Here is a 72089-nt window from a genome sequence, read left to right as displayed (position 1 = left end):
AGAGTGCCCAGGACCAGTTGCCCAGATGCTCTGAAGTTTAAGGGGTTCGGTGTCTACATATACACCTGTAACCTGTTCTTGGTACCACATTGGGAAGCCTGATATAAAGAATTGTCCTGTTACCAAAGAAGCAGAACTCACTTGTAAGAATGGAAAGAACTAGTAATTGTGCATTATACGTGTAACAAATTTCTCTACTATCTGGGAACATTATTTTGAGTACTAACAGGATTGCCTCAGGTTTAGAGATTAACAAACAGAAAGTATTAGTGTAAGAATAGCTAACGTTTCTTGACTTTTCACTAATCTAGAACATGCTGTGTTAAGTGCTTTGTGTGGATATCAGGGAAGAAGACCGGCCTCCTGAGAGTGGAATTATATCCTGCCCTCAGCCTATTTTTGTTTAACCTGTGAATTACAAACTTTTTTTTACATTTTTAAAAGGTTGTTAAAGGCAGAAGTACGCAAAGGAAAATACACAATAGAGATGATCTGTGGCCCCAAAGCCTAAAATATCTACTGTCTGGTCCTTACAGAAAGCTTGCCAACTTCTGTCAGAGAGGATGGCGTGATGGCTTGTAGTTTGGCACACTCAGCAAAGAAATGCACAGGTGTTTGGGGCCCTTGGCAGGCTGCTTTCCCAACAATGGATTGTCCCTTTCATCCTCACCGCAATCCTGTGAAGGAGACACAACTCTTATCCCATTTTACAGATGAAGAAACTGAGGCTCAGAGGACAGAAAAGAACAGATTAACTTGCCCAAGGTCAAAAGTAAGTTGCCCAGGTTCAAAAGTGACTTGCCCCAGGTTGCATAGCTCATAGGTGGTAAGCAATGACTGAACCCTGATCTGATTTAAGCCTGATCTGACTTAACCCAATGACTTAACCCTGATCTGTCTGAATGCAGAGCCCAAATGACATAAAATTGCCTCATTTTATTTGGCAGAAAGCCAAGAACCACAAGGACAAGACTGAAATTACATACCTGAATTCTTCCCTTAATAACAATAATGCTGAAAGTCGGCATTTTTACAATGCATGGGACCTGCAATACACAACCCATTTGAAGATTTACATATGTTTAGATGCCAGCAAAAGTTTGCCAGAAACTTTCCTGGTAAAAAATGGATTTGGCTAGGTTTTACCTTTCCCCGTTGTTTTGAAAGGTTTCCTTTGCACTATGAAAGACAAAACACAGATTTAATTACCCTTCTCTCCCTAATGTTCGAACTGCTTAATTACACTAAAAGCATTAATTGCAGGTATTACGGACAGCGACTCACAATAAAATATTCCCTCATAATTTCACCAGGCCCATCAATTAAGCAAGGTGCCAGCTATCTTCCTAGCCCTTTGCATTATCCTCCCTACATTTCCACAAGCAAGTAACTGATTTGTAGGTACAACACAGAAGCAGCTGCAAAGACGTGCTGTGCATGTGTACCTGTGTGTGGCAAAGGAACACAAACAGCAGAGGAGGTTGCTGGAAATGGGAAGGTGAGCATATGCGCGTGAACTTCAATGACAGTGACAACTCTGGGTCTGACAATGAGTGTAAATGAACGGGGCAGAGCTCTAGTACGTGACTTCGGGATTGTAGGTAACTGAAACCTCTGAAATCGTTCAAGCAAAGGGGGAGAACTTAATGAAAGAAATTGGTCTTCCTTATACCCAAAGGCAGACAATTCAGACAAGTCTCAGGCCAGACCAGTAAACCTCTCGATAAGGAAGCCAGCTGGCTCTGCTCTCCGGAGTCTCGAGGTCATTCGTCCTACTCTGCTGCTCCAGGGCAGGAGAATGTCACGCTAACCTGTGCTCTGAAGTCAGACCCTTCGATTCCCATCCCAGCTCTGCCACTTCCATTCATCCCTCTTTGCCTCAGTTTCCTCAACTGCAAACACTTGAGTTTAGTTAAGTTCTGTAAGAATTAAATGAGATAGTACCCGACACATACTAAATGCTCAGTGTCATTTGTGTTTTTCTTTCATGTTTGCTACATTATTTTTCATCTGCAAATTGGCTTCCCCTTCTTCTTTATGCACGTGGGAAGATGCCCTCCCAATTTAAACAGTAGTTCTGGCAGACTACCTAATGTGTCAGTCTCAAATACAATTTCCTGGAGGATGGAATCTGCTTGGTCTAACTTAAGTCAGGTTGCAGCCCCATTGGGTCAGCTGTGATTGGAAAACAGGACCACGGTGTTTGGGTGAGACTGCAGGGACCACTCCTTTGTTAGGTGGGGGCATTCGTTCTTAGAAGAGAAGAGACATAGCATTTTCATAACACGTCCACGCTAAATACTGATAGCTATTGAAAGACAATGAATGTTCTAGTAGTCCTATCTAAAAACAGTAATTATATTAAGGAAAGGTGTGTAAATCAAACCTTATCTTAAATAGTACATAAGAATATCATGCACTAAAATTATTTGTAAAGACTTTTTTTAAAATTTGAAATAATAGCTACAAGAATATTCATTGTGTATATTAAAAATTAAGATATTTGAGGTGTTATCTGACCAGGTTACATCAAGGTCAGGAGATGGTAAAGTTTTAAAGTTTGCCATTCAGTTAGCTTGATCACCTTTTGAAGAAACTGAACTTGACAGATTTTGTGTTGTTTGTGGTTTTCTCTTATGACTGATCAATAAGGACAGACTGTTCCGTTTTGAAAGGAATAAAGTCAAATACAAAGAAGCAAGTCAGCACCTACTTCCTTCTGGGATATTAAATCATCTTTGTCCTCCTTTCAGTTATCTGAGACATAAACAGAATGTCAGCATCCCGACTCTCGTATGAGCTGTGTTTATTTTATTAATTCAGAAGAGAATTCATTTCTTTTCAGTTCAGCATTTACTGTGTGTCATACAAGGCCCAGCGCTAGGGTACATGCATGAAGCCAAGAGGAGTAGGATGTGGTCTGTTCCCTTGGGGATGTCACTGTGGGAGAGACGGCCGTGTGTACAAGTGGACACACTCACACCACCTTGAGAGAGACGCTCGTGTGTACAGTGGGCATGTTCGCACTGCTGTGAAGGAGAAAACCATTATTCAGTTAGCTCTGTAGTGTGGAACCTTGCACATCCCAGGTGCTCAGTCATTTCTTTTGGAACGAATGAACTAGTCGGTGCATCAAGGCAGGATGATAAAAGTGCTATTGAACAAGTACAAAATGTTATGAAAGTATAAAAGAGAAAGGGTGGTTCACTAATCAAATAAACACTTCTTGTGTGCCCACTGTGTGCCAGGCACTATTCTGAGCATGGGCACATTGCTGTTACTTCTGGATAGAAACTCTGAGAAAATGACATGAAGGAGTTGGCATGTGTACTGAACCTTGAAGTTCACATTCATGGGTTTCAACAGGCATCAGTGGGCCTGAGAGAATTCCAAGGAAGCTACGAGTCCAATTAAACTGGAGTTGACAGCATTCGGTGGGGGGGAGGCCCAATGGCCAAGATTACAAAGGTAACATAAGCCAAAATCACTGAGGAAGGGGCCTTCAGTGCTGGAGGATTCGTTTGGGCTTAGCTTTGTAGACAGTGAAGAGCTGTTGAAACTTGAAAAGGAAATTCACACAAGCAAGCTGTCCTTGAAGGGGATTTACCTGGAAATGCAGTTTTGGGTGGACCGGTGATGCTAGAGGCGGGGGCATCAGGGATGAGTGAAAATGGGGATGTATAGAAAACAAATGAATAAGAGAAACAGACATACAGGAGACATCCTAAGTGTAAAACTGTTGGAACTAGAAAACAGGTCAAGTAAAAATATTAAGAGACCAAGATGTCAAAGATGACTCCTGAGCTTAGCAGGTTGGAGGCACCATTAATGACCATGGAAACCACAGTGGAAGGATCAGATTAGCAGGGAAGGGTGGATATACTAGACTTGAGGTGAGAGCAGAGTATCCACATGGAAATGTGTAGCACATCCACTGGTAGGGTTTGTAATACAAGCATGTAAGGTCTGGAAGTCACTGCAATAGGTCCTTAAGGGAGTGACTTGCACCTATGAGGTAGCAATTTCATTGATATCTTCATCTACAAAACCAGTTTTTCCTGCTGGAAGGAGGAAGAATTTTGCAACTGCAGTATAAATAGGGATTAGTGAGTGCCTCCGGAATAATCTTGGCCTCGGCACAATACAGATCTAGCCAGAGATGAAACTTAGCTATGCAGGAACAGTACTGCCAACAGCAAATGGACCTCAGGCTCTGTCTGTGATGCAAGAGACAGGGACTTAGGACCATCCAGGGAAAGTCTTGGACTGACTTGGACTGCCCAGCTGAGCTGGGCAGACACTGAAAATCACAGTAGAGGGTGTGAGCTTAGGATCAGAAGGTGGGGAGTTGGCCTAAATAATGGGGGTCAACCAAGCATAGTAATTAGAATAATCAGACTAATTTTGCCAGATGGCATTTTTTCACCTCTGTTCACCTTTAAAATATTTGGCACATAAATTCCAGTTTAAAACCCTCTGGTGTTGTAAAGTTGCCACTAAGTAGCTGACAAAGGTAATAGCTGAAGCCATCACATTGGGCGACGTTGTGAAGGAGAGCTCCTGTATTTGTACAGAGTGGAAAGAGGACTAAATATGGAGAAGACAGAAACAAGAGAAGGACCACAAGGATGCACTATTATAAAAGCAAAGGGAAGATACTTCACAGCCAATCCTTCCAAGAGACTATGTAAAGAGAAATATATATTTTCAACATGTGCACAGCACTGTTCGTGGTGCAAAAGAAGTCAGGTGATATGGGTTCTGCCCTCCCGGAGCATGTTTTTTATGAGCACAAGGGATATATGAAAATTGGGGCTGGAAGGGTAAACTGTGTTATAGGTTACAGATTTCTACTTCTGAACATGATGAAGGAACAGAGACCAGATTTTGGGGGCTGGCCAAAAAGTTCATTCGTGTTTTCCTTATGCTGGCTCTAACAGCGCTTAGTTGTCTTTAACTTCATCCAGACAATCTTGTTAGACTGTATTGTGACAACTGTCATATCAGCGTGGATTTTTTAAAAAAACTTATCAGGGCTTCCCTGGTGGCGCAGTGGTTGAGAGTCCGCCTGCCGATGCAGGGGACACAGGTTCGTGCCCCGGTCTGGGAAGATCCCACACGCCGCGGAGCGGCTGGGCCCGTGAGCCATGGCCGCTGAGCCTGCGCGTCTGGAGTCTGTGCTCCGCAACGGGAGAGGCCACAACAGTGAGAGGCCCGCATACCGCAAAAAAACAAAAACAAACAAACAAAAAAAACTTATCAAAATTGGTGAATTACTGTGTAGCCATTTTAATATTGAAGATGGAAGAAAAAAAGCAACATTTTCAGCACATTATGCTTTATTATTTCAAGAAAGGTAAAACGCAACTGAAACGCACAAAAAGATTTGTGCAATGTATGGAGAAGGTGCTGTGACTGATGGAACATGTCAAAAGTACTTTGCAAAGTTTCATGCTGGAGATTTCTCGCTGGACTATGCTCCACGGTCGGGTAGACCAGTTGAAGTTGATAGCAATCAAATCGAGACATTAATTGAGAACAATCAACATTATACCACACGGGAGATAGCCAACATACTCAAGATATCCAAATCAAGCATTGAAAATCATTTGCACCTGCTTGGTTATGTGAATCGCTTTGATGTTTGGGTTCCACATAAATGAAGCAGGGAAAAAAAAATTTCTTGACCGCATTTCGCATGAAATTCTCTACTTAAGCGTAACAAAGACATTCCTTTTTTAAAACAAATTGTGACAGGTGATGAAAAGTGGATACCGTACAATAATGTGAAATGGAAGAGATCGTGGGGCAAGTGAAATGAACCACCACCAACCACACCAAAGGCCGGTCTTCATCCAAAGAAGGTGATGCTGTGTATTTGGTGGGATTGAAAGGGAGTCATCTATTATGAGCTCCTTCCAGAAAACCAAACGATTAATTCCAACAAGTACTGCTCCCAGTTAGACCAACTGAAAGCAGCACTCGATGAAGAGCGCCTGGAATTAGTCAAAAAAACGCATAATCTTCCATCAGAATAACTCAAGACCACATGTTTCCTTGATGACCAAGCAAAAACTGTTATAGTTTGGCTGGGAAGTTCTGATTCATCCACTGTATTCACCAGACATTGCACCTTAGGATTTCCATTTATTTCAGTGTTTACAAAAATCTCTTAATGGAAAATTTTCAATTCCCTGGAAGACTGTAAAAGGCACCTGGAGCAGTTCTCTGCTCAAAAAGATAAAAAGTTTTGGGAAGATGGAATTATGATGTTGCCTGAAAAATGGCAGAAGGTAGTGGAACAAAAGGGTGAATACATTGTTCAATAAATTTCTTGGTGAAAATGAAAAATGTGTCTTTTATTTTTAACTTAAAAAAACGAAGGAACCTCTTGGCCAGCCCAATAAAAAGATACAGTGTCTGTCATCTAATCAAAACTTATCAGGCATATACAGAAGCAATAAAATACTACTCATAACGAGGAGAAAATGTGATCAATAGATCCAGATCTAGAAATGATACAGGTAATAGAATTAATGGAAAATAACATTAAAATACTTATAATAAATATACTCGGTATGTTCAAGAAGATAGAGGAAAAATGAGCATTTTAAGGAGAGATGTGGAAGATTTTTTAAAAGAGCCAAATCAAACCTATAGAAAAAGATTGCAATGTCTAATATGAAAAATACACTGAATGGGACTAACAGAACCTAGACACAGCCTAAGAAAAATTAGTAAATTTGAAAAAGCAATAGAAATTTTCCAAAATGACAGAGTGAGAAAAAAGACTTTAAAAATAAATGAACAAAGCAGTAATGAGTTGTGGGACAAGTTCAGGTGGCCTAATATACATGTCCTTGGAGGAAATGAGAAGTACAGAAAAAATACTTGAAAACCTAATGGCTGAAATTTTGCCAAATTTGATTAAAACTATACACTTAGAAATCCAAGAGGTTTAACAAACCTCACACAAAAGAAAAATGAAGAAAACTGTATCAAGCCACATCTTAATGAAATGTTTAAGATTAATGAAAAGGAGAATGAATTTAAAGCATCCAGAAAAAAAGACACAATTAATAAAAAAACAAAGATAAAGATTACAGCAGACTTATCATTGGAAGCAACACAAATGAGAAGAAAGTGAAGCAACAGCTTTAAAGTACTGAAATAAAAAAATGATCAATCTAGAATTCTGTACCCAGCAAAAATAACTTTCAAAAACAAAGCCAAAAAAACAAAGCCAATGGCTTCCTTGGTGGCACAGTGGTTGAGAGTCCGCCTGCCAATGCAGGGGACATGGGTTCATGCCCTGGCCCGGGAGGATCCCACATCCGGCGGAGTGGCTGGGCCCGTGAGCCATGGTCGCTGAGCCTGCGTGTCCGGAACCCGTGCTGCGCAACGGGAGAGGCCACAGCAGTGAGAGGCCCGTGTACCACAGAAAAAAAAAAAAAAAACAAGAAAAACAAAGCCAAAGTAAAGATTTCTTCAGACACAAAAGCTTAAAGAATGTGCTGTCAAGAGACAAGCAATGTAAGAAATGTTAAAGGAACTCCTTCAAGCGGAAGGAAAATAATGCCAGGTGGAAACTGGATCTAAACAAAGGAATGAAGAGCTCCAGGAATTGTCTTTTTGAAACAAAAATGATAGCAGTATGTTGTGCCCTGTAAAATATATAACCCCCCAAATGTAGTATTAGGAAGCTTCTATAGTAGTTCCCAATGATCCCCACTTCCTGGTATAATCTCGCTTCCCTGTGTATGAGATGGACCTAGAGACTTGCTTCTAACGAATGCAATGCAACAAGAGTGCTAGGACATCACTTCCAAGGAGACTGTAAAAGACTGTGACTTCCCTCTTGCTCACACTCTTCCTCTGTTTCTTCTTGCTCCCTCAGATGGTGTAGTCTACCATGCTGTGTGCTACACTATAGAGAGGCCCATGCGGTAAAGAACTGAGGGTAGCCTCTGGCCAACAGCCGTGAAGACATTGAGGTCTTCAGTCCAAAAGCTCACCAGAATCATGCCCAACCACTGCGCCACCAGGGAAGCCCTCCCCTTATTTATTTTTTTTTTTTACATGTCTTTACAAGATAATTGAGTGTTTAAGGCAAGAATATCAACAATGGATTTTGACTTTATAACAGATAAAAAAAGGAACTGTATGGCAATTTTTAGTGGACTGGGGACAAGGCAGGGTATGAAGAAGAGTGGGCTTACAGAAGGGTATGAGGAAACTTTGGGGGGTGATGGATATGTTCATTATCTTAATTTGCAGTGATGGTTTCAGAGGAGTATATGTATGTCAGATCTCAGTTTTGTACACTGTAAGTATAAACTGTTTACTGTACATTAATTATACATTATTTATATACTCAAAAAAGATATAAATAAAAGTATAAAGAACAGACAGTAGAAGTTTAGAGAAGAGAAACATCAATGTGAGTTGTAATTATTACAAGAGACTTCACAGAGGACAGAGGACCTAGCAATAATCAGGCTTTGGTAAAATGGTAGAAGAAAGATGGGGAGGACCTGAGGCAGAGGGCAGAGTACCAGCAGGGCCAGGAAGCAGGAACTGGTCATGTGTGTGGAGGAGAAGATGTCAATGCCCAACATTAAGCAGAGTATGACTTTTGAAGAAAACAGTCTTCCTCTATCTTTCCAGGGTAATTTCTTCCAGAAAACCTCCATAAGGCAAATTCCTATAAAGTCTAAAACATAATTACTGATAATTTCAAGAGATGTTGGTTCTTCCTGAGCCCTGAAATTGAGCCAGTTATATTAAAACAACACCAAATCCCCTTAAGATGAACACTCTCACTTCAGTAGATGACATTAGTTGTCATGGCATGGCCTTCCAAGGCAATTTCCCTTCACTAATTACCCTGTGATAAGGCTGAATGCCTTTATCCAGTTCATTTATAACTGTTCTATACCATACCCTTAAACCTTTACTGTCCTTTTTTAGCCCACAAAAGACAAAATAAATCAATAAAAGCAACGCAAATGGTGCATAAGATTGTCAACTGCTATAGACCTGCAAACCAGAAATACTGGAAATATTTCACTGCTGGAAAGATGACCTCATAGGGGCTCTTGTTTCCTGGCTCTCAGCTACTTGGGAGGTGCACATCATCCGAAGCAGTTCTCATAAACGTAAATAAATGCACCGTCATAAGCCAGAGCAGATATTACATGAAATCCCTTGCAAATTTAGATTCTCGTAAGCCAAACTGGCATACCCTGGAGTATCACTATAATGGGAAATAAGCTTAGAAAAGAATAAGACCAGGATAAGAAAGAGTTTTATTCATTAGATTAAGGATTTTGGACTTATCTGGGAGGCTTATAAAATCTGGAAAAGGGAATGACATGGTGAAAGATGTCTTGAAGATTAATCTAGAAGTCATGTACAGAGTAGAATTAGGTAAGGGAAGAATAAGGTGGGAAAGCTATTTTAGATGCCATTTTGGAGTAGACTGGGTTAAGTTTGATGAGACTGTGAATAAAGGAAATGACAATACCAAACACATTAATAATAATAATAATTAATATTTGTTGAGTGCTTCATATGTTCCTGGCACCATTCTAAATGCTTACATGTATTAACTCTGCATTTAATGTTTATTTACTATGGAATATACACTATTATTATCCCTATTTTACATTGGAGGCCCCAAGAAGTTAAATAACTTACCCACGGTCACAAAGCTAATCAGGAACAGAGGCAGGGTTTGAACAGAGCCATCTGGCCCCAGATTTCTGTGTACGCCCTGCAGATCCTCAAGCACTGACTCTGTGCCACATGGTGGTACTGAGAGTGACATTAAAGGAGCCCAGTCCAAGACACATTCCAAGTCCCTCCTTTCTCTTCGTCTCCGTGGCCACTACCCGAGTCCAGGACAGCGACTCCTCTGAAATAGCCTCTTGCCGCTTTCCCTGGTTCCACACTTGCCAGCCTCCAATCAACGCTGTACCCTCACCCGGGTGATCTACCAAAAGCCCAGAGCTGATCCCATCACCCTTCTGTTCAAAATCACTGTGGGATAAAGTCCAGAACTACTAGGTGCCTTCTGAGGCCCCGCATAATCTGGTCCTGGATCATTTTGCATTCTAGGTTCCAGACATAAGACTTCATACTCTCTCATTCTGGGATTTTGTAGATGATGCTCTTTCCCTTTAAAATGTTTCCCATCCTTTCCACCTTCCTTCCTGTTCTTCATGGACTAACGTGTACTCACCCCTCACTTCCGATCTGAGAGGTCACTTCGCTCAGAAGTGCTCTAACGCCCTGAACCACGTGTGCCTTAGGCCCTCTCTGACATGCTTGGACATTGCCCTGTACCATCACTCACTGGCTCACTCCACTGAATATTAAGTTCCGTGAGGTCAATGACCTTGTTCATTCTTTTCTCCCCAACACTTAGCATAGTATCAAATACATAGTGGACTCCAGATAATTTTTTTAATTGAAGGATAAACAAGGAATGAGTTTGATAGGATGTTAAAAATCAAACTTTTTTTTTGGAAAAGACTTTTATTTTTTATTGAGGTAACATAGATTTATATCATTATGTAAGTTTCATGTGTACAATATCATATTGCTACTTCTGTATACCGCACAACATGGTCACCACCGAAAACTTAGTTTCCATCTCTCTCCACACAGTTGATCCCCTTTACCCATTTCACCCAGCTCTCCACCGCCATCCCTTTGCCTCTGGTAACCACTACTCTGTACCCACTGTATCTATGTCAAACTTTCTTTTAATACATTAAACATAACTAGTGCCATTGGAAGCATCAAGGGAGCATTTAAGAGAATTGTTTTGGAGTTGCTCAGTTTAGATTGGGACCTGTTGAATTTGGTGATAAAATGTTATCCAAGAAGAAACGACCTGTGTACAGCTGGAATGATGGAATCGGGGCTCATTTGTGAGGCTGGAAGATTCAGACTTGCTAATTTTACCACTTTTTTAAAGAGAATTTTGCTTTCCTCACTTTGCTAAGTAGTATTTAGCTAGTCTGATTGTGGCTTTATTCTGGTGAAACCAGAAATCGAAATTAATACCTGGCATATTCCTTTCTAGGTTGTGTATTCAGTCATAACGTAGGAAGGAGAATTACTTTTCTCTGTACTGTTCAGAAAGTTTGCTTGTATCGTTTTTATTCTGCTGTTGCTTGCTTAGGTTGTGAATGAAAGGGTAGATTTCAGAGAGAGAAGCCAAAGCTGAAATGCTCTGGATTTAATTACACAGCAAATAGAAATGATATTACTGATCCCCTGAAGAATAAGTTTGGCTTTTCTATATATTATTTGAGCAGGACTTAATAAAAAGTAGATTTTCTGGATGAAGACTTGTGAATGCAATTACAGCCCCATAATCTTACCAAGGCAAAGTGCTTCTGCTCCAGCCTTCAGAGACCTGACTAACAGTTGATAAGTGCTTTTAGGGTGAGATGTGAATCTGTTTGCTAAAAGCAGCCTCTGAGCTAGAGACAGGTGTCCCCATAGTCCGGCTGGCAGATAGCCCCTGCCGAAGGACATGAGGGCATCTGTCCTATGGACTAAGGAACGGCCCATCCATTTTCTTTTGGTTAGCTATGTGAGGAGTTTGTATGTTTGGCTAGGCAGAAAATATTCTTCCTTTCTGAAGGATCATTTAGAAGGGTGTGGTAGTGGTGTGGGAGTTTGTGTGTGTGTGTCTGTGTGTGTTAACGTGTAGCTTAATGTTTCACCACAATGCAAACAAAGTGCTTCCCTTAGTAGCCTCCATATCTGCAGGAATAAGATCCTCCTTACGAAAGGACCCGAAGGATTACTGGAAAGACATACCCAGGCCCAAACACCAGGGTTGCTTTGTGTGGCTTTGGATGAATGGATAAAGAACATGTTGCCGTTTACAGCAACCTGGATGAACCTCGAGGACATTACGCTAAGTGAAAAAAGCCAGACATAAAAAGAAAAACATTACATGATCTCACTTATATGTGGAATCTAAAAACGTTGAAGTAGAGCGTAGGATAGAGTAGAGCGTAGGATGGTGGTAACCGGGGTGGGGAGGTGGGGGAAATGGGGAGGACGAATAAGTCTAGACAGCTCATGTACTGCATGATGACTGTAGTTAGTGATACTGTATTGAATCTTGGAAATTTGCTAAGAGAGATTTGCTAAAATCTAAGAGAGTGGATTTCAGGTGTTCTCATCACACACAAAATATGGTAACTGTGTGAGGAGATGACCTGTTAATTAGCTTAACTGTAGTAATCACGTCATCGTGTATATGTCTATCAGACCATCATTGTTGTACACCTTAAATATATGCAAGTTTTATTTTAAAAATAAAAAGAACTTGGATAAGGGGAAGAGTGATGACAGAGATAAACCCAGAGGAGCTGGTTGGTTGGGGAATGAAAAACCAGTTGATAGACTTACTGACTTTGAGGGCAAAACCCAAAAGGCATTTGGAGCCAGAGGACTGGAACACAGGAGGGAACGCCAGGCTGGTTATTTAGACCTGGGAATTACTTTTGAAATAAAGCCGTGAGGTAGAGCTGCCTCTGCCTCAAATTCAGCATGTGTACATTGAGCGGGTCCCTGTCTAATCCCAACGTGGCCAGAGGGAACCGAGGAATAGATGGAAGGTGTGGTTCATGAGGTATAGGATGGGCAACTTTACTTTTTGAATAATTCTTTTCTAAGCAGCCACACTTACACATTTATTCTAAATAAGTCGACCCAAAGCAAAATCATTCTTCAGGCTGAGCTACCAGCAGAGCCAATTTTTACCCAGCTTCTGCAATTCACCCAACTCAGCTTGCGTCATCAGAGTCTGTCCTTCCAGATTGATGTGTTTAATAGCATCTGTCAGCAGTGGCTGTGGAGTAGTATTTTAATGGGTCCCAAAGATTTTCATCAGAAGATGCTGAGGTCCGGATTTTTAGGCTACAGAATGCTTTACACAGGTGACAAATGAGGTGGTAATTAATCACATTAAATGAGGATTCACCATGGAATTCCTTCAAACAGCCAGATCCCCTCGTCACTTAACGTACTTGATTAAAATTCATTACCCACAACATCTCTTACATAAAGCATGGTTCCTCATATTGATTTCAATGGATTCTGTTCATTATAAAGAAGATTTCTGCAGAGAAAATTCACTCCGACAAAGTTAATAGATTACCCTTATCACACATAAAGTGGAGACAAGATTTGTCTCCCCTTAGCTTGTGCTCTTCATATCTTCGTGTGAGCTCTTAGCTCGCACGTGTACCTGGAACTTCCTAATGACTGATTCCTGTTCTCCTGGCCCCTTCTCTTTATTCGGGAACAAATGGGCCCCTGGTTCCCAGTCTCCAGGGATGGCCCATCTATCTTTGACCGCATATCAGGACTTGGACCACGTTCCGGGAGACGGTAAAACACAAGGTCCCTCCTGGAGTCTCTGGTGATGAGTCGGGTCTTGCTGTGCATGGTTCCATCCACAGCTGTCATCTTCCACCCAGTTCTAGTTCTGAAAATGACCCCTCTCAGCAGAGAGGCCAAGCACAGCATTGAAGGTCCCTTATGGGGAAGTGGGTTAATAATCAGGGAAACTGAGTCTTAAAGAGAAGCAGCTTGTCCAAGGAACGAAGGCCTCGACACCCACAAAACCAGGTAGCTTCAGGGCTGCAGATTCTACCCCTGCACTTCCAGCCTAGAACTTGACCCAAGTGAGTAACGACTTCATTCTCATTTCCGTGTCTTAGGGGACAATAATCATCAGATTCTAGGAATTTTGCCCTGACACATGAGTTTGTAAACTTACAATTTTAGTGTAGTTGTTGTTGTTTAGGAGATAGCTTAAAAAGCAGAAAGAGGATTAAAGGGAAGAAATGATAATTAATGAGTATCTTACTTTAGAGTCTTACTTAATAGCCTACTAATCCCTTTCACCTAATTGTTTATTCCCTTCTGTCTTTAGTCCATTGGGGCTGCTGTAACAAAATTCCACAAACTGGGTGGCCTGTAAACAACAGAAATTTACTTTTCACAGTTCTGGAGGCTGGAAGTCCAAAAACCAAGGCACCAGCATGGTCGCATTCCAGAGAAGGCCCTCTTCCTGTTTCCTAGCCGACAGCCTCTCTCTGTGTCCTCACATGGTAGAAGAGGCTAGGAGTCCTGTGGGGTCTCTTTCATAAGGCCACTAATCCCATTCCTGGGGGCTCCACACTTATGAGGTAAGCACCTCCCAAAGACCTCACCTCCTAATACCAACACACTGGGCATTAGGATTTCAACATGTGAAGTTAGGCGGGAGACATAAACATTCAGACCACAGCACTGGCCTTTCAGCATACTTGACAAAACAGACAATCTGCGTGGAGAAGAGGTGAGAGAGGAGGAACGTGACAGTGCCAATATCAGAAGTCTTTATCTGGAAAGGTCAGGTGCAAAAGGCCCTAAGCATCAGCTTACACGAGGGGAAAACAAAGTCAAATTGCAGCTGTCCACGGAAAGGCTATATGAAATATAAAACAAATTTCTCTCTCTTCTAGTCTGCCTTCCTCCATAATCACTTAGATACCTGGGTGCCTTGGTCAGAGCAGGCGCTCAATACGTATTTGTTGAACTGGATCTAGACAAACAAAAGTCTAATCAAATAATCAAATATTTTAAAAGTAAACTGCTAAGTGATGCTTAAAGTTAAAAAACGAGAGTAGGATGCCATTCTAGTGAGTGTGTCTCATGACTTACACCTCATGGCTCTGACCAAGGCAGGCCAGCTTGTCTAACAGTACCAAGGCCCTTGTCCCTGATTGTTGTTGAGGGCTCTTTGCTCTCCTTCCTCAGCCTGCTGCAGCCACCTAGCCCCACGCATGTTCTTAACAAGACTTGTGGTGAAAACTGCCCCACGATGTTTCTGAACATTTTTTTAATAAGGTGGAGAAATACAAATCCTATTTAGCTGTGTGGTGTTTTTTTTTTTTTTTTCCTTTCTGATGCATTCTGTGGGTGTGGGAGGAGGCTCAGCTTTCGTAGACATCAGCCTAGAGAATATACCGCCAGGAACACTGACAGGTCCAGCTGCCTATGGCTTTGTCGAAGGACGTGGGGAGCGCTCCATCCTGGAGGCTCACAGCTGATGCCAGGAGGAGGAATAGTTCCTCTTTAATGACGCCTGAAAAGTGCCTTTTGCAAATCATTAACAAATTAAAGAAGGTGAAGGCATTTGGGCCCAGGTTCCAATTAGACAGAGTTCCACATAATAGCCTAGTATTTATTGAGCTCTTACTTTGTGCCAGGCATTGTGCTAAGCATTCTACATGGTCTGTCATCTATACTGCAAGTAATGGAAAACCTGAACAATACCTTAATCCCCAAAGGCATTTGTTGTTGCTTTAATAGGAAGTCTGAAGTCAGGCATTCTAGTCCTGGCTTGGCAAGATCAACAGTATCATCAAGGAGAAAGGTTCTTTCTCTCTTTCACTTCCATCATCCCTAGTGGGTTGACTTTCATCCTTAGCTTCACGAGATGGCTGCCACTGTGCCAGACATCACATCTACATTACAGGTAGGAAGGAGGAGGGACAAGTAGGCACTAAGAGAATTTCTCTTCCTTATATATTGTTTTCATATGGAAGCAAGATTTTTCCAGAAACCCCTTAGCCTATAGCTCATCAACCTCATTTTGCAGAACTGGGGCACATAGACACCTCTAAGTGCAAAGGAGGCTAGAAAAGGAGCATTTCGCTTTTATAGCTTCTGTAGGTAGACTGGCAAGAGGGGATTGGGAATGGCTATTGGGTTAGTCAAGCAACAGTTTCTGCCTTATATGGATTTTTTATTTAATCCTCTCAATAACTCTATGAATGGAAGTACTGTTGTTATCCTAAGTTGGCCAACGAGGAGATAATAGACTTGCCCAAGGTCATGCAGCAAATAAGTGGTCTGGCTAATAGCTTTAACAATAACAGGCAGCTACCTAGCAAGATGGTTAAGACGACAGGTTATTGAGATAGACTACCTTCTAGAGTTTGAATCCAAGTTGTACTACTTTCTAGTTATATATCCTGGGAAGTTATTTAACCTCGTTCTGCCTCAGTTTGCTCACTTGTCAAATGGGGATAATAATAATAATTATCCTAGGTTTATTGTAAAGATTAAGTGACCTAATACTTGAAAAGTATTACAGGATTTGGCTTTTAATAAGCATTGGAAAAGTGTTAGCTAAGAAGCTATGAAGCAAGCAGCTTCATTTATAATAACCCTAAAGTGGAAATAGCCTACCTGTGCACCATTGGTAAAATGGGTTAATAAATTGTGGTATATTCATGCAATTGAATGCTCTCCAGCAATGAGAAATGGTGAGTTATTAAAATACACAACAACATAAGAGAGTCTCACAGTGAGTGAGTCTCATAACTCAGACGTGAAAGAGTACGTACCATATGACTCCATTGATTTGAAGTTCAAAAAACAGGCAAAGTTAATCTGTAGTGATGGAAGTCAGAATGAGTTTCCTTCAGAGGATTATGTCTGTGAGAAGGTACGAGGGAACTTTCCGGGGTGCTGGAAAAGTTCTATATCTTTTCTTTTCCTTTATTTTTTTATACAGCAGGTTCTTTTTTAGTCACCCATTTTATACACATCAGTGTATACATGTCAGTCCCCAAAGTTCTATATCTTGATCTGAGTCGTGGTTTTGCAGGTATATACACATGTAAAAATTCATTGATTTGTGCACGTAAGATGTATGCATTTTATTGTATATAAGTTATTCTTCTATCTTAAAAGGACACAAAAATTTTAAAAAGAAACTAGGAAGCGTAACCATAACCATTCATACTGACTGACACCTTTGCAGAAAACCCTCAGAAGAAAATGTTGGCAGGAAGGGAAAGGAGGCCCACCAATATCATGGGTCATTCCTCTTCTCTCAGAAAGCCCCCGCGGCCCTCTCCTACAGCACAGGAAATCTCCTCTGTGTCATATTCCCAGTCTTGGAGATGTGTTTGCACTGGAGCCATCCCTGCCCTCTTGTCTGACTCCTAGGTGATCAGTGGTGGACTTTGGTGGTGAGGCAAACAGGAGTACAACATCTCTCTGCATTTCATGGGCGTTATCCTGTTAGTAGTCAAATTGCCTACAGATTCACCGGTCAGAATGCCAGGATGCATCAGCCTGGGAATGCCCCCAAGACCTGTCCTGGCAAAGGCAGATTTCCATGGAGCTGACCACCTAAAGAGCTCTGGCTCTTCGTGGAACAAGAAGGCATGGATGGTGCACCCACTGAGCTGGAGACAAAGTGAGGCAAGAAATGGACAAGGGCATTTAGGCTGACAAGGCAGTGGGGCTGAGAAGGCATCAGGGCTGCCTCAGCCCTTTGGGCAATTCTAAGCTTCAAAAAGATCCTCTGAAGGAAACGGTTCAGAGTCAAAGCAGACCGATACTATGGACTTTCTTAAGTTCTGGTACTTTCCAGGGCTGCAGGGTGTAAGAAATGACTTGTGATTTGGGCCTGTGGGAGGTGGAGTGGAAGGAAGGGGTGTGACCTTCGACCAGGCAAGAGACTGCTGCATTTTTTTTTTTTTAATCTTTGCGGTACGCGGGCCTCTCACTGTTGTGGCCTCTCCCGTGGCGGAGCACAGGTTCCGGACGCGCAGGCTCAGCGGCCATGGCTCACGGGCCCAGCCGCTCCGCGGCATGTGGGATCTTCCCAGACCGGGGCACGAACCCGTGTCCCCTGCATCGGCAGGCGGACTCTCAACCACTGCTCCACCAGGGAAGCCCCGAGACGGTTGTATTTTATGACACCCGAACACAAAGCCTTTTTTCTCCTTTTCAACCGGATCAGTCTCCATCCTGGGTTCAGGTGGTCCCAGGCCCGGCTTTGGCCCGTGCTGCCCCAGCACTTCCCTGGTCCCCTTAGTCTCCAGTCACCAGAGGGATCCCCCTCTTCCGAAGGCTGCAGGGCTCTAGATGGAGCACAGGCTGTGAATCTGTAACAGTTACACATCCTCATTGTGGGCCTTTGTGTACACTCTTGCCCTGGACCCCATACACGTTGGGACTGGGCCCACTGCAAAAACCTAACACTGGTTCAGAAGATCCCCTGCAACCTGAAGGAGGCATTAGGTCATCTTCTTCTCCCATCTCACTACCCATGGCTTACGCCCATATCTACCTTAACTGCAAAGCGGCCGAAGAGAAGGTACTCACCCTCCCTACGTCCTCTTTCTCTTCGCTGCCCCACCCAGAGAAGCCCCAATGTGGTTCCTCCAGAATTTCGGGTATCTGCTGGCATCCTTGCTCAGCAAAGCCTCCTCCTGAGGCCGGCCACCACAGTCAACCTCCAACTTAATGAGTTTTGGGGGGCATGTGACTGACAAAGACAGATGCTGCTTCTGGCGAAAAGAAAGAAAATGGTGTATTTCCTTTCCCCAGGAAGCACGACATTCTTCACAAACGTTATTTTCTCATTAGCACTCACAGCCTCCACAGGGAGCCTGATGATATCATGAGTCCTGATTTCACCCATAGAGAAATTGAGCCATACGCCAGTTCTGCCCGTTCTGATTTGATGGCTGGAAAACAGAAGGTCTCTTCCTCTTTTCGGACTAGAATTAGATCTCATTTCCATCAACAAAACGCTCAGGAGGATATGGCTCTTCTGCTTTGAACAAGTGTCTTCTTAAACACAGTTTGATGGCGTTGGGGCATGCACATTCTGTCTAGACCTATGAGGGCTTTCAAATGCCATATGGTTGGACCAGACTCTGATTAGTAATGGGTTTGCAGATGTTAGATGAACCTTCTGGAGTGCCCTTAGCAGCCCAACCAAACGCAACATGGGGAATTTTGGTTAAGTGTGAGGGTCCCAAACAGCGGCTTCACTCAACCTAAACAACATTAAGACCCAGCTTTTATGTTCAAGTATACATATCATTTTAAGATTCTTTTGTACTCTCTCCCTCTCTTAAAAACTTGCTGAAGTTTAGTCCATTCAGTGCTGGGATGGTAAGGCCCGCCTGTGTTTAGGCCGACTGATGGCCAGCATTTCAATAGCTGGTGACTCTGGTCTATATCATGCACAGAGAGAAGAAATCCCTGCAGTTTCCAAAGTGGAAACAAGTGAGCAAAAATAGCAAAAGTATGTTTAGAGACTGGTCCAAAATATCCTAGTAGCTGGTAGTTTTTATGGAACGTACAGACATATCAAAGGGAAGATGCATTTCTGCCCTCACGGCCCAGCGTATAAGCCAGAGAATATTTGTTTTTCAAAAGGTAGAAAAATCCATGTTTTTAGTGAATGAATATTTACGGAGCACTTTCTCTGGGCCAGGCACTAAGACACAAACAATAAGCTGCGGTCCCTGTTATTAGGGCTCCCAGCCTGATAGGAGACAAGCATGGGGAGAAATGGCTCAGGATAATGTGTGCTACGATTAGTGCTGTGGCCACACGGAGAAGAAGGGCTCTTTCAAGTTGGTGAATCTTCACAGAGGACGTGAGGCTCCAGAGTTCTCAGAACTGGGCTGGGGAGAGGGGAGCCAGGGTGGGAAGAACAGCAGATGCAAAGGTAGGGAGGGAGACAGCAGACAGTTCAGGAATGCACGCTGATTCCGATGGCTAGAATCGCAAGGCTCGTGAAGGGTGGGGTTGGGAAATCATAAAAGGTGTTCTGTGCTGAACCAAGGGGTTCGGAATTTATCCTGAGGCCATCCATTATGGAGCCTGCAGCAGGATAAAAGGGAATAAAAGCGTTCACATGGTCGGGTAATTTTTTTAAAGCCCACTCTATTGGCCCACACTAGAGAATGTATTATGGGAGACAGAGGAAAACTGGTGCTTGATTACCTTACAAACATGGGGCCCAGACTTCAAAAACACCCTTGCATTTCCCAGTACAATACAGTGGGATGGTTATAAGGTTAGCCTGGAGCCCGACAGTTTCAGGTTCACGCTTCGGCTGTGCCATGTACTAGCTGTGTGACCTTAGGGAGGTTGCTTAACTTTTCTGATCCTCTGTTTTGTCATCTGTGAAACCAAGATAACAGTGGATATTACTATTGAAGAGATGATGCATAGAAAGTGGTCAGCACAGTGTCCTTCATAGAGTCCTCAGCTCATTCTCTCATTCATATATAGGTATATATTTGAATTCTTACTGTGGATCAGACAATGAGGATATGTGGTGAGCAAATCCACTACAGTCCCCACTCCATGTGACTCTTAGAGTCTAAAGGGCGAGGCATGCATTAAACAAAGCTTCCCATAAGTGATTACCTAGCTACGTGCCAATTTCAGTGCTATGAAGTTAAGATACAAGGTGCTCTGAGCACATAAAGAGTTGAGGCTGGAGGAGGGGGGTGGATTTAAAGAATCAGCAAAGGCCCTTAAGCTAACACTAAAGGATGAATAGGAGTAACTCAGGCAGGCGTAAGAGGGAGAGCTGTTGAGGCAGAAGGACTAGAGTACAATAGAAAGCTGGTTTGGGGCTTCCCTGGTGGCACAGTGGTTGAGAGTCCGCCTGCCGATGCAGGGGACACGGGTTCGTGCCCCGGTCTGGGAAGATCCCACATGCCGCGGAGCGGCTGGGCCCATGAGCCATGGTCGCTGAGCCTGCGCGTCCGGAGCCTGTGCTCCGCAACGGGAGAGGCCACAACAGTGAGAGGCCCGCGTACTGCAAAAAAAAAAAAAAAAAAGCTGGTTTGTTCTGGGATCTGGTGGGGAGCAAGCCTGAAGAGGCAACACTGGGCTTGGATCACAAAGAGCCTTCTAGGCCTCAGTGGGGATGTGAAGTTTTATCCTCTGTGCAGGCTTCCTTTCCTCCCCTCCACCCTCAAAGGGGAGTGACATGGTCCAGTTGGCCTTGACCGTTAGCAGTTCCTTAGCGTGCAGACCTTCAGCAGCTGTCGGGTCTCTGCGAGGCAGGCCTGGCGTGATCCCCCGAGACCGCAGGCCAAGGCACCACTCGGGCTGACTTGGCCGCCCAGGAGAGCACTTGACTGTGTTTTGATCGAATTTCACCGAATTTGCCAAAGCTTTGTCACATGTTTTCTCAGGCACTTGACAAGCCAAGGGCAGGAGAGGACATGCTGTGGGGGATTAGGGGGAGAGAACAGGTGAGCAACACAGGTAATCAGGCCATCTGGGACTCTGGCACTGACCCAGTTTGCTGCTCACAAAACCCAGGAAGAAGTGACAGTTCAGGGCACTCATTATCCAGCGGCTGCCAACGTTGCAGACCTATCTTCCTGACACCCAGTTGGGCAGGAGGCAAGAGCGCATCCACAGAACGCAGACTCTCCACCCTGGAATATCCTGTAACTCCCTTCAGCACTGGGAGAACTCGCCTACCTGTCCCAGCCATCAGCCCCCAAATCTCTCTTCCTAGCAAGGCAAGAAACCTGGACTCAAGCCAGACCTGTTTTTTTTTCACATATCAAAGGATAGTACACCTGGAAACAAATAGTTTTCTATCCACCTAAGAATCTGCTTTTCTTCTGAACAACAGTCTGGCAGCTATGCTTACAACATAAAAGCTTTAATTTGACCAAACTTCAGGAAAGACTTCCATTTGTAAATTTACAAGGAGGAATTTCAGATTAAGTTGGCCCTTATACCCCTAGATCTCTCGTTTGGGCCAAGTCTGAGAGATTTCCTCCTTTGAGTCACTCCATTTCAGGCACGTGAGCCTGTCACTGCCTGGGCACGGACACCATGTCTGGTAAAGTCACCTCTAATTTAGCGGTTAATGGGTTCAATTTCTTTATTCTATTTACTCTGCCATTTCTCAAGGAAATATTAGAACTAATTCTTTTCTTCAGAAAGTAGCTCTCCTTTGGGTGGGAAGGTGTATGGGGCACTACATTATTTTGGGGGGGGGGGTTGGTTTTGTTTACTTTTACTTTTAATGACTTTTTGGAAGTATAGTTGATTTACAATATTGTGTTAGTTTCAGGTATACAGCTAAGTGATTCAGTTATACATATGCCTATTCTTTTTCAGATGCGTTTCCCTTATAGGTTATTACAAAATGTTGAGTATAGTTCCCTGTGCTATACAGTAGGTCCTTGTTGGTACATTATTTTAACCTCTTTAGCTGTGCAGTCTCACATGGGCTCCTCCTTGCTTATTCTATAATGGTGGTTGCTAAAGGACGTTCTACCGGCCTTCTTGAGGCTGGGCACAGTGTGCTGGTGGGGAATTCTAATTCTGGCCCTGTCTCTACGTGATTCTTTCCAGGCAACACTGCCCAACTTCTTCTCTTCGATGTGTAAGGTCAATTACATCACTTCCCCTCCCTGTGTCTGTTCCCTCATTTATCAAATGAGGGGTTGTAATCATGCATCACTTAGACCCTCTCTAGCTCTAAAAAATTTTTTGAAATCCTGGGATATATCCTTAGCCGTTTGAGTTAATCAATTTTGTAGTCCTGTGGAAACACGGGTCCTACCTATGATAAAGCAGAAATGATATTTCCTCAGGCTATCTCAGTGATTCTCAATGTTGAAACCAATGGGATGGCATTTGGAGATGGAGCTTCTGGGAAGTAATTAGGGTTAGATGAGGGCGGGGCCCACATCATGAGATTAATGTTCTTATTAGAAGAGACACCAGAGGGCTTTCTTCACCACCCTCTCCCCCAAGCACATACCAAGGAAAGGCCATGTGAGGTCATAGCAAGAGGGTTGCCACTTACAAGCCAGGAACAGAGAGCTCTCACAAGAACCTGATTGGCCCACATCAGACTTCTCAGCCTCCAAACTGTGAGAAGCCAATTTCTGTTGTTAAAGCCCCCTAGTCTATGGTACTTTTTTCTGGCAGCCTGAGCCAACTAGGACAGCAAGCATTCTCTAGGATAGTCATGGCGCCTGAGCCTTGGATATCTTCATGATAAAAGTCATGGCTCCTGAGCCTTGGATATCTTCATGATGAAAGTCATGGCGCCTGAGCCTTGGATATCTTCATGATGAAAGTCATGGCGCCTGAGCCTTGGATATCTTCATGATGAAAGTCATGGCGCCTGAGCCTTGGATATCTTCATGATAAAAGTCATGGCTCCTGAGCCTTGGATATCTTCATGATGAAAGTCATGGCGCCTGAGCCTTGGATATCTTCATGATGAAAGTCATGGCACTTGAGCCTTGGATATCCTCATAGCACCTGAGCCTTGGATATCTTCATGATGAAAGTCATGGCACCTGAGCCTTGGATATCTTTATGGCGCCCGAGCCTTGGATATCTTCATGATGAAAGTCATGGCACCTGAGCCTTGGATATCTTCATGGCGCCTGAGCCTGGATATCTTCATGATGAAAGTCATGGCGCCTGAGCCTTGGATATCTTCATGATGAAAGTCATGGCGCCTGAGCCTGGATATCTTCATGATGAAAGTCATGGCGCCTGAGCCTTGGATATCTTCACGATGAAAGTCATGGTGCCTGAGCCTTGGATATCTTCATGATGAAAGTCATGGCGCCTGAGCCTTGGATATCTTCATGATGAAAGTCATGGCGCCTGAGCCTTGGATATCTTCATGATGAAAGTCATGGCGCCTGAGCCTTGGATATCTTCATGATGAAAGTCATGGCGCCTGAGCCTGGATATCTTCATGATGAAAGTCATGGTGCCTGAGCCTTGGATATCTTCATGATGAAAGTCATGGCGCCTGAGCCTTGGATATCTTCATGATGAAAGTCATGGCGCCTGAGCCTTGGATATCTTCATGATGAAAGTCATGGTGCCTGAGCCTTGGATATCTTCATGATGAAAGTCATGGCGCCTGAGCCTTGGATATCTTCATGATGAAAGTCATGGCGCCTGAGCCTTGGATATCTTCACGATGAAAGTCATGGCACTTGAGCCTTGGATATCCTCATAGCACCTGAGCCTTGGATATCTTCATGATGAAAGTCATGGCACCTGAGCCTTGGATATCTTTATGGCGCCCGAGCCTTGGATATCTTCATGATGAAAGTCATGGTGCCTGAGCCTTGGATATCTTCATGGTGCCTGAGCCTTGGATATCTTCATGACGACCAACCCTCATGTACTCAGAGCAATATGGAATGTATCATCGAACAGGCAAAGCAGAGGCTTTTAATGCCTTGTCCAAGTGAAGACGAGCAGCGTTGTCCCACAATTTCTATGCATTGCTGTTTGTTAGGAGTCGGAATTACCTGAACGAGACTGCAAAGTACTTTAAATAAGTACTAAATAGGTAGCCACGGGAATGACCACCTCCGTCCTCTTTGGAAGCAGGAAGGGTAGGAGTTATAAAAGTATACGAGTCAGAATTAAACAAGAAAATGGATGTCTCCAGCCACAAAACTAATTCTTGCAGCATGTCATTTTCAGCACTGTAATGATTTCCATAGTACAGCTTTTAGCTCCACTGGAAATGGCAATGCAGGTGTCGCCCTAAATGTCATTTGAAAATGACTTTGTATATTTTTGCATTCCACAGTCCCCATACAATATTTATTCATCTTTCCTTGGAGCTCCCAATGCAACTTGCTTGTAATTCCATAAGATGCTTATCACATCATATTACAGAAAGTTGTGTGTCCTTTCTGTTCTGTTAGATAGTGAACTCTTTGAGGGTAAGGCCATGGACATAGAAGTTACTCAATAAAAGCTTGAATGAATGAATGAAGTCTTGCTCCTTTGCATATGACTCATTCTTCATTCATCCCAGAATTCCAAAGACTCTGACTCAGCTGCCAGACTAAGGCTCTACCTTCATCTGCCCACCTATTATATGATACTATAAACAGTAGTTAAACATTGTCTTTTTTTGGGGGGGCCTCAGAATCTTTAATGAGCTATGAGAGCTACCAGGATGCAAAGCCAGTATGCGCTAAGGTCACATACGAAGATTTGATATTTTCATAATATTTGTCCCAACTGTTGTTTTGTCCATATTTCAAAGACCTCTTGACCTATATTCATCCTGAAATTGTTGACACTTCACAGCTCCCAAAAGTCAGCCACAGAAACATGGACTATTATGTGGTTTAATTTGGGAGGTGTGCCCCCAGTTTACTAGGAGAGTAACTTTCCTGTAGTTTACGGTCTTGACCAACACCCTTAAATAAAATTAAACCAATCAGCTTGGCAGGGGTCAGGTGAAAGCCCATCAGAAATGAACACGCAACATCGCTAAAATGATAAGCCACTGGAAAATACAGTCAGTACACAGAGAACTTTTCAGGATCCCATAGATGGATGGAAACTGTAGCTTTATACACAGATATCATGAATTAGCTAACAGAAGTCCCTCTGTCGTGATACTTACTGATTAAAATGTAACTTCCTCTCAGAAAAAAAAATTAAACCAATCATTTTGGTAACAGTCCGAGTGTTAAATTCAGTTAAATATTGAGAAAACTCTGTTTTCAGGTTAAATTCTATAGCGCAATTTTCCATCAGCTACTGAGCCTGTCATGCAGATGAATGAAGAAGTGAGCAGATCTTATCCCAAATGCTTACATCCCTCTGCCTTCCTCTTTTCTCCCTTCCTCTGTGTGAAAATCTGGCCCATTTTTTTTTCCCTCATGAATCTTGATCATGTTTGGCTGTTACCTATTTGCTACCCCCAAGGAAATCTCCTCAGAGTTTGGAGAGTTAAATAACAACAAGACATCAGGCATCAGTGTATGTTGTGGTGGAAGGACAGAGGTTGACATTTTAAGCAAGTTTCCTGCCTTCAAATAACACCAGGTAGGCAGCCAGCCCCCCCGGCAGCTATGATGGATGTGGCCATACTAAGTGATGTGTTGAAGGGAGTAGAGAAATACTGGGGTATTGTTTTAAATAAAGTTCCTAGGTTAATTCATTTTTCCATGCTCCCTCTTTACCTCCCTCCTTATCTCCCTTACTCTCTCCTTTCCTCTCTCCTTCCTTCCTCCCTCCCTCCCTCTCTTCCTTCCTTCCTTCCCCCCATCCTTCCTCCTTCCCTCAAGTACTTATTGAGCAATTATGATGACCCAGGCACTCTTCTAGGCTTGGAGGAAACAGCAATAAATAAACCAGGTCCCTGTGCCCTCATGGAGCTTACATTCTGGTAGAAGAGAGGTAAATTAGGCAAATAAATAATATGTAGTTTCAAGAAGAAACTACTTTATTTTATTTATTTTATGAAAAATAAAAATGAGCAAAGGGTGGGACAGTTCCTCAAAAAATTAAACATAAAATTACCATATGAACCACCAATTCCACTTTTGAGTGTATAGACCCCAAACAATTGAAAGCATGGTCTCAGACAGATATTTGTGCACACATATTCAGAGCAGCATAATTCACAATAGGCAAAAGATGGAAGAAACCCAAGTGGCCATCAGTGGATGAATGGATAAACAAAATGTGGTGTATACATACAATGGAATATTATTTCGCCTTAGAAAGCAAGGAAATTCTGGCTATAACATGGATGAACCTTGACAATATTTTGCTAATAAGTGAAATAAGTCAGAAACAAAAGGACAAATATTGTATGATGCTATTTATATGAGGTACCTAAAGCAGTCATATTCGTAGAGATAGAAAGTAGAATAGTGGTTTCCAGGAGCTGGGGAAAGGGAAGAATAGAGAGTTATCGTTTAATGGGTACAGGATTTCAGTTTGGGAAGATGAAAAAGTTCTGGAGATGGATGCTGGTGATGGTTGAAAAATAGTGAAAAGGTACTTAGGGCCAATGAACTGTACACTTAAAAATGGTTAAAATGTTATGTATATTTTAACAATCAAAAAATCTTTTAAAAAATAAGCAAGGGGAAGGCGTAGGAATGACTTTGGTTAGGACTGTCTGGGGAAGGCTCCTCTGAGGAGGAGCTGACATTTGAGTAGAGATCAACTAGAATGATGATGAGAATATGGGATGATGACATAGGGGAGTAGTTTTGGATTTTGTTCTAAGCACAACCTTGGGAAGGTTTTGGTCAGTTAATCTGATTTGCCACTTTAAAATATTATACTGGCTGCCATGTGAAAAGTAGACTGAAAGGAAGAAATCTGGAAGCTAGAAGACCAATTAAGAGACTGTGGCAGGGCTTCCCTGGTGGCGCAGTGGTTGAGAGTCCGCCTGCTGATGCAGGGGACACGGGTTCATGCCCCGGTCCGGGAAGATCCCACATGCCGCGGAGCGGCTGGGCCCGTGAGCCATGGCCACTGAGCCTGCGCGTCCGGAGCCTGTGCTCCGCAGTGGGAGAGGCCACAACAGTGAGAGGCCTGCGTACCGCAAAAAAAACAAAAAAACAAAAAAAAACAGACTGTGGCAGTTGTCTAGACAAGTGACTGGTGGCTCAGGTGATGTTGAGATAATAAGGGAGGTGATGAGCAGAGATTGGATGGGGATATCTTTTTAAGGTAGAGTCATCATGATTTGCTGATGGATTGGATGGAAGAGGGACAGTGAGGGAAAGAGATGCATTAAGGATGATATCTGGGTTTTCAGCTGAGTAACTGATAGGTCTTGCCATCCACTGAGATGGAAATGACTAGAGGAAAAGCTAGCTGGGGAATGGTAAGGGGTGTGGAGAGGCAATCAAGAGATGTGTTACATAAAAAGTGAAATCATAAACTCAGGGTCTAGCAGAGTGCTAGTACATAGAAGCCATTTATTAAATACTTGAATGAATAAATGAATGAATGAAACTGAATGGGTAAATGGAGGTAGGGAGGAATGAAGAAAGGAAACTAACTCTAAATTTTACAAAATATGAAAGAGAATATTTGGCGAAATGACATGATGGTAAAGACAACAGGCTAGAATTTGGGAGAACTAGGTTCAAGTCTAAGAAAACATTTCCAAACTTCAGATTCCTTCTTCCTCTCAGCTTTTAAGCTGGGACCTCCCCCTTTACTCCTCCACAGGAAATGTGCTCACAGCTTTATTCACCCCGGTGGACAAGCCCATAACCCTTGCATCCCTGTACAAGGTTGCGGAGCTTACAACCCTAACAGGGAGCAACCAATCAGTGAGCTCCTACGGCAGGGAACAGCCAATCAATGAGCTCCTCTGACAGGGACGAGCCAATCAGTGAGTGGTTGGCTTTGCACTCACCAACCATGCCTTTCCCCCACACCCATCACACAGGCTGGGCATCCCCGCAAGCATTGTGCGACAGCTCCCTCGACTGTCCAGACCAATTCTCATAAAATCAGTTCCGCAGAGTGTCTCGGTTTTTAAGGGCCTGGTTTTCAGCAAGCAGAAGACAAGGTTAGTTCATGCTGTGTACTGGCTGAACTTGTGTTGACCGATCCACTAATTGCTCCTGCAGAGCCTTCAGGCTGGTTCCTACTGATAGTCACCAAGGGAGGAGAGAGCAACAGTGGGAAGAAAGTATTTTTAAAGTCACCTTCACAATTACAGAGGCACAGTGTAAAATGAGAAAGACGTGAAAATACTGTAAAACGGCCTCGCCGCGCAGGTTTTCGCACATTAACCACCTTTGTACTGGCTCTTCTACAGGACTGAGGCTACAGAGCGCGTCTGAATCAGCTTTCTCGCCTGTTTCTCTTCCGGCAAAGAGCAGCCCACCAACGGCCTTCTCTCCGCAAAGCCCTCCCGCTTCCCCTACCGGTGGAACACCCAGCAACTCGGTTCTCCCAGATACAGCATCGGCCCGGACATCTCCATCCGCCAAGAACGTCTCCACAGAGCCCAGAGAAGAGGAACCCACCAGCCCAGCCTCCAACTGGGAGGGCACAGACACAGACGCCTCACCAACAAGCAGTGGGGTCCACTTAACACCCACGCTCGAGGAACACACTTCAGACACTCCCGAGGCCAGGGTGGCAGCTACAGGGTCGCAGCCCCCCGTTGAGTCTCCCGCACTCACCTCCCCTCAAGCGCCAGCCTCATCACCTTCACCCCCATCAACCTCACCAGCAGAGGAGGTTCCCTCTGCCTCTGTGAGCACCAACCATAACTCCGCTGAGGCCAGCACCAAGCCCACAGGAGCTCTAACCCCATCAGAGCCCCCAGCGGAGGAGCACATCTCTGGCCACATAGCCACTTCACATGCCCCCGCCGAGCCAGTGCCCACCGAGACCACGGCCCAAGCAACTGTGCCCCCCAGAGTGACCTGTATGCTGATAGACACGGAGACCACCACTGCCCCCCCCGGGGTGATCATGCAGGAAGTGGAGCATGCACTAAGTTCAGGTGAGTCTCTGGCTAGAGCACATGGCCTTGATGACACTGAGGTGCTACGAATGCCCTTCTTCAGCTAACCAAACACAGTGGATTAAGTTTGAATTTTGGAGTGCAACACCTAGCTGAATTATAATTCGTAAGAATTTCCACAAGTGCAAACTTTACTTTTAGTCTCTTAATAAGTCCCCCATGATAGTTCATTAAATTGTGGCCAATCTTTATAATTTGTCTTCACATATGTCTTCATGTATGTAAACCAATGAGACTGGTTAAGCAAAGGCTTTGGGTTGAGCTTCCTAGGTTTCAGTTCTGGCTCCTGACCTTGGGCAAATTACTTCATCAGGGTGCCCTTATTTTTCCTCATCTGTAAAATTAGGGATAAAGAAAGCTGTATCATACATGGTTCTTGTGGAGATTAAATGAAATGACATACAAAGTGCCTAGAATAGTTCCCGGAAGAGAGTAAGAACTCAGGAAATGTCAGTTGTTATTATGATTTTGCTCGATGTATTAATGCAGTGTTTACCTCATGGAAACAGTCAAAGAAAGTAGGGCCGGGGGTGGAGAGAATGTGCGTATTCTTTAGAGTCACTGATATATTTCATGGGAAAGACAACAACTTTTGTGGAATGTCACGTTTGTTTTTATTCTCCCAGCAGCCCTGTAAAGTTAGTATTATTTTTATCTTGATTTTGCAGTCTTGGAAATTATGATAGAGAGAGATTTAGGGTCTTTTCTGAGGTCACATGCATCTGACATTGAGGTGAAGTCTGGAAACTTCAGGGCACTGGGCAGGAAAAGGCCTTAGTAGGAACATTTGGCCTCTTGATTAAGAAACAGTGAGGTGAGAGCAGCCAGCAGATGAAGGGGAAAATGGAGCTTTAGGCCCTGCCTAAGTCATCTTGCCAGGGGCCATGGACTCAGAGGGGAGAATTTGGGACTGAGCCACACAGCACCAGCTGGGGTCAAAGAAATGGCTGTGACTGAGGAGAAATTAACATCTTTTAACAAATAATTGATAAACAACCATTACGAATGGAAACTCTGGTAAACAGCGGAGGTGGGGAGAAACAGAGCTCAGATTAACAAGACGTAACTCCTCATGGAAGAGCTCACAGTTTACTAAGGGATAAGGTCCCAAAGAATTGCAAATTCTTATTTCAAAGGCCCAGTGTATATCAGTGAGAGTCCCAACGAGAGAGAGAGAGAGAGAGATGCAATCAAACTGGGCTAAAGGAATGAATTACAAAGGTACAGCTGGTGGTGTGTAAGAAAACCACAGGGGATCATAACTGCAGAGCTGTCATGAGTCAGACCTAGGAGGAGAGAATAGTAACCAGAACCCAGAAGGAGGGTCTTGTAGAATAGACCACCCTGGGAGGAGTCGGGACTCTTGGGGGAGGGGCACAACTAACTCGAGGTTAACCTCTGGGAGTGAAGGGAATCTATACTCTGCCCTCCCTCTCCCCCCCTACTCTGATATGCAGCCAGAAGCCAAGGACAAGGAAGCCCATTGTGGTGCAGACAGTTCAGCCTCCTGGAGGGCAAGTCAGAGAGCAAAGTAGAGAAAGGTGGAGAGTGGATCTGCAGAGGCAAAAGGAGGGAATCCGGCACTCGCCGTCCAATCATAGCTTCCTCTGCGTAGCCCCGTCCCCATTAGCGCCCTGTTTGTACCTCCGGCCAGTACTTAGCACGCTGTGTTTAGATGTGTACTTTCTGTCTTTACTTTCTGCCACATCCCCACTTTCTGTCTGATACTTTCCATGCTGCCAGCATGCAGGGAATATCTCAAGAAGGGACTCGGTACCTGGAGGAGAGTGGGTGTTGACTTAGGGTCCTCAGGTCCGTCCCTAACAAAGGTGCCATCCAAGAACAGGCTTGAGGCAGTGGCCTCATCTCTTCCCTTTCCTAGTTCAGACCTCACCACCACCTGCACCACTTTTTCAGTTTTCTAACTGGTTTCCCTTCCTCCAACCTCTGCCCCCTCCAGGATACCATAGACATGGTGGATCAACATACTTGAGCACAAATTCTGACCTTGGCATGCAAGAGACTCCCTAATGTGGCGTAACCTACTACTTTTTCCAAGTCCCTCAGTTTCATGGGCTAGATTATCCAAGACAGCCCTGTTCCACTGTTCTGGCTTGTGTTTTCGACCATGTGTCTTGATTTCCTCAACTCAAAGCCAGCAGGGCTAAGAGACACAAAATTAGTGACAGAGCTGGGTCATGAACCAGAACTTTATAGTTCTAGGGAATATGGCCCCCGGTAAGAACTCCAGGGTAAATGAATGAAGGAAAGATTGCTTGACTTGAGAGGAAGGTGTGACAGGTCAGAGGGAGATCACTGAGCATGGCCAGTGTACATTTCATAGACCCAAGGGGATTCATCCCTTATGATCTATTAATCAAAGAATATCTATTGTGCATCCACCAGGACCCGGTGCTTGATGCAAAGAAGTGTTAATAAGCGGAAGACCTGTCCTCTGAGATTTTACAGTTTAAGTAAAAAGAAAGGACACCAGTAACTCTTAACACCACTCAGTTTCTGATCTGAGAATGAACCAGGGTGGGTGGGAGGATCTTTGAGCAGATGTGATACAAGCTATTCATTTCAAGGGTGAAGAAATTGCGTCCCAGAAGTTTGGAGTGACTCACCCAAGGTTACACCGCCCAGGGTAAAGAAGACCCAATGGTGGTTTAAATCCTTTAAACCACCATTGGGTCTTCTTTAAGCACCAGCATTGCCGCCCTGCTCCACCATCAGCCCAGCAGACTAGGCGGCAGGCACCCTGTGACACTGTGCTCACAGGTGACTATCTGCAGATGTTTTTGTTTTAGAGACCCTTGTGCTGCTTTCATAGCGGCAGTAATCATACTGCACTTTTGTTGAGCACGTTGTCTTCTTCTGTATGAGTTCACATAGCATATTTCTATAATCCGAAGACTTGTCCATTCAACAAGTATCCAGACATAGTCACCAATAAATAATTCAAAAACAAGGTAAATGTTATGGGAGTTAGATTTGACTGGCGGGATTAGGGAAGGTTTCATGATAGAGGGAGCACATGAACTGAGTTGTAGGAGATGAAGGGAATTGCGGCCCGAGGAGAAGACAGGGCAAGGGGAGATTCAGGCACCTATGTGCTACACATACCTGGGTGCAGAATCCAGCCGGCAGTTGCAAGCACGGAAATTGCTCTGGTCGGGGTATCTGGTACCCTCTATACTGCCAGCTCTGAGGGTTAAATCTTAGTCCTGGCATACCCGACCTAGCAGCGGCATTTGACACGGATGGTCACTGCCCTCATTTTGAAGCACTGTTTCCACTCGACCTCCAGGACCGTCTCTCTTGGTTCGTCACACTGCTCCTTCTCCGTGTCTGTCGCCTTACTTCACCCCCTCACCTTCCTACACTGGAGCACCCCAGGGCCAACACTGTCTTCCTCTCCTGCAGCTCTCCACACGCACGCTCTCCTCTTCTCCCCACACTCACTCCTGAGATGACCTCATCACATCTCGTGACTTAAACCAAACGTAAAATAGATAACTAGTGGGAAGCAGCCGCATAACACAGGGAGATCAGCTCGGTGCTTTGTGACCACCTACAGGGGTGGGTTAGGGAGGGTGGGAGGGAGGGAGACGCAAGAGGGAGGAGATATGGGAACATATGTATATGTATAGCTGATTCACTTTGTTATAAAGCAGAAACTAACACACCATTGTAAAGCAGTTATACTCCAATAAAGATGTAAAAAAAAATACAAAATAAATTTAAAAAGAAAAAAAATGCCATCCACATGCTGATAGCCCGGAGATGTAAAATTCTATCCCTGTTTTGTTTCATTGAACTAAAGACATGTCGACACCCAGCTGTCAGCTAACTCATGGTCTCCACTTGGGTGGCTCTTAGGCATTTCAGATGTCATACGGATCAGATGAATTACTGATTTCCTCACCCCTCCGTCCAGTCCTCCCTCAGAAACTGTGGAATAATCCTAGACTTCTTTCATCTCTCACATACGCTGCATCTGGTCCCTCAGAACCCAGTTTCCTCTCACCCCTCGGTCCTCTCTCACGTGTGGGACTTTAATACCCCTGTAACTGATCTCACTACTCACCACACCCTTGCCGGAGCGACCCTTTTCAAAACCCAGGACAGATCCTGTCCCTCCTCAGCTCTAACACTCCATTTGCTTGCCCTTCTGAATCAGAGTAAAAGCTGAAGTCTGTCATGCCTGCGGTGCTTAGCACACTTGGAACCCGCCCTGCCTCAGTGCTCTCACCTGCTTCCACTTTCACCAGCAAACACACTGCAATCTTACGGCTTCTTGAACAGACCGCAGACACTCTTGCCCCAGGGCCTTTGCACTTACCATTCCCTCTGCCTGAAACATTTTCCTGCTAGGTCTTCAGTGGCTCGCTCCTTGTCATCAGGAAGGACTTTGTTCAGCTGTCATCTCCTCAGGAGCCTTTCCTCATACCCCTCTCTGAAACAGTAATCGCATCGCCATGGATCCCTTTATCCTGCTTTACTTTCCTTTTAATCACTTACCACTTGCTGACATTATCTCATTTATTTGCTGAGTAGGTGTCTGCTTTCTGCCACTAGACTGTCAGCTCCATGAAAGCAAGGACGTTGCTCACAAACGGGAGGATGTAGGTTACATCCCCAACCCCTGAGACAGAGCCTGACACGTGGTAGACTTGAAATGACACTTGTTGGATAAATGTATGAAAGAGGCAATCAGCCAGTGCCAGGGAAGCTGTTTAATCTCTCTGAGCCTTGGTCTTCTCACCAATAAAATGGGATAAGGGTAGTCTCCAAATGATGGGGTTATTAAAAAGTTTAGTTGAGATAAGAAACTAAATACCCCTGTAACTGATCTCACTACTCACCACACCCTCACCAGAGAGACCTGGCGAGGGTCTATGTACAGCACAGTGGCTGTTGAGCTATGACTCTGTTGATGTCTATGCTTGTTATTTTACTATTATTTACCACTATCATCATTATTGTTATTATTTTGCTGTTGGGATTGCTATTATCATTGTTACTGTGTTTATCATAATGAAGACTGCCCATCATCTTCAACGAACTCTTATTGAGCTCTCACTGTGAGTCAGGCATCTGGCTAGACAGTGAGGATTTGGCCATGAATGAGACAATCGCCACCCTTGTGGCGTTTACAGTGTCGCGTGTACCCAGCATGGCGAGTAGCCTATGGATCCCAGGATGGATCCCAGGATGTGTGGAGGAAGACATTGCAGGAGAAGCTGGAAGGAAGATTTCAGGACAAGTGTTAGAGGACCCTGAGTAACAGGATGAGGCAAATTACTTTACTTGACAAGCCATTGATAGTCACCAAAGGCTTTTGAGGCAGAACATGTTCAGAATTATACTTAAGAATATTCAACTGGCAGGAATCCATGTACGTAAACTGCAGGGAGTTCAGGACTGGTAACACGTAGACCGGTTTATACCTGGTTTCCGGTTGGCCATTGTCACTGACAGACCATGTCATTTAGCTGCTCTGACTTTAAGCTCTCTTCATTATACACTGAACACAAGAGAGACAATCTTCCAGGGGTTTTGTTGTTGTTGTTGTTGGCTTACCATACCACAAAAATTGTTTACTAGAATTATCCAAGGCAGAAGGAATGAGATTCACATTCATATGAGGCTTACTGAGAATATACGTGTTCTAAGAACTGGGCTCGTGACTCGCACAGGTAACCCTCCATCTAATCTTCAGAACGTTCCAGCGAGGTGAGCTGGATGGTGTATCTCTGCTGTAGGTGACAAAACAGGCACAGAGAGGTTTAGCGACTTAAGTCCTCACTTGAGTGACCAGGCCAGGATTCAAATTCAGTTCTCCTGAGTGACCCGAAGTCAGGTCTTCCTTCCACTGAACCCATCCTAGCTGAATTCGTAGAAATGAAAAGTTGGGAAGGACCTACGGCCTCCAGACCTGCTGTGGACATGAACCACATGGGATGTTGTCAAATGCCCAGGGCTGCCAGCTGGGCCTGAGGGGTGGAGCTTCCCGATGGGAGGAGAAGCAGATGGTAGCCACAGCCATCCAAAAGCAGCTGTGCAGAAGAAACGAGTTTTCATTGTCGTTTTTCAGTTTTTGTTTTGCTTTTAAAGGAAAAGAGACAGAGATGTGATGTGTTAAATATGGATCGTCTGGGTTATTAAATCAGCGCTCTTCAAGGGTGGAAGCTATGACTACAGTATGTTTGTGACGTCCTGAACTGAACTGAATGGTGCTGTGTGAATGCTTAAGGGATAAACCGATACTGCCCACCAAGTTATACCCGAATCGTCCCCAATTCCTACACATGCAAACTTGAAAATTATAGTCTCTCGGCTTGTTGCAGACTGGGTATTCTCTTTTGTCTGTAAGATCCAAGTGGCCCCTGGTCTTACGCTGTCCTATGCTTTCCATTACAAAGAGAAGGACTCATAATTGTGAAAATGGGTGAAGGCCTTTGAACTTTAATTTGCTAGTCTGACTCCAGATTTATTCAGTACGAACTGTGCTAATAAATACCCTGAAAGAAAGGACACCAGGCAGGCACAGATATCTAATCCTCTCTGCATCCATACCTGCAAGGGACTTTCAGCTGTCAAAACACCTCCTTATTCCAGACCCACTCTTAGGATAAATATAGATTTGAAAAATGAATTAACTCCTAGAAAAGGGGGAAGAATCATTTTTAAAGTATACATAGAAAGATTTTAGGAATAAAAAAATATATATGTGTTGTAAGTAATACAATAGTAAGTTAATGACCATTATATTTCGATGATCTATTCAAAATATATTAAAGGGGGAAATGAGGATTTAACAAAAAAACGTAAAAGAGCATTAAACATTTATTGATCAGATTCTTCCAGATTGCCCAAAATATATCAGAAAGCAATAATCCTAAAAAATATTGTATGTATCCTAGACTCAGTTTTACAAATATTAAATCATGACGTGCCCAGGCCTGGCCTCTAACAGTGAATGGTGCCAACATCTTTTAGTCCAATCCTCCTTCCTTCTCTGTGTTCTTTCCATCACCGAGAACTGTTGGTTTGAACTCTTAGTAGGTCCCAAATTCACCCACTTCTCTTCACTCTCATTCTCATGTCAAAGCTCCCATAATCCCACCACATCTCTCTTTTCCCATCATGCTGGCTCCTATCTTTGGTCCACGTGGACTGCAAGGCTGACAAGAGTATGGATTATAAATCCTCACTCACATTTTTTCTTTTGTGCCCAATTCTTTAAACTTAAGCTAAACCTCTAAGCTTGCTTACAGCAGGTAAACTCCCATAAGGAGCTCCAACTGTCAGATAATATTTCAGGTCAAAAAAAGATTCTAAATTCTTGTCTCTACTACTTTTATTTCTCCTTTGGTTTACTTTTACTGCCTAAATCTTAATCCGGTTTTAAAATATTTCCAAAATATCCTTCGAAAAATATATGGCAAGGTAATAAAATCAGCTAGTTACCATTGGTATTGTTATCTAGTAGCAATGCAACTCCATCACATACTTTGTCTCATTACATTTAGAGACTTTGTCTCCATGGAACACTTTCTTTTCTTCTGCTTCAAATATTTTCACTAGTCACATATGACTAAAGTGATTTTGGAAATACTTCACTGAGAAAGTGGAATTTAGCTTGTAAGCACAGCTGCTGATATGATAAATGAATCTATGGCTTGTTGGCTCACTGGGAAAACTGGTTGGAATATTCCCGATTCCATATCCAGACTGAACTTACTGTAATCTGACTCAGAAGAGCATGTCTTTTTTTGTTCAAAATAATAACAGGAAAGTGAGACCAGATCAGCACTAACCGATGGTCTTCCTCAGAAAAGGTGCTAGAACATCCCCCCCTGAAGTGGGTTGAGTCAGGAGTATTGCATGAGGAGAACACATTATGGATACTAAGTTGATATTGTCCTCGGTATGCCTTGTTCTCTGGTCCTGGGAAAGAAAAATATCGGCCAGTAAGAGACAGAGTTTTATTTAATAGCATCTTGCTTTTATCATCAGACCCACAGGCCTTCAGGGATAGAACACGGGCTCAAAATTTAAGGTGAACTTAGGTTAAAGTCATAAAATCTCAGTAAGTCCATGAAGGGGGCCATCAAAAACACTTTGCCATATTTCTGTTTGGTGAAATTATGGCGTCATTTCAAAGCCAGGCTCTAGGAGGGTAAGAATGTTACTTGTAGTACGAACCTTGGCATCAGACTGCCTGGTTCAGATCTCACCAATGCCATTTACTAGATGGATGACCTGGCAAGTTTATTCATCACTGAGTGTCACATTTTTCTCATCTGTAAAATGAGGGTAATAATAGTACTATAATTGCCTTATAGGATTCTTTTTAGAGTTAAATGAGACAAGTATCTAAAGAGTCCCTTACATCGCACTAAATAAATGTTGGCTGCTCTTATTATTACAGTCGGGTCCCTAATTCTCAGTGTGGTTACCAGCAAGAGTTTGACTCTTCTAGACTTTGTGTTTTGTTAACTTGAAAGAATAAAATGTTTGTGACAACACTTCAAGACTCCCAAAAGGATTATTACTGTAAAGATTAGGTAATCAAGATCCATTTTAGCACCTGCCTATAACACAATACAGAAAAGGATAATCCAAAAAGTGTGAAAGAGAAAAGTAACTATGTTCACATTGGAAATAGTAGCACTTTCATGAAACTTGGAAAATCCAAAGCTAAGGGTTGAAGAGTGCATACAACTAGAGATTTCTAGCTGGGAGAAAATAAATCATGGAGGAGGGAGGATACAAAAGCTGAGCCTACAGGATTTTGCCGAGGCTCCATTTGCACCTGAGGGTGGGGGATTAAGAGCTGGAGGTTGCCTTCTTCCCCTAACTGGCATCAAAGTTTGGAAATTATTTTCTTTCCAAAGTTTTTAACTCTAAAACCTTGGGATCCTGAGTCTGGGAGAAATTAAAGCTTGGTAAATAAAATACAGTCTCCAAAAGCAGGTTCCTACCTTGCCTAGGTGATTAATTACATGGAGGCAAAGTTAAATTAACTAATGATTCTGCAGAGATCCTCAAGTCCTTGGGCTGCAGGAATTATAGTGTCACTGCCCTTTGTCAAGATGTTGAGACAGGTGACCTGAAACTGACTCTCTGCTCCCTAGCGAGAGTCATTTTTCCATGATAAAAAATGATAAACTTGCACACTGCAAGTTTATCATTGCAAACAGGGTTAGGACTCTGTCTTGGGCCCTAAGAAGTTCCTCCCTTCCTTCTTGCCGTGTCCTTGGAACCAAGAAAATGCCAGCATGGAAGGCCTTACTTGCCAAGGCTGATGAGCCTCAAAGGGGTCTGAGCCTTCACCTGCAGACTAGATGAGTCTCAAAAACGGCATATACCAATTTTTCTGGTTTATTTTCCCCTTCAGTATTGTTTTATCTGTGGTCATGTTTCATTTTCATCACTGGAATACTGAAGAGATAGAGGAAATACTAAAGAGAACAACCAAAAAACCTTCTTTTTCTGTCTTTATGCAGGTAAATGGCACCTGCGATACATGCTTCTCCCCTCTCTGTGGGGAATTTGCAAAGGGATGACTTCAGAGTTGAGATCCCCAACTTGGCCCCTTAAGTTGAAAGTCAGAGGCTACAAAAGGCTGACTTCTCAGCCTACACATATCTCCTCCTTCCCACTGCCACACAGCTAGTTGTTCCAGTATCTTTTTTTTTTTTTTTTTTTTGCAGTACGCGGGCCTCTCACTGTTGTGGCCTCTCCCATTGCGGAGCACAGGCTCCGGATGCACAGGCTCAGCGGCCATGGCTCACGGGCCCAGCCGCTCCGCGGCATGTGGGATCTTCCCGGACCGGGGCACGAACTCGCGTCCCCGGCATCGGCAGGCGGACTCTCAACCACTGCGCCACCAGGGAAGCCCTCCAGTATCTTTTTGATACTCTCAAGGCTAATTGCATTAAAGATACTCCGATAGCAGAGAGATGTCAGGATTTCTTTCCCTCTTTCTGATTTGACTCCAGAATAGAAATATCTTTGTCCTTCAGTCAAAGGATTTGGTGACCTAACGTGATACTGCTCACCCACTCACACTATAGATCAGAATTTTCACAAGAGGAGAAGGAGACTTCTCCTCATCCAGGACAAACAGTAGAGGGGATTCTCTGATCTTTTTTTTAAATTATTCCCCAGAAATCTCTCCAACATGTCCATCTCCCAGGATGTCCCTCCATCCCTCAAGAGGTCTAGGGTAGGTCTGACTCAGAGCTGAGATCCCCATTCATGTCAAGGTAACTTTGAAAGAGTTATGATATAAGGCAACTTTGAAAGAGTTATGATAGGCTTATAAAGCCAGGCACTGTGACTCTGCCCTGCAGGAAAGAATGAGAAGCAGAAACTGACACGAAGCATGTTTAGGGACAATGATCAGGGCTTAGTTAGCATCAGGGTCTTAGAAATACAGTCTCTGTTCATGTCTGCCCTGCTACCCCGGGGGTTGGGTAAGTCAGGACAGCTGACTCGTCCTTCTGTGCCACATTTCCCCGGTTTTGACCTCCACCAAGAAGCAGTATTCATGAAGCTGCCACATTCCCTAAAGTAGTGACAGGCGTTGACACTGGCCCTGATGACCCCGACTCTCTGCCCTCCATTCTTCCTGGCCTCCTCCAGGGGATCTGAGGGCTGTGATCTACCCCCAATCCAGCATCTCACCCCGAGTTTCTTTGTGAAAATTTGGTTCGTGGGAGCAGTGTTCCCAAAAGTATGATTTAAGTCCCTACACAGGTAGTATGCAAGAGGATGAACCTTCTTCATTCTAATAAATCTATGTTTTTGTTTCAGTATGAATTTGAAAAAAGACTAAAATAACACATCAAACTCATGATTTCATAGCTATCATTGCTTAGGGTGTGGCTATATGTAGTCAGTATCTAAAGAAAAATAATTTAATTAAAAGACAGATATTAGGGCTTCCCTGGTGGCACAGTGGTTGAGAGCCCGCCTGCCGATGCAGGGGACACAGTTTCGTGCCCTGGTCCGGGAAGATCCCACATGCCACGGAGCGGCTGGGCCCGTGAGCCATGGCCACTGAGCCTGCGCGTCCGGAGCCTGTGCTCCACAACGGGAGAGGCCACAGCAGTGAGAGGCCCGCATACCGCAAAAAAAAAAAAGGACAGATATTAAGAAAATAATAGTATCAGTGATGTGGACATGGCAAAAATCATGAGAGTGGTATAGAGATGTTTGAATTTTGAAAACATTGTCGTGACATAGAGGATGGGGTCTTGTCTTTGTTCATTGCCTCAGCTATCAGTGGCTTAAGGCTTTTACTTGGGATAAGACCAAGAGGTAGAAAATTTAAAAGAAGGCAAACCAGGAATTCAAAGGTATCTAGTCGCAGCTCTGCCACTGATGGAGTCTGATCTCAGCCAAATCTCTTAATTTCTATGTTATCATCTGTAAAATGAAGGGGTTAGAGGCAATGAACCTTCTTAATTTCCTTTCAACAGTAAAATTACATTATTCCATTGGTCATGATCAGGCTGGAAGCAAAACCTGAGCTTCAGATCCGCAATCATTTCGAATACTAGGGCTGGCTCCGATCTTTTCTGGATTCAGGTTTCTTCCTGGCTTCAGAGTTTTTATGGGTAAGAGATGCCCAGAGACTGAGACCTTTGTAATGCACTTCATGATGGACAAAGCATTTTAAATACACTGTTTAATCTGTAAAAGCACTCTGAGAGGAAGCAAGCGATTCATCAAAGTTGGGCACGTAGTAAAGAATAAACATCAGTGGGCTTCCCTGGTGGCGCAGTGGTTGAGAATCTGCCTGCCAATTAAGAGGACACGGGTTCCAGCCCTGGTCTGGGAAAGTCCCACGTGCCGCGGAGCAACTAGGCCCGTGAGCCACACTACTGAGCCTGTGCGTCTGGAGTTTGTGCTCTGCAACGAGAGAGGCCGCGACGGTGAGAGGGCCGCGCACCGCGATGAAGAGCGGCCCCGGCTCTCCGCGGCTAGAGAAAGCCCTTGCACAGAAACGAAGACCCAACACAGCCAAAAATAAATAAATAAAATTAAAAAAAAAAAAAAAAAAGAATAAACATCAGTTGTGTGAATGATTGAACGAATTCTCACTTTACAGGTAGAGATAGGGACACAAATGAGGCCATAGAGGCGCAAAGGAGTAAAGCGACTTGCCCAAGACTGTTCAGCTAGTGCATGTATAAAGCCAGTCTTCACGCCAGGTCTTCTGGTCACAGAAAGTAGAGAAGCATAAGTTTGGGGAATCCAGCCTCAGAGGTTGAATCCCATTTCTGCGTACTAACCAGCTGAATAGATTTTTGTTAACTGCTTTTGCTAAATTCCTAAGTGGAGATACCTACCCCGCTCTGCCTAGCTCAGTGCCTGGCACAGGGAACTGCAGTAAAGGATGGCTGCTGAGACTTTTACGACCACGATTGTTTTTCTTAATGCTTTTATTACTGTTCTTGGCACAATACTAGAGCTGTCCCCTGAGAAATGTTGTTAGGCCAAGACTGCATTCAGTCTTTAAGGAGAGTCTGTTAATAGCATACAGATGTAGGGGTCACCCCTGTTTCGGGAAGAATTCTTACTCTCCGTGGGCTCCTTTTGGTCTGGAGAGCACTGAATGAGAGGAGTGCTCCCTGACGCGATGTTGATGGGAAGCTGCTGTGTGGACATCAGCTTGTCAGGATGCTATAGGGAAAGGGGATGAGGGGCACTGTTTGCTATTCTTAGAAACCCAGCCTAGTTTACATTACAGGTGTCAAAGGAGAGCTGGGGTTGGGCGACCTAAACAGGTAGTTATAAAAAATTCCAGGTGGGAACGAGGCTTCATTTGTGTTGGGAAAGATTGTGATTGTAAGTGAAGTAAGGAAATTTTAAAACCATGGTAACCAGGAACTGTGCCGACTTGTGTGCCCCGTTTGGCATTGATTACAAACCTGTGCTCCCTGCATCCTTCAAGTACAGCTATGTGCCTGCAGGAGAGAGAAATGAAGAAAAAAGAAACACACACTTGCTTGGGTGAATGCAAATCTTTTATTATCTCAACAGAGATTTGTGTTTCTAGTATACATTTTTAACTATATGCTACACAAGTAGGTAAAATGCTTTTAGATAAAAGTAAAGCCAGTCCCCAAACCAGGGCTTCTGATGACAGGAAGTGGAAAAGTATAGATATCAGGGATCCTGCCCAAAGTTTGAATCCCAAGTCTGCCCACTGACCAATCCTGCAAACTAACTAGCTTTTAAGAAATAGTATAAACATGAAGTAAAAGATTCCAATTGTGGTCATATTTGACTAATTTTAATAAAGTTTACCTCTGCCACTGTGTGAAGAAATGATTAAGCAGTACTTTAATGATTTAAAGATTTGAGGGGATGGGGCAGCAGAGAGAAGGACTAACACGGAGACAAACTTGGATCGTGCTAATTAAAAGCAGTTCTGTATTGGGCTTCCCTGGTGGCACAGTGGTCGAGAGTCCACCTGCTGATGCAGGGGACACGGGTTCGTGCCCCGGTCCGGGAAGATCCCACATGCCACGGAGCGGCTGGGCCCGTGAGCCATGGCCGCTGAGCCTGCGCGTCCGGAGCCTGTGCTCCGCAACTGGAGAGGCCACAGCAGTGAGAGACCCACGTACTGCAAAAAACAAAACAAAACAAAAAAACTGTTCTGTATCATATTTGCATGCAAGCTGTATGCCTTATAAAGGAGTTTTAATTTTGCATCATAACTACTTATAAAGTTCAATTTAACAAATAGCTACACTTTCATTAGAATCAGTTATTTTATTTTTTTTCTTTTTAATGTCCTTTATTTTTTAATTTCTTTTAACACCTTTACAATTGCTTTACAATGGTGTGTTAGTTTTTCTTTAACAAAGTGAATCAGCTCTACATATACATATATCCCCATATCCCCTCCCTCTTGCGTCTCCCTCCCACCCTCCCTATCCCACCCCTCTAGGTGGTCACAAAGCACCCAGCTGAACTCCCTGTGCTATGCAGCTGCTTCCCACTAGCTATCTATTTTACATTTGGTAGTGTATATATATATCCATGTCACTCTCTCACTTTGTCCCAGCTTACCCTTCCCCCCAACCCGTGTCCTCAAGTCCATTCTCTACATCTGTGTCTTTATTATTCCTGCCCTGTCCCTAGGTTCTTCATAACCTTTTTTTTTTTTTAGATTCCATATACATGTGTTAGGATATGGTATTTTTTTTTCTCTTTCTGACTTAACTTCACTCTGTATGACAGTCTCTAGGTCCATCCAAGTCTCTACAGATGGACCAATTGCATTCTTTTTTATGGCTGAGTAATATTCCATTGTATATATGTACCTCCATCTAGCTGGTTCTTGCCTAAAAATTTCATTGCTCTCTGTCCAAGTTCAGCCCATCCTTTAGAGAACATCTTCATTCCCACCTCTTCCCTACTCTGGCTTTTTTTTGCTGTACGCGGGCCTCTCACTGCTGTGGCCTCTCCCGCTGCGGAGCACAGGCTCCGGACGCGCAGGCTCAGCGGCCATGGCTCACGGGCCCAGCCACTCCGCGGCATGCGGGATCTTCCCGGACCAGGGCACAAACCCGTGTCCCCTGCATCGGCAGGCGGACTCTCAACCACTGCGCCACCAGGGAAGCCCCGCAGACACATGCGTTTAAAGAGGAAGAATTCCTCTGAGACAGAACGTTCCTTTCCTCTTGGTGACCTTGACTGAAGAAGCCACCACGCTCTCTGAAGTGGCCACCTGCTCCTATTTTCTGTTTCTTACCTATTCTCTAGATGGGAAAGAGGAAAGAAAAGAGTAAGAACATTGAAAAACAGTCCAGAGGTTTTGTTAAAGACTTCTCAAAATAGATCAGACACACACACGCGCATACCCAGGAACTTGGTCAAAGCATTTACACGGGCATTCTAAACAAGCCTGACTGATGAATTCCCAATGAGATGTAGTCCGGAAGTCATCCACAGATAGCAGCAAGACACTCACCTTCTTTTATCATCCTGAGAACACCCCACCGTCACCTCCCCTGTCCCTGGCTCTCTCAGAGCGATAACTTTTTTAAAGAGCCTAGGAAAGCTCTTTCTTTTGGAGGTCATTCGGGTTCATCCTATCACATCCTAATATTCTCATTTTTGGATATGATTGGCAAGTATCCTGCCAAAGAGGTCAGATGAAACGTTTCTTTCATGTTTAAAATGGGGGGGAAATCCCTCAATGAGAAGAGTCCCCAGGGGAACATTTGAGGTTTGGGAACATTGCTAAGCCCAGGAAGACAGGAGGACACCTTTAGGACAAGTGACAGGGAGGTAGTCTGGACAGGAGCAGAGTCCCTTCTAGTGTGGAGGACGTCCTGTGTCTGCGAAGGACTAGCTGAAGCGTAGTAAAGAGAGGCAGGTGTTGGGGGCGGCGGAGAGAGCCTCTAAATGATGTCATAGTTTATTCCAGGACTGCACGGGCACAGAACAGAGTCGAAGCAGGGCAAGTGATGCCCTCCAGGGAAACCCTCTCCCTCGGGTAGTCTGACCAGGTCCAACCAGAAGCGTGGGCTTCTGGGATTTTGTTCTGGTTACTTCAAGGATATTTTCTGACTTTAATCAGACAGAGAGTCCTAAAATAACTCTCCTCCAGCTCAGTCGTCCATGGGGACTCGCAAGCACACACTGGGGCGGTTGGACCATAGCTGTAGAGTCATAGGAGTAGATGCCGAGGTAAGACCTGGAGCAGGGGTTCCACGATGGACAGGTGGAGAGGCGGCTGCTTGGGGACCTTCTTAGCACAGTGACTAGTCTCCAAAACTGCCAGTTATCTTTTTTATTTTTTTTTTGCGAGTATTACATTTAATAATTCAACATTAAAAAAAATAATTTAAATACCCACTATGGGCTAGAGACTGTGCCCAGTGCGGAGAGTTCAGGGAGAAGGGGGATAAGATGCAAGATGGATATGATTAGAATCTGTCTGGGGAAGCTCAAAAATACAACACAGAGTGTTTAAGAGAAGCAGACACAAAGAGCTGAAAACACACAACAACACTACAGCTTGCTTGGGGGTGTCAGGAAAAGCTTCCCAGAAGGGTTGATCTTTAGTTGTCATAAAGAAAGTGTAGGAGCTGGCCAAGCTGAGAAAAGGGCCAGGGATGTCACCAGTATATTAATGATTAAACATGCAAAACCTAGGAAATAGTCCTGGGTTCAAATGACAGCTTAATCATTTACCAGCTTATAAAACCTGAATCAAGTTCTTAAATCTCTCCGAGCCTTAACTTGCTCATCCATCAAATGGGAATCATTCTCTTCATCTCATAAAGAGAATTCAATGAGATGGGAGCTGTAAAGTTCTTGGCCCAGCACCAGACGGAAGTAACCACCCACAAGTGTAGAACAGATCATTCTTTAGCCTGTTCTGTTTTTCTGTTCTGAGTTGTTATGAAAGTGGGGAAATGGCCCCCTGAGAAACCCCATCAGAGAGACCCAGACTTCAAGGAGGCTTTGGCTCGTGGCTCTTCAACAGCCCTCTGGTCAGGCAGAACGTGTTGGCACAGTGGAATATTCTAGCATCTCGGCTTAGAAAATACATAAATTTCCTCCGGTTCTCTCTTAATTTCTTCTGGTTCCAGGGCTTCACAGAGTGAATCACACCCAGTCTGAAACTCACACATGCCAACAGGGAAGATGAGGAAGACAGAAATGCCAGCCACCTCCCCATCCCCCATCCCCAGGGCACTGCTCACCCAGTGTACACACCTTCCTCATAGGGCAGAGCTTCCCTGCCCTAGCCACACCTTCCTCATCTTTCCTCTCCCTGCCCTGCCTCGAAAGAGGAAGTAGGAGAAGGGGAATTCCAGTTTATTTTTTTTTCCTTATAAATGGTATTTTAATTTCTGCTATTATAGTAATAACCCATCCTATGACTGACACATACAAAATGCAGTCATTAATTAATTAATACATTTTTTGAGTTGACTGAATGCTAATGAAAATACAGATAAAAGCAATACCCTGTTGTATTTTTTTTTTTTCTTTTTAACATCTTTATTGCAGTATAATTGCTTTACAATGGTGTGTTAGTTTCTGCTTTATAACAAAGTGAATCAGTTATACATATACATATGTTCCCATATCTCTTCCCTCTTACTTCTCCCTCCCTCCCACCTTCCTTATCCCAGAGAAAAACAAATACCGTATTCTAACACATATATATGGAATCTAAGGGGGAAAAAAAGGTCATGAAGTATCCAGTTTACTTTAAACAGAACTCAGGGGGAAATGGCATTTGTTTTCACAAGGAGGAAATCAGGCCTTTTCGGTTCCCGCAGAAAGTCCTGCTACCCTTGGCTACTGTCAGCTCAGCAAACCCCTCAGATGCTCAAACCGGGATGCCCTGAGGCGTGGAACTTCCCAGCATGAACTTCCCGGCTGCTTCGGAGGGGGGCAGCTGCAGCTGCCGTGGAGGTGAAAGCGAGCTTAGGACACAAGCCCTCCCAGGCTGGGGGCCTGATGAAGCCCTTCTGGTTCCAGAAGACCCTTGCCCCCACGGTGGCACCCTCTGAGAAGAGCTGGTGGGTGGCAGAATAGTTAAGGAGGTGGCCCGAATATTTAAGTACCATCTATTTCACCTCACACGTTTTGGCCTCCTTTGGGGCAATATGAACCCTCAGAAACACCCCTTCGCTCAGCTGCCCTCAAGGGCCCATGGGGGGAATCACCTGCTAATTCCATCTCTTGTTGCACGGCTGTCCTTTGTGAACAAGAAGGGTGGCCTTGAAGAGCCCTGTTTGAAGACTGGTCTACACAGAGAGCCAGACAGCCACCAGTCACATGGAGAGGAAGCCGGTCATTCTACTACTTTCTGTTTCAAAAAAAACAAAAAGAAACAGCACTTGAGTTGGGGAACTGCCTGTTTTTTCTTCAGTAGAGGTGGTATTTAAATATATCCAGTAAATCGCAGAGTTGGAGGAGATCCAACTGCCTAGAGGGAAGAAACTTTGAAGGACAAACCTATGATTTCCTAAATTAAATGTATCCTGGGGCAAGAAAGAAGGGTCTTATAGAGAAATCAACTATATTCTTTCTCTCCTCCCGTTTTTTTGAAAGGAGGAAATTAAATTTAAAGGTCAGTTTTCAAAGCTCCTAATTGCAATCAGTGTACCTTTTTGAATCTTGAAATTACCCCCATCACCTTACCTTGCAGTAATAATCCTCATTTCACAAGCTCTTAAAAGAGCTGTTAAGAGGCTTCAGTGAACTTTGAATGGTACTAATTTCAGCTCAGTTTGGAGGCCGAGAAGCTAAGTGCAGGGTAGAGGTTATCCATAAGGGGACTGACCTCAAACTTTCTCTACTTGATCCAGTCTCCATATTTGAGTGTTCGGTGCCATAATTCTACCTTGACGATAGTAAAAAGGAAAGAGAATTGTGCTGATAATTATACCAATCTGGCCCTAAAGGACTCTGGGAGCAAAGAGATGGGCGTGTGAGTGTCCAAGAGTGGAAGCTCTAAAATGGTACATTGCGGTCGGTCTGTGTAGACACACCAAGTTCTGGTCTTAGTCTCAATGTCAGCAATACCTCCTTGGCCTTTTAGAAATTATAACCAGCAGGGGCATGCATGTCTCCTGTAGCCTTCTTTCACCCAAACCTTGGCGGGAGTTACTAAAGAGTTGATGAGTAGACTCACTTGCTCCTTAGCTCTGCTCTAATTCCTTTGGTGGAAGGGCTAATGAGAAGAACAATATACAAAAGGCATTCATAAGAGAGGGGGGAAAAAATAGAAGGAGAAGTGGCAAAACCATCCGCAAATAGTAAATCTCCAAAAATGTGGGACAGATCCATCACCTTTGCGATGTAGTTCATGAAAGATGGGCACTGGTCCAGGAAGGTATATCTGGATAGGACTTTAGCTTGGTGCACAGGGCACCTCATTTAATTTTCTTCAAATTATGTGGGCAGCTAGAACAGCTCTTCTTTCTCTGTCACAGCAGGTGAGTGGCGTATGGGTCCACAGGGTTAAGTAATTAGCCCATAGTCAGACAGCTAATGATAGAACCACACGTGAATCCGCATATTCAGACTCCAGATCTGATGCTCTTTCCAATTTGTTTAAGAGTCCCATTCATTTGTTGAAGTAAAAAATAATTTCTCAGTGGCCTGAACGAGTAAATGGGATCCCTAGTACCAACTTTAATGCTAAAAAGGCACTTTAACAATGAGGAGACAAAAGCCCAATTGATTCTTGGTATTTCTGAGGTGAAATAAAACTGAAATATATACATTATTAGCCACCAACTCACACAAAAGGAGCATTGTGCCCCAAAGTAGTAATCTCTGGAAGCAGTATGGTTATTCTTACAAGGCTATGTGCTCAAAGGGGTTTTTGTTTTTTAACTGCCCATTAATAGTTGCCTTTGGAAACAGATTTCAAACTACACAATAAAACCTTCATGTTACTTTATAATTGTGCCTGGTTATTTCTACAAACAAAACATAGCGTTACCTACCAGACTTGACCTTATTTTATACACCAAACTTGACTTTGTCCTCCACAAAATCAGATTCACCTTTCAGGGCTGAAAACTGGACACATGACCCAAAGAGGTGTTCTTTTAAAATGCTTTGATTTGATGGCATCATTAAAATTAGTGCATCTCCTACCAAGATGACCCTTTTGAAGTGGCCACTACTGACATAGCGCTGTGGTTCTGCTTTATTAAAAAATCAACAGCATTATTTTGTCACGACCCTTGACTTAGCATCCTAGGACTTCCAATATTTTGCAAATGCTAGAAAGACAAGCTAAAGCACATGAAAGAAGAAAATAGCACTTCAGGAGATTTTAAATCCACTACCCCTGCAGACGGCAGCAGCAGCAGCAACAGATCGGTGGCATTCTTAAAAAAATGATCAAATATTACTGTGAACTGTTTTCTGAACTCAAGGCCAGCCAAAAGGTCTTCATAAATATTGGCCATTTACCGAACTTAGCCTAGCCTGAGAAGCATTTTGATAACAGAATCAAGCTCCTGGGTTTCGCATTGCAGAATGATCTGGAGTGAACACCCTTCCTTCATCTTCTTTCTGTGCCTCTTCTCCTTCCCAGGCAGCATCGCCGCCATTACGGTGACAGTCATTGCTGTGGTGTTGCTGGTGTTTGGAGTTGCAGCCTATCTAAAGATCAGGTAAGACACCACCCTCCTCTTCTTTATAAAGAATGGAATTCCTTTTTATCAGGCTCTGGGCTGTGAGCTGTTTTGCTGAGTTCTTGTTTCTTCATAAGTATCTCAGCTCTCAGAAATCTTGGCAGGGAAGTGAAAATGGCCGGCGTACTGCACCCTGGACAGGAATAGATGGGGCAGTATCTGAAAGTTGGCAAAGCAGAAGAAATCATCCGGACTGTACAGCGTGATGATGTAATGGAAGGAGAATGAATCTGGAGTGAGGGGACTGGGGCCTTGGCCCTCTGCCCTTAACTCACATCATCACCCTGAGAAAGCTGCGTGTCTCCTGAGCCTCACTTTGTCTCACCTGTGAAATGGGCGAGATAGGCAGGCTCAATGGTTCCAAAACACTGATGTTCTGAACACTGATGTGGGAGTGTGTACCCAGCCTGGAAGGAGGTTCTCACTGCTTCTAAAGCAAAATGTTGAAAATACAAGGAAAGTGTAGTGTTTTCTACAAAAATTGGGTTTTTTTCCCCCCGAGATTATATCCTTATAGTTTGGGTTTTAAAATATCCTTTCTCTTATGAAAAGAATGTGATCACAGATGGTAGTTGAGTTTTTACTTTCTTTAGCCAAAGAGAAAGTTGCAGTACCCTGTGAGCCCTCCACTTTTGTCGTCTACCGTCTGTAAAATCAAAACTCTCAAAAACCACGTTACTCACACTGAGTGTCCTTCCAGCTGTAAAATGCCAAAAGGCAAGTGGCTGTCTGGTTCCCCAGTCTGCCCAGTGCCTATAACAGGGACAGGAGGACGCATGCCACCGTGATGAGCACAACTGGTCCCTGACCCCCCAATGCGTTCTCCTCCCAACAGCCAAGCCCATCTTTGTGGAAGCTCCTTCGACCTGTCACTCCCTCCCTCAAACGCCCCCAGTGGCTTTCCCCCGCCCTTAGAATTAAACTGACCCTTCAGCTTGGCGTGAGTTCCTTCATGGACCCACCCTGCCACATCTTTTTGCTCATCACACATTTCTCTCCCTGTTAACCACTGAGCTGCAGTCACACTGGCTTTCCATCCAGTTCTTAGAACACACCAGGTACTTTGTCTCTCCAGGCCCTTGGTTCTTGTTGGTCCCTCTCCCTGAAATGTTCTTCTTCTAGTTCTTCCTCATACATGGCTTTCGAGTCACATTCTCCAGGAGACTTCCCTTCCAGTTTGGTGCCTTTGTTATCTATTCTCCTAGTGCCTCAATTAGTTTCATCCTGGCTGTTTTCACTGTATGTGATTTTATTTGGTTTTTTTTTTTATATGCTTGTTTGCTTGTCTTTTGTCTCTTTTCCCCACAAAAATGTGAACTGCCTGAGGACCCAGACTTTATCTGTGAGCACAGAGCTGGCATAAAGAAGATGCTCGATAGATTGAATAAATGCACAACTGAACGTAAGAACACACAATCACACAGGCACGATTGTGTACACATGCACACCCTTGACTTTTTCTCATCACAGCTGTGCTTCTCCCTCAAGAGGCGTGTCCTGGTTCCCCACGTGGAGCTCACGTATTTATTTATTTATTTATTTTTTTAAACATCTTCATTGGGTTATAATTGCTTTACAATGGTGTGTTAGTTTCTGCTTTATAACAAAGTGAATCAGCTATACATATACATATGTTCCCATATGTCTTCCCTCTTGCGTCTCCCTCCCTCCCACTCTCCTTATCCCACCCCTCCAGGCTGTCACAAAGCACCAAGCTAATATCCCTGTGCCTTGCGGCTGCTTCCCCCTAGCTATCTACCTTACTACGTTTGTTAGTGTGTATATGTCCATGACTCTCTCTCGCCCTGTCAAAGCTCACCCTTCCCCCTCCCCATATCCTCAAGTCCGTTCTCCAGTAGGTCTGCGTCTTTATTCCTGTCTTACCTCTAGGTTCTTCATGACATTTTTTTCCCTTAAATTCCATATATATGTGTTAGCATACGGTATTTGTCTTTTTCTTTCTGACTTACTTCACTCTGTATGACAAACTCTAGGTCTATCCATCTCATTACAAATGAGCTCACGTATTTAGTTTCTCATCTCTGCACATACATCCCCTCTGCTGCCCTCTCTCATCTCCTCCGGTCACCCCAGCCCAGACCAGCGCCCAGTGGGGAACCCTCCCCTTCCCCTTCCCTTTTATCTCCCTCCATCTTTTGTTCTACACATGAACAAAATCAATCTAATGACTGGTGTCAAGTATGAGAGTGCCTTGTAATATCACCCCTACCTAAAGTACAAAGAACACGAAAGCCAGGTTTCAAAGAGAAAACGGAATTAAAGTGCTAGCATTACCTGTGTCTAAAAGCCTTTATGAAAGGATCCAGTGGTCTTCAAATTAAAAAAACAATCTTTCTCTTCATTAAGTCTATATTTCCTTGAGCATCGAACAGTTTCATGAATTATAGCTTACTGAATGCTACCCTTTTCCATCTGGCTTAATTACTAGTTTATCACGGTAGATACACTGTATTTTAATTATTAGTTAAATTGGCTTTTATGAACTAGTCTGGGTACCTCATTCCCACTTTGTAACAGAGTTTCTCTTTGTGTTTGGGAGATTCTGGGTGGGGCTCAAAGAAAGGAACTTACAGAGAAATTTTAGAGACATTCTGGAATCACCAGTGGTGAGTTCCAAAGGGCTATGTCACCAAAAATGCCTCCACAGTGTATGGAACAAAATAGAAACACTTCCCTCTCGCCACACACTTGCCAGAAATGATGTTAAAATAACCTCAGGACTCTTCTTCTTGACTCCAGGCAAGAACTCAACTTCACCACCTGAAGCCTACCACTGATGATAGACAGACAGACTAGAACAGTGACTAAGAACTCAGACTCCAGGAGCAGGGAGATCTCAGTTCCAATCTCAGCCCTACCACTTTCTAGCAGCTTCTACCATCACCTGGGCATGTAACAGAGCTTCACTATCCCTCACTTTCCCTCCTCTGTAAGATGAGGACCGTAATTTTAACTACTTGGTAGCATCGTTGGAAGGATTAATGAATGCTGCTTCCCAAGTACATAGCACTGCCATCATCATCATCAAAGTGGTCAGCTGGAAGGAGCGCCAGTAGGACAGCTGATCAATAGATAGTTACCGAGCATTAGCCATGTGCCAGGAACTCTTCTAAGCAATGGGGTCACATCAGTCATGAGACACAGTTCTGCCATCTCAGAACTTACTGGGTTTGGAAAATTTTGTTAGCATGCCATTAAAATTGGTTCTAATGAGTGCTGGTTAAAATTGTATAACATTTTACTTAAAAATTTTTTTAATTTTTAAATTTAAATTTTAAAAAATTAAATAAAATTTAATTCTAAAATTTAAAAAATTATTTAAATTTTAAATTTAAAAAATTTTTAATTTAAAAAATTATATTTTTTCTCCAAGCATTCTCAACACTAGATAAATTCAGTGAATGATTAAATTGAACTAGTCGTTGTTTCTCTCCCCTGTAATGTAGTTCCTCCCTCTTAATGTAGAAAGGCCCCCATGGTGTAAGTATAAGGTTTGTTATTTATCTTTGGCACTACAAACTTAAGGATGGATAAAGTGATCAGACCCCTGTTTAGAAACCCCCTAAGGAAAACCTCTTTCTGCTGCTCTGGTAATTATTTTGGAAAAATGATAACATAAGGAGGTTAATAGCTCTTATGCATCTCAAGGCTATGCTGAAACCCCTTCAAGTGTTATTTTGCCAGATTCTTGGAAAGCCCCACTAATCATTCATCAAAAATACACTTGGCTCAATTGACAACTGTGCATGCATGTGTGTGTGTGTGTGTGTGTGTGTGTGTGTGTGTGTGTGTGTACCTAAGGTTGAGTTTTGCCTTGGCTGGAAATTTCCTCCATTCCTATTGTCCCACATTTCGGAGAACAATAACATGACAGAGGTATGTTGTCTGTGGTTTTTTTAGCTCACTTGGCTGGAGCAGCAAGTGACTGAAATCACAGCCCATGAGGGAACCATTAGCTTCTGGCCTGCAACCATGCCCTATCACCCCAGGCCCAGCCGATGTCCCGGCAAAGGCAAAAGAAGATCTGCTTGAAAGGGCAGCCTCACCACCAGAAAAAGGGCACTCTAACCTAAGCCACTTTTGGATGCAATTTATAAAAATGAACTGCCCAGAACCTTCCAAGGCTCTTTTCTACTATCCACCCCCGCACTGTAGCCAGCAACAATGTGGGGTGGAGGGAGGAACGTGGGCTTTGCAATCAGGTTCGATACTGACCCTTCTACTTACCCTTCTACTTACTATTTAGGTGGCTTTGGGCAAATTTATAATCTCCCTGATCCTTCATTTCTTCACCTGCAAAAATAGAGCTGATAACACCTATCTTCCAAGGTTGTCTTGAAGATGAAGTAGATGACCTGGAAAGACCGTATAACATGGTAAAGAATGTGGACTCTAGGGCAAGTTCATCAATCACTCTGCACTCACTTTCCTTGTTTGTAAAATAGGACTAGAATACTAATACCTAACTCAGGCTTGTTATGAGGATTAAACTATGATACAGGTAAACACGCAGTTCCGGGGTTGAAGTGAGGGCCATGGAAGGGCCAACTGCTGTCCTCGTTGTAATTGTCATCATACGCTTCCTACTTAGGTGCTCAGTAAACTGTAGCCACCAGCAGCCCCGTTCCGTAGGCATCAGGGATTCAAAGGAGAGAGGAGAGGTGGAGGAGGAGGAAGACGGCACAGAAGCTCCGTTTTCTAATTACCTGTTGACGTGCAGACTTCCATGTTCCATCTTGGCAATTTCAATTGTGCTTTTTTTAAACGCCTCTGAAGTGGCATCCACATTATACATTCATTAATAGAAGCTATCTCTGAGAAATCTTTATTCCAGGGCAACTTTGAAAGAAAGCAAAAGCCCCGCCTGCCTCTAGCAGAAGGTTGTCTTTAATTAGTGATGATTGAAGAATGAGGTAAGTCCGTTGTGTTTTGTTTAAGTTGGCTCAAAACTGCTCAGCCACGAGATAATCTCCTGGGCAGGAGACCATATCTGCTATCGCCAGCAACGTGGATGCTGCTATAATTAGGTGTGCTGGTAGCCCAGACAGACAACACAGCTGTTCCCTTCACAAAAATAAATGTGATCTTGATCTGTAGACACAACAGGGCCTGGCCCTTAAGACATCTTTGTAGAAGTCACCTGTTTTGCTTTAAGTCTTTCTAGTGATGACATTTTCTACAACTGGATTCTTCCTGGTTGTTGTTAGGTTGAAAAACTAGGCCCATAAAGAGCCAGCCATGAAGTCTAAGATCTTCTAGTGTTTGCTAGCTACAGGTTGACCTTTTCCGGTCAGCTTCTGGCGTTCTGTAGGTCTAGTTGACTTGATTCTCTACCTCAGTGATTCTCAAGACTTCAATGTGCATAAGAACCAATGGGCGAGGGCCTCCCTGGTGGCGTGGTGGTTAAGAATCCACCTGCCAATGCAGGGGACACGGGTTCGAGCCCTGGTCCGGGAAGATCCTACATGTCGCAGAGCAACTAAGCCTGTGTGCCACAACTACTGAGCCTGCGCTCTAGAGCCCACGAGCCACAACTACTGAGCCCACGTGCCTAGAGCCTGTGCTCCACAACAATAGAAGCCATCGCAATAAGAAGCCCATGCACCACACCAAAGAGTAGCCCCTGCTCGCCACAACTAGAGAAAGCCCCGCACAGCAACGAAGAACCAAAGCAGCCAAAAATAAATAAATAAATTTATTTAAAAAAAAAAACAAAAAGAACCAGTGGACAAGCTTGTTAAAAACACAGTTTCCTGGGTCTCAGCCCTGTAAGTTCTAACTCAGTGTGTCAGGGTGGGGCCCATGCAGTGGCAGCTCTCACCAGCTCACAGGTGATGCCAGTACTGCTGGTCCAAGGACCAGACTTTGAGTAACCCCACTCTACCCTTTCCTCCCAACACTCCAAACACACTTGGCTCTAAAGTTTCCCAGGTATAATGCTCTGCTGTTTCGTGCCTTTGTTTTTTTTGAACGTACTGATCCCTGGCCAGAGGTGTTTGGTTCACCCCTTTCTTATCTGGCTAATTCCAAGTTGTCTAGCTCAAGAGAGATCTTCTCTGGGAAGCTCCCACCCTCACCCTCTCCACAGTGAGTTTCATGCTGCCCATGCCTCCTTCGTACCATTCACTTCCCTGTACTGGAATCATTGCGTCCACTGCCAGTCTCCTCCACTAGAAGGTCAGAGAGCCCCTGGCAACACCTGACATATAAGAGTTGCTTTATAGATACTTGCTGGCTGAGTGAATGATTCTGGGTAAGAAAGTTTGGGGTGCAGCAGCAGTGTTGGTTTATTCCAGATCAGGAGAAACTAGGTTTAGAGAAGGGGAAGCGATGGGAATCTGTTAAACCATAGATTTCCCCTAGTTATCTCATGACTCTGAACTTGTTGACAAATAGGCAGGTGTTCCGACGTGCGGGCCTCTTCTGTTATGAGTGTCTGCCAATGTGATATTAAAATATAAAATAAATTTTACCTGCCCCTTCAAAGTAAAGGTGATTATTTAAAGATACTGAATTATGATACTCTAACTGTTGCCACTAACTTGCAGTGGTTAACTGTGGGCAGATAAATTCACCACTAATGGTCACAGATTTCTTCAGATTGGTAGTTCACAATGTTAATTTCTTAGTTTTGACTAATGGGCCATGGTTATGTCAGATGTTAACATCAAGGGAAGGTGGGTGAAGGGCTCATGGGAATTCTTTGTACTATCTTCGCAATTTTTCTATAAATCTAAAACCATCCCAATATAGAAAGTTTTTTTAATTATAGGTCAGTAGCTACCACACAGATGTGTTGTTTGCTTCTGCCCCAGAGCCTTTGCACATGCTGTTCTCTCTGTCTGTAGGGTCTGCCTCAGGCATCCCCATGGCTCATCCACATCTCCTTTATGTGTCTGCTCAAATGACATCTTCGTGAGACTTTCCCGATCACCATATTCAAAATTACAATCCCCACTTCCCATATGGAACCCCTCATTCCCCTTCCTTGCTTTATTTTCCTCTATTGTACTTGTTACCATCTGCCATATTATTTTTCATGTCTTATTTATTCTGTCTTCCCCCATTAGAATGTAAGCCCCCTTAGGACAGGGATTTCTGTCTCTTACTTCACTGAAGTATTCCCCAAATCCCAAAATAAGGACTGATCAGTGATAACTTTTCAATGAATAAATGAAAGGAGCCAGGCAGGGAAATGACAATCAGAAAAAGAAAGCCACCAACGAAAACAAAAGAGCCAGTGACAGCTGCACCAAACTAGCTTTGCTAATGGATGATTAAGAGCCTAAGGCCTAATGGCTAATGACCAAGGAGCTGCAAGTTCAGTTGTGTTTTCCCAGCACTAAGCCATATCTTATTCATCTTTATAACTCTCCTTCTTAGCACATAATAAGCACCAGTGATTGAATGGCAAGACTCACTTTACTAGAGATGAGAGGACTTTGGAAGGAGTAGTAATAAACAAAGTTGGAGACCTGCTGGAGAACCGGGGTTGACCCTTATAAAGGAGAAGGTGTTTTCTAAAATATGTTTGTCTCAACACAGAAAAAAGTTAAACACCTCATTCATTTTCAAAGAGCGTTGAGTTCCATTAAGTATTGATGCTGTAGCTATCTTAAAATAGGTACCTTTTCACAGTTGTGGAGAAGGCCTCAAACCATAAATGTCACACCACATTTACCAGTTGTCACCAACAAAGCATCACCAGTGGTGACTGCGGGGAGTGGGGAGTGTTGCTTTGTTAGAGCAAAACCACTTGAGAAGGAAGCAATGAGGCAAGGGCTTCACAGAAATCATTCCCTATCTTGTCCCCTCAGGTTCTGCTTTTAGCTAACTAAATCATCCGACAGAGTAGAAGAATAGTGACAGTATGCACAGTGTCATTGATTTACAAGGACTGTGGGCCTATACTGAGTGCTTCAAAGCCGTGTCATCACACGGGAGAAACTGAGTTGTTCTCTTTCCTCTTCCTATCTTTAAGGTTAAAATGGTGGCTTTGGCCCTTTCTCTTCTTTAATAAGGTATTTTCACTTTGCCATGGTTATACGGCACAATGAATTGCCACAGGCCATACTAATCCCCGCTGGTATTGACAAAGTAAACTCTGTGTATTTACTCCGTGTACTGTTTATATGCTACTGGATGTAAGCAGTTATTATCATGTATTTATAAAAGTAGCATCGCATTGAGAGCAACATATCAGGCATTCAGAAAATGAGAAGCAAAGTAAGACGTAGTCTGCCCCCGGAAGGTTTACTGTCTAAGGAAGCCAACGCACAGCAAATGGAAAACTTAGCTATGCTGGCTTGCTGGGTGCCGGTCTTTATGAAGAAATGGAGTAAATGAAACTGCCTTGACATGACGAGGATGTCATTCATACAGAGTGCTTTTAAGATTGAAATTAAATGCAGCAGCCTTGCAGTACAGAGCCAACAGGCCTTAGTTTTAGTACCACCTCTCCCAGTACGTCACAGTGACAGTCTTCCAGATCCCTTGGTCCGAGCCCCACCTTCTTAATCTTGAGAGTGGGAGGGGTTTTTTGTTTGTTTGTTTGTTTATTTATTTATTTATTTATTTATTTATTTATTTATGGCTGTGTTGGGTCTTCGTTGCTGTGTGCGGGCTTTTCTCTAGTTGCGGTGAGCGGGGGCTACTCTTTGTTGCGGAGCACGGGCTCTAGGTGCGTGGGCTTCAGTAGTTGTGGCACATGGGCTCAGTAGTTGTGGCTTGCGGGCTCTAGAGCTCAGGCTCAGTAGTTGTGGCACATGGGCTTAGTTGCTCCGCGGTATGTGGGATCTTCCCGGGCCAGGGCTCGAACCTGTGTCCCTTGCATTGGCAGACGGATTTTTAACCACTGTACCACCAGGGAAGCCCCGAGAGTGGGAGTTTTTTCACCACTTTAGACCTGACAAATGCCAATCTGAAAAATTCCCCCATTTCCATCTAAAACATGCCGTGATTTAAGAGGTTCTGACCAAGAGAGATAGTTTAAAGTGATCATTAATGATTCTCTTCTTATCTCACATACACACACACACACTCACACACAAAATGTGTTTGTCTTCCTCTTTCCACAGTATTACAGGATTTATCCAAACCTGGCTTAAATCCCAGCACACCCAATTCTTCTTGTTTAGGGTCATTATTACATTAAAACATGCCCTACGGGTTCAGTATACTCCCAAACATGGTTTATCTCTGTTTCTTGCTTTGCTTCCCTCATTTATCAGTATTTTGCTCAACTCACAGTCCATTCAAATGAGAAGACAAAGAAAAATGAAAGCTCCATCTTTTTCCTTTATTTTACTAGTGTGTGTTTAGTAGACATCTCTTATAATACAGCAGATTCAGGTATAGCTCTGATCAAATAGTCTTGCCTACAATAACCACGAGCAGTAAGACCTGACGCCCAGAAGATTTTTAATCCTCTAACCCCACTCTCGCATGATAATCATTTTTTTTAAGTTATAATATAAGAAGCTGGTTTTATAACTATGCCTGGGGCATAGTTTCAGGAGTTCCTGGAGAAAGTGAGGGAGGCGCACTTTTCACTCAGTATCCTTTTCTATTTGCAGATCTGTCATGCGCTTGTGTAAGCTTCATTATAATAAAAATTAAAAAGCAGTATTGGGCAACATTTATTGTGCATTTACTACGTGCCAGGTCTTTTATATGCATTACCTCATTTAATCCACCCACCAATCCTAACGCAATTTTTTTGTTTCTCCGTTTTATAGATGAAGAAACAGGGAGTTAAAAATATATTCAAGGACATACATCTGTAGGCTCAACTGACATTTTATGAGAATCAAATTATATGATAGATATAAAAATGCTGTGAGAAAGCACACAGCGGTGAGACAGAGTATCCTATCAATAAAAGAAGGTGCCTATTGGGTCCCTTTTGGCCAGACTTGTCACAGTAAGTCATGCTGAAACTTAGGCCCAGCTCCAGTCTTGTAATCCCTAGGTTTCTACTTGTTCAGTCTATAACTTCCATTTCTCAACCCTCCTATTAAAGAATTTGATTGGAATTGGAGGTTTTAGGTGTGGGGGAAGTGTTGGCGATGGATGGGCGGGACCTCATTTACCAACACTGCCCTCCCCTATTCCTGCCCATCAGTAGATCAGTGGTGTGTTATTTGTGACCTCTTTCCTTCTTACACCCACAGAAACGAGTGTGGGTCTTCAGGGAAAACAAACTATATTGTGGAAGTTTCCGGGTATATAGACTGGGTCAACTGAGCCAGCCCTCGGGACTGGAATCAGAATTTTGAAAGCTAAGAGTCTGAAGCCAGCCCGTCAAGCATCTCTTTTCAACTACCTGACAGATATAAATAAGCTTAGAAGAGTGACAGCGCTTATTTTAGCAACAGATAGAAGTATATAGCAAATGCTTCTTGTGCCTCTCGGGCTGTATTTTCATTTTGTTTAATTTTCATATCTAGCTGAGAAAAAAGTTAGGGGGTGTGGGTATGTTCACCTGTACTATAGAGAGCCTACCTGATTTCCAGTGGCGAGGTGTCAAAATTCACAAGCTAGCCTGAACCTCAGAGGCACCAGATGCTCATCTTGTGGTGTTCTCCAAATCCTGTCATCGGCTTTATTCTTAAAATGCCATAATCATTTCCAGGAAGCTCCCACCTTGTGAACAGATTGGATGTTCAGGATGTATTTTTTCCTATCACTGTTTCTGCCACAAACATTTATCGAGGACTTACTCCTCTAGGTGCTGGAGATAGAGGCAAGAACAAACAAAACAGGCAAATAATCCATATGTATAGTCTAATTTGAGGAGAGAGGCAGTCACAAAGTAAATACGTAAATTGTATCGCATGTTAGAAGGTGGTGAGTGCTATGAGAAAAATTAAGCAGGGAGTGCTTTGGGCGAGGAGTGGCAAGTTTAAATAGAGCTCCTAAGGAAGGCTTCCCCGAGAAGGTGACATTTGGGCAGATGTAAGGAAATGAGGGAATGAGCTATGTGGAGATCTGGAGGACAATTGCTCCAAGCTGAGGGAACAGTAAGTGCAATGACCCTGAGGCAAGAGTGTGTCAGGCATGGGAGGAGAGAGCAAAGAGGCCAGTATGGTTGGAACCGAGCAAAAGGCACTGGCATAGTAGCTGATTTGCTCAGAAAAGCAACAGGAGCCAGACCCTGCAGGGCTTTGCAAACCATCGTAGTGACTTTGGCTTTGACTCTATGTGGGATGACGGGCCACTTAAAGGCTTCAAACGGAAGAGTGATTTCAGTTTCTTTTTGAAATAACGTTAATTGTGGAGCAGCTTGCCAGAATGAGCCAGCAAAGCCGGATAAACCCCTATTGACGTTGAGCTAAGGTGCTAGGCAGACTCCAGGGAGCTGAGCTCAGAGAACTGGGTTCGGATCCCGGAGGTGAGGGTTCGACTCATAGCTCAGTTGGGTGACTTTGGGCATGTCAGTTAACATCTCTGAGCCCCGTTTTCCTCATCGGAGAAGTAAGGATGAACAATACCTGGCCCATGGTTTTATTCTGAGGATCAAGTGAACACGGAACGTAGAAGAACTTTGTAGATTATAAAACATTATATAAAGGTCAGGAGGGGGTGGTGAGAGCAACAGCGGTTCTGGTTGTGTCGTTATCATTTCAGGGAAGATGAAGTCCGGGACCTAAGCCAAAATGCCAGGAATGCAACCTTCCCTTTCCCATTACTTCTTATTAAATAGCCATGAAAAAGGGGCCTCTTCCTCCTCCAGCATTGGAGATCAAGGAGAGAGACAAGGAGCCAGCTGATCTCAACAGAAGGCCCCAGTTGGGCTCCCAGTGGATCAGTCATAACTTACAAGGTGTTTGCGGACTGGGGCCTCCCGGCTTGGTGCATCTGCTACCGAGGGGTGTCCTAGTGAAGGACTGTGTCTCCTCTCCCCGGTTCACGCCCTAGGGCACGGGGCTGTCCGCAGATGGGCAACTTCTCCAAATAAGCACACCCTTCTTCTCCTTCCCACCAGGCATTCCTCCTACGGAAGGCTCTTGGATGACCACGACTACGGGTCCTGGGGAAACTACAACAATCCTCTGTACGACGACTCCTAACAAAGGAAGGTGGCCTGGGATGAGGAGTAACTGTCTTTATTTATCAGTGCTTATCCAGTAGAAAGCGACAATCCTAAGCCTTGTTTTGTATGTGTGGTTGTTTTGTTTTCCTCCCTCTCCTCTGGCTGCTACAACTTCCCCTTTCTGGTACCAAAAAAAAAAAAAAAGAAAGAAAGAAAGAAAGAAAGAAAATTATTTAAAAGTGAGTGGAGTCTGACATGCAGCTGACATGGGCCAACCCTAAGCCGTCCAGGCCGGATGCCACGGTGGAGGTGTCTGTACCCAGCGCAGGTCCCACTGCGAGAAGAAACAGGAAGAGGGATCAAGTTGTGTCGTCAAGGGTCACTTTTAGGGGAACTTTCGGTGTGTGGTATTTCTTAAACTTTTCTTTAGGAGATTACATTAAGTCTCAATGAGGGGAAAGGCAATGAGTGCTGGGAGGAGTTTGCCCTGCAGGTAAGGAAGCAGGGGTGTCTCAGATTCCTTTTTAATCTCAATTTATCTGGTTGTGTCCCACAGGACACCTGCTCGGCTCTGCTAGCTGGATGCCAGTTTCTTAGCTGCCTAATTAAGGAAAGAGGAACCTAGAAGGTGCCCGGGGGGAAGCCAGCTGGCCGAGGGGCAGAGTAGTAGGCTGCTGTCAGATCTCAGCCCGCCTGCTACCTAGCCTCCCCTCCAGGACACCTGTCTCTGCTGAGGTTGCCTGTTCTAGTCAACCGCAGCTGGGACCCCAGCCCACAAGCTTTCAGCGGTTCCACAGGAGAAGGCTGCGAGCTGTAGAAAAGAAAGGGAAGAGACGTGTGAAGTGAGTGTGCAATGGGGGCGTTGAGGAGGGTGGGGGGGAAGGGCCGTGTAACATACACCGCGTACCTCATTAGGGAAGGTAAGAGCAGCCCTCAGTAACTGTCAGAGACATCCACTGCCTGAAGGAGCCAGTAGACTCCTTGCTTTCTACCCACAAAGCAACTGGTTCACTGCCTTACTGTCTGTTCGATAAAGGCTGTAAACGGGTTGTTCTTGTTGCTGTTAATTTTTTAAAGGCACCAGTTTGTCTGCAGTTGCTCAGTGAGGCTTTTCCGTACAGACACAGTGATTGATCCGTTTATTTTTCCCAAATGTTTACCTTACTAATTCTGCTGTTTGATAAATGGACACCCCTGGGTACCTAGTTTTAAAATCCTGCGTCATGAATTTTGAGAAAGAGCTGATCATCTTTGTGGGCATCCGTTTCCAGCAGTGCCTCTCAGCAGCAGGTAATTTTGCTTCCCCTCCCCCATCCAGGGAACATTTGAAAATGCCTGGTGATACTTTCTGAGTGTCACGACCTGGGGGTGCTACCACTGGGTAGAGGCCATGGAGGCACTAAACATCCCACGATGTACAGAATAGCCTACCCCAACTAAGAGTTATCTGGCCCCAAAGGTCAACAGTGCCGAGTGTGAGAAACCCTAATTTATTGTGATGCTTGTTGCGACAAAACAAGACGCTCCAGGTTACGGATAGTTTTTACTTTTACCTAAATGAAACGATTGGTTCAATTTTTATCTCAAAAGTATTTAGTGTTGGCGGATGGGTTGCTTTTTGCTGTGCATGGTTGCCTTTTTATTTCTGTGTGTTTTCTAGATAGCTTTATTTCATGGCTCTAACCCTGTCCTCCTGAAACACCTGTGTATTAGCAGCCGGCATTTTAGTCCTGATTTCATAGCGTAGAAAATTTACATTGGGTTCTGTTTCAGAATGTGTCATAGTGTCCTATGCTATCATAAAGAACTTGAAACTGCATCATATTTTATTTCTAAACTTGGACGTGCTGCCATGACTCTGTTTCGTTTCCAGAAACTTGACCCTCAACTCCTCCTGTCATTCACTGTGGCCCAGCAAAAGTACTGACATGAAAACAGCCGCTACCGTGCTGGGCTAAACTTCTCTGGTGGCAGAGACATTAGGGCCGGTGACACTTTCCATGATGTGCCAATCCCCCGCTCTGAAAGAAATTGGACAGAGAAAGTGGACATTCTCAGAAAAATGGCCAGGAATGACCAAGGGTACCCCTTCTGACCATGCTTGGCCTGAGTAATTATCCCTCTTTCCTACCCTCACCCCCTTTGTAGGCTTTCGGTTCGGCAAAGGACAATTCAACAACGACAGGACATTCCATGTGTTTTTTTCCTCCCTCGGCCACAGATGTGCTGACAAAACGTCCATTGGGAACCTTTGGAGAGGTGGTCTTCTAGGTGTTGCTTCAGTCATAAATACTGGGTGAGAGGGACCAGCCTCTTCCCAGGGAATCCTGACTCAGCTAGCATCTTTCCCTACCAAGGCTGCTGTTGTACAAGAGCACTTGATGGGTTGGTTGCTCTTATTAATTTCCGGATCCTTAAGGTAGAGAGAGGGATCTGGACCTACGGCAGATGCATTCAGCAAGGTGACAGCTTCCCATAAACTAACACTCCTTGTTATGTTAGTGTAAAATACCGATGGGTTGAACCTTATTTTGCCAAGTACATTTTTCTATTTTTGAGTTGGCCAAAAATGTTAACAACTGTATTCAACAACTATTGCTTAACACACTCACACTCACACACACACACACACACCCCTGAAATATATGCCAATAACTGACGTCCTTTACCTCAGGGAGCGAGTCTGTTCAGGCCTACTTAAGGGAAATGGCTCCAGTTGGTCTAAAACAACCATGTACTCTCCAGCGACCGGACTAGTCATAATGCATTAGAGAGAATGTCAGAGCAGGAGAGAGGCCAGCAGCCTCTTCTAGGTCACAGATTGCAAATGACAGAGTGGGGTTCAAGTTTGTTTTCTTTTACCGTGGCCCCAGTGAAGTCTCCTGCCCTCCCTGGACGTCTGTGTCTTCACTTCTTAGTCGGGCGTGATGCTGTCCTATGGACCTCACCCCATGCTACCTCACAAATGTGTTGTGAGGATTAACGAAATCATGTCTACAGTGTATTCAGTTTCTGGAGAAAAATATTTATAGACATTTTAAGTATTACATAAATGTATAAGTGATCTCAGTTTCTTGTTTGACTGATGTGTTGTTTTTACTTAAATCTATGAAACGACAGCTGTATAGTAACTAGATACAGACAGCTGTTACAACTCCAAGCTAACCCCCAGTGCCGCCGCCTGACTCCTGGGACCATGAAGGATGGTTTCCATCCCTGAATGAAAGGATGGCCCAGGACATAGGTCTCACAGACTATTGAGTTAGGGTAACACATATGGATACCTGAACGCTAACAGCAGTAGACCTGGCCTTTATCATCCCAAAGTTTTCTGAGTTCTTTGTGGAGTTGATTTTGGTTTACTGTCATCTGTTTGCCCTTTATCTTGCTTGCAAGGGTGCATGGTTCAATCCCTCGCATCTGGGAAATGAATTTTGCAACTGGGCCAGATGCTAATTTGCACGTTGATTCACCCTCTTTGCCTTTTATCTCTTTTTGGCAAATGAATGTACCATTTCAACTTTGATTTTAAAGTGCTAGTTGATATTGGTAATAGTGCTAACCAAGAGACCAATGCCAGATTGCTTTTTTGGGGTGAGTTAGCCAACATCATTTCAAGATGGAAAAACTTGCAAGTTCTTTGATATTTGATCTCATTGTATCTACATTTGTTGTAAGACGTATTGCATACTAATGATAATTATATCAATTAAAGTTCTTAAAAGCTTGCATCTGACAGTGTTGATTCACATTTTGGTATGTTTTGTTATTCAAGCCATTTGGTTCCTATGCTCAGTACTGCTCGGATTAAGTAGTCCTGGCTTGTTCTTAGAGAAAATTTATCCCACATCAATAAATAATACTTTCTGCAGAGTGGGAAGTTCTCTCTGATCTTGAAACAGAATTGAAGGATGTCAGAAATGAAGAAACTTTCCAAGCAATGATTTTCCTCTTAACCGTAGACCATGCCTTATAAAATAGTTATAAAAATAAACACTTTGATTCAATAAACAGCTAGTGATCCATGTTAAGTCACGTTAAGGCAGTAGCAGTACATTTGATACTTGCTTTGCTCTCCTTCAAATAATTCGGCATACCCATCCATCCGACAGTTAAATAGCAAGCAATTTCAATCATCCAGAATATAATTTCCACCTCCAGAAGCCAACCAAAGACTATTCTGATTCTGAAGAACGCAGCAATAACAAAGCCCATGTATCTTGCAACATAGGAGAGCAGCGGATCCACCTGCAAGCTAGAGCAAGTTGATTTGATGATGGATTTAAAATCGAGGTCAGATTTAATATGTTTAGGTACCTGGCTTCCAGTGGCACAGCATGGAGGATTGCTGGGGAGGACTCAAGATGAACAAAGAGAACCAGACGTGAAACAGACCCTTCACCGTTGATCATTCGGTCATTTCTCGAAGACCTGCCATGGGCACGAAAGCAAGTAACAACTCCATTATTCCAAGCTTGCCCGAACAGGATTGGTTGGAAAACACATTACGTGTGTATAGAAAGAAAAAGCCTAATAATAATGTGTAGTGTTTACATATTATGAATTTTTGGTTCCAGATTAATTTTTTCCCTGTATTATAGCTTTTCCAAGTCAGGTCATAATCTGTTTCAATCACTGAGTAACCTGTCTTCAGTCTTTTACTCTCCTAATATTCAACAGTATGCACCAATAGCTAGTAGCTATATTTTGATTTTTGTCAGAAAGGACTGAGTCATGAATGACACTAAAAAACACTGATCAGATTGGGAAAACACCTGTAAGAGGTATGACCTCTTCTCTTAAAAGATGTAGTCTTTGGGGCTTCCTTGGTGGCGCAGTGGTTGAGAGTCCGCCTGCTGATGCAGGGGATACGGGTTCGTGCCCCGGTCCGGGAAGATCCCACATGCCGCGGATCGGCTGGGCCTGTGAGCCATGGCCGCTGGGCCTGCACGTCCGGAGCCTGTGCTCCGCAACGGGAGAGGCCACAACCGTGAGAGGCCCGCGTACCGAAAAAAAAAAAAGGATGTAGTCTTTGGCAAGTGTAGAATGGACTACATTTTCTTCACTAAAATAGCATTAATCCGTTCCAGTCAACAAATGTGTTTCTGTTTAAGCAAGACACTGAATATTTACTAAAAACAAAAGAAGCAATGTATATTCACTAGGAATTTTAGGTGCCTGTGGGCAATTGTCTGATGTAACCCTTGCATCAGCTTTAGGGGTCATTACGCTCTCGCCATCTGACAGATGGGAAAGCTGAAGTTCCAGGATATTAACTTCATTCACGCATGGACTGAGTCCTTCTGTGTGCTCCACAGTGAATGCGACGCCCCCTGCTATCCAAGCATTTACAGTTTAATACGTGGCAGAGGTGGGATTCAAACCAGGTCTGTCTGTCAGCAGAGCCATTTCCACCCACGGGACTGGTATCTGATGTAAATATAACCCAGGTCTTAAAACTGTCAGATCCCTTGCAAAATCCCCCTCAGCTATTTTGGGCCATCTCGAGGGTGCCTGGTATGGAGCCCAGAGCGAGCCCAGTCAGCTCCTGAGCACGTACCCCCTGCCAAGCACTGTCACCTTTCTGCTGACTCCTGCTGCCCTGCTGGGCAGTGTTCTCTGCCAAGGGGAAGACTGCCTCCCCTCCCCCCAGTTCTGCAAGAGCACAGGCCCCCGCTGTCACCCAGCATTTTAGTGAAAACCTCTCTCTTATTGTCCGCATGCAGCCTCCCTGCTCTCCCCAGGTCGGATGTGAGTCCCCAGCAGCCTTGGACTAGGGACGCTGCCTTTGGTGTCACTGTCCCCTCTTGTCCGAAGGCTCCATCATTGCGCTAACTCGTCTTTCCTTGGGGTGGTCATAATAATGCTTATTCTCACATAGACTAACTGTGTCAAAGATACTGTTCTAAGCATTTTACATGGATTAACATCCCTGTGAAGAGATATTGTTAATATCCCCATCAGTACAGATGAGAAGACTAAGGGCCAAAAGGTTTAGAAGCTTGCCCCAGGTCATACAGCTGGTAAGTGGTGGGGCAGAATTCAGATATCACCAGTGGACCTCCAGAGTCCATGCTCTTGACCACTTCCACAGAGCCCTCACTGTGTGCCAGAGGTTCCTGGCACGTACACTGGGCCAGCCATCCCAGTGAACCCAGTGGGACAACCTGAGGCTGGGTACCCACTGCGGAAGCAAGATCCCTGCCTATAGGAAGGTTTCTAGAGTAGCCAGGGGGCCACTCTCAGGGCACCCGGCCGACCAGACTCTAAGCTGCCTCTGTGTAGATTCTGGCACTGCCAGCCAAGGTCACCCACCTGACAACCACTGTAATCAACAACAGGGGACTCCAGGCTGACCCTTCCCAGGCCCCAGACCACACAGCAGCTACGGTGAGATGGTCCAGACTGCCCTCTTATTCCCCCACTGACCATGTCTCCCTTGACACTTGGACAGAAACCACCGCAACAAACACTGCTGGGCAGAGTGTTGAAAAGTTCCAGTCAGTCAGAAGCCAGATGTTGTCGGGTGGTGTGAGACACAAATGCCCACAGCTCAGCCCCTGTGCCAGGACATTCAGCCCTGTAACTAGGGTTCACCAGGGGAAAAAACAAAACAAAACAAAAAACACTTTTCCTTGAATTTCTGGGATGTATATTAAAATCTTACTATGAAGTTAAGGATTTCAGATAGAAATGAGAGTCTTACGCAGGCTTTGCGAGAGCGGGAGGAGAAGAGGTGAGGGAAGCCGTGCCAAATAACTGCTGACACTCTTGGGTCTCCGGGAGGCTGCAATGTCTCAGGCTGCAGCAGTGACGCAGGTCATTCTCAGGAGCTCACGGCGGGGGCGGGGGGGGGGGGGGCGGCGGGGCGCAGCTGCCCACACACCTGCTGGCGACAGCTTCTGGGGAATGGCCTTGCCTTTTCCATATTGTACCTGAGAACCTCTTACGGACGAGTTCTAGCCAGAACCTTTCAGGAAAGGGAATTGCAAGAAGCGTGGTTCCTGCCCTCTCCTCTGTATTGCGGAGCACAGGGTGGTAACGATGCTGACAGTACAGCCCATTCGTCTTTTCCCAGATTAGAACTTCCCCCAGAAGACATAACATCATGTTATCCCTAATGTGATACAACTGTCCCTTACATAACTGAGGATGCGCTCACCTGCTCCTGGAAAAGAAAGACACTGCCTCCCATGTGTCACCTTATCTCCGAGAATATTCATTCCTAGTTCAGATGCAATATTCCTTTGCTTTCCTGTGACTTAAATGCCGAATTATAGGGTTAGCTGCTTTATATTGGCTAGAGGGGGCATGAGAAAGGAGAGAAAAGGAACTGATTAATATATATACCTATATCTCTATCAAAGCAAGGAGGAGAACATGCATAGGTACAAAAAACTTCCTTTCAGCAGCTAGTCACGTGACACGTTGCTGTCTACAGCTTGCTTCTTCCACTCGCAGGCTCCTTTTATCCTCAGCCACCATCTCCTCTGGTCGTGGTTCTTTACGTGGCAACGCAAATGTTCTGTCAAAATGTGAGTACAACTTGGGGACTGGAGAAAAGAAAGGGAGCTACTGAACTGGACGCTGTTTTTATAATGCCATTGCTTTGTCTTATTAAATCATTACTTTTATTTCTGTTACTTCTGTTTTCTTTAAAGATACAGTAAATGAAGTTTTATGAACCCACAAAATGCATATATTTTTATTTTGACCTAAATTTTAAATGAACACGGAAGAGAGAGAGGGAGAGAGAACAGCTCACGTTGCATATAATGTACCAAATCCTCTCCCCTCCCTACTTTCATTGCCCTTCCCTCTCCCCTCCCACTAGCCCTCCAGCCCACTCATCCACTCCCAACAAATAGAAGGTGAGGGGAGCGGCTGGGCCCGTGAGCCATGACCGCTGGGCCTGCGCGTCCAGAGCCTGAGCTCCGCAGCGGACGAGGCCACAGCGGTGAGAGGCCCGCGTATCGCAAAAAAAAAAGGTGGTGGGAGAAGATAGACAAAGGGTTCAAAACCCCTCTCAGCATTTTGCTTGCTGCAGGCAGAGCCATGGCCATCCCTGGCCCCATCCACCCACCGATGGCTCCCAGCTCCCTGCCTCTGCTTGGGGTCTTGTGAGGAGAAGGATGCAGATTTCCGAAAGCTGGAGCATGATAAAGAGACCTGCTGGGATGAGCAGGGTTTCCTTTAATTTATTCACTTTCACCGTGGAAGTTCCAACAGCCACACTGCCGTCCACATCCCTCCAATCGACCTCCCACCGATGAGGACACTCCAGGCTGCAGATGGGTTTGCCGAGCCAGGAAAACAAGCTCTGGAACTGATAAGTGATCAGTGAAATACGGGATTAAATCTCAGGTCCTGAGGCCCAGAGGCTGTTTGAGCAGTTGTGCTGTCTCCTCCTGAACATCCATTTCTGAAAAGCAGTCAGGCTCACCGAGCAGCCCTCCTCATGGGGGCACAGTTTTGAGACTTCCGTTGCCTTTCAAGGGTTCCCAGCGTCACCTGGCTGTTGACCTCTTCTCCTCCAGAATGGAGAAACTGAGGCTCAGAAAGGTTAAGTGGCCCTCCCATGGTCGCAGAGCTAGTAAGAGGCAGTCTCGATTTCAATCCCGTCCTTCTTACTCCAAAGCCCATCTTCTAACAGGATGGTAATGCTTCTCAAACTTTAATGTGCGTGCAAATCACAGGGGCTCTTGTTAAAATGCAGATTTTGAGTCACAGTCTGGGGGTGGGGCATAAATTCTGCATTTGTAATAAGCTCCCAGGGGGCGCTGATGCTAAGGTTTCCAGGCTGCCCCCGACAGCTGCAAGGCAATATAAAAATGAAGCCTTCTACTCATAATCCCAGGTGAACCCCGTGGGCCTGACCAGAAGCAGTTCTCAACAGAGGTGATACACCACCTCTTAACGGCAGGGAAGCAACGTGTGGAAGCATAGATTAGTTTTGATTTTTAGTCGTTGGTATGACAGTGGAGTTACTGGCATTTCGTATCTGAGAGTGGAGAATGCTACAAATCCGACGACGTGTGAAATAATCCGGGTTGATTTTCTAAGGACAGTCCTGCACGGCACAGGATCGTCCCACCTGGAATTCTTACGGCTTCCTCATCAGGGAACTCTGAACAGTAGCGTGGGGCGGTGTACACTGCTGCGGGCACCATCTCTTTGGCTGCCTTACTTGCATTACTTGTTCTCAGTCATTAGAAACATCAGCTCTGCCCTCCAGCTGTTGTGCTGCAAACTGTCATCGCTGACAGCTGCTCTCCAGGATATCACTGCACACGCATGAGTGCACGTTGATGTCTTTCTTCCTGGTACTCCAACGCGTTAACAGAAAAGATGATCTAAGATGGGCCTAATCTGAGAGAAATATGTTCACATATTTCTGGGTACCCCCAAAGAGCACAGATGTTGCTATCACACAAGCTTGGACATGTTAGGAAAGCAAGTAGACCAGCTGATAAATTCACATCATTTTGCATCCCATGAGAATTTCAAAAGGTATTTATTGAGAAGATGGGAGAAGAGCTGATACCTACTAAGCTTCTGCTACGTGTCAGGAACTGGACAAATGCTTTACAAATATTATTTCATTGCATCTGTAGCACTGAGTCGTCATTACAGATTCAAACTCTGAGCTGGAGTGTCTGGGTTTGAATCTCAATTCAACTAATTACCAGTTGTATTACCTTGAAAAAAACATTTACCCTCTCAGTGCCTCAGTTTCTTCATCTGTGAAATGGGGATCAGAAGGGTACCTGCCTCTTCAGGCTGCTACCCAGCGTTAAGTGAATTAATACCTGCTGAATGCAGACAAAAGTTATGCTTGCTAAATAAAATAGCCATGCAAGACAAATTATTTTTCCATATTTTACAGATGAGGAAACTGAGGCTTACCCAAGTTCACATACCTACAATCTGACAGAATCTATCTGATCGATCATAATAAAAACTAATATTCAGGGCTTCCCTGGTGGCACAGTGGTTGAGAGTCCGCCTGCCGATGCAGGGGACCCGGGTTCGTGCCCCGGTCCGGGAGGATCCCACATGCCGCGGAGCGGCTGGGCCCGTGAGCCATGGCCGCTGAGCCTGCGCGTCCGGAGCCTGTCCTCCGCAACGGGAGAGGCCACAACAGTGAGAGGCCCGCGTAACGCATAAAAAAAAAAAAAAAAAAAAAAAAAAAAAAAAAAAACAAAAAACCAAAGTATCCAATACCAGAGATTCTGCGATGAAACTATCATTTCATGTATTTCTAGTGGGATACAATCTGGCACAATCCTTCTGTCACCGGTCGGAAATCCAAGAATCATACTCCCAGATAGAGATTTGTGTGCGGGAGGCTTATTGGGGAGTGATTGGGGATGGGGAGAGGTGAATTGGAATTGCCATACCATGGCAACAAAGGTCTCAGTCAATCCCACAGGAAGCTCTGGGGCTGAGGTGATCCTCCAAAGTTGTCTCAAATTGGGGTAGTAATTACAGGCTCTCCTCTGCATAACTCTGCACAAGGCAGCTCTCTCCATCCTACAGAAAGTCCCAGAAAGGGAACTCTCTGAGAGCTACCTGCCACCAACACTCTTTCCAGCTGGGGGAATGAATGAAACAAGCTGGAGGGGGATCTGGGTGGCAC

The 72089-nt window shown here is 44.3% G+C and overlaps 1 protein-coding gene across 1 annotated transcript; it reads left to right on the top strand.

The window, feature by feature from the left end:
• Positions 1 to 24226: 24226 nt before the first annotated feature.
• On the top strand, positions 24227 to 61487 carry PARM1 (prostate androgen-regulated mucin-like protein 1). Its single transcript, XM_065877216.1, has 4 exons — positions 24227 to 24260; positions 28466 to 29161; positions 49296 to 49374; positions 61403 to 61487. The coding sequence occupies exons 1-4, from the start codon at positions 24227 to 24229 to the stop codon at positions 61485 to 61487; spliced, it is 894 nt and encodes a 297-aa protein (XP_065733288.1).
• The last annotated feature ends 10602 nt before the right edge of the window (positions 61488 to 72089 follow it).

This window comes from Phocoena phocoena, chromosome 5 (genome assembly GCF_963924675.1).
Source record: "Phocoena phocoena chromosome 5, mPhoPho1.1, whole genome shotgun sequence".
NCBI classification, from domain to species: Eukaryota; Metazoa; Chordata; class Mammalia; order Artiodactyla; family Phocoenidae; genus Phocoena; species Phocoena phocoena.
This window is presented reverse-complemented; position numbering and strand designations above follow the sequence as displayed.

Bases quoted from the DNA above. Each gene is read 5' to 3' on its own strand.
- PARM1 (XM_065877216.1), top strand. From the start codon at position 24,227: ATGACCACCTCCGTCCTCTTTGGAAGCAGGAAGG. The intron at 29,162-49,295 runs GTGAGTCTCTGG...TCTCCTTCCCAG, and splicing joins GGAGCATGCACTAAGTTCAG to GCAGCATCGCCGCCATTACG. The intron at 49,375-61,402 runs GTAAGACACCAC...CCTTCCCACCAG, and splicing joins GCAGCCTATCTAAAGATCAG to GCATTCCTCCTACGGAAGGC.